The following is a 72,089-nucleotide window of genomic DNA, read 5'->3' as shown; positions in this document are numbered from 1 at the left end:
GGTAGTGACTTTCCCATTAGCCAAGGCAAGAATTACTCCCAGGTTCCTTCAAAAAGCTGAATTGGCTTTGAGGCACTAAGTTCCTAACTAACCCTCTATCCTAGACACAGGAGATGATAAAGAACTAGGAGCCCCGATATACCAGGGGTGAGCCCCAAGTTGTATAAATGAGTGATTTTGCTGTTTCTTTGATAAGAATAATACAAGCTTAATTATGTCAATTTTATCTAAATGTTCATGCAAGTTATACATATGCATGTTATTAAGATGTTATTACAAGATTTTCCTACTTTTTAAAAAACACTTATTGAAAAAAGTTTAAATAAAAAATCTTACAATGTAATTTACCAAAAAGTTGAATTAATTAAAAAATGGAATCAGCATTAGCAATTGGGAAAGAAATGTACTTAGTAGTTTAATCTCAAACATATTTCAAAACAATTGATGTTACGATTTTAGTCCTTTCACTTCTTTCTTCTCTTTTGTTTCTTTCTCTTTCAGAGAGAAGGACTATAGAAAATTCATTCCAAATTAGTTACTCATAGCTTGCAAAATCAGAGAGAGGTCTTCAACTTTACAAGATGAATGCACTGCTAAAGTAATCCACTTTTGTCTTTGATTGTATGTCACTGAGTAACAGAATAAATGACATTGGAGACGCTTTATCCTTAAAACAATGATACAGATAGGGTCCTTTAGAGACATAGTGCCTTGGCCAATGTTGTCACTGTGGTTAATGAACAGAGTGTGATGTTTCATGTACCAACTTACCTCAATTAATCTCTTAAAGGACCATGTATTCTCTATCAACACCATGTATTCTCTATCAACAGAAGCCATAAAACTTATGACATCTTTTGTAATATAGATAGTAAGAGTAGAGTTTATTTAAAATTGACATTTTCTTTTTCTCTGAAGCTATGTGGCAGAATTATAGCATCTGTAGGAAATCAATTTTAAATTTTAAAATGAATTTAAAATTGTAAAATTTAGCATGTTTCATATTATCCTAGAAACAACTGACATTAAGGGATTATGAAAATTGCCTTGTTCAATCATCATCTCACAATTGTATCTTTTCTATATCAACTTTGACAAGTTCAAGTTCTACTCCTGCTGGAATTCCTGGTGATGGAAAAGCTTTCTGCCCCAAGGCAGTCTCTTTCATTTCTGAACATCTATGACTGTTGAAAAACTTTATTTATTTAGTGTCAAAATTTGTTTTCTTATTTTTCAATGCTTTTGTCTAGTTATTCCCTCTGAAAAGGTCATATATTCTTCAATATGATACCATTTCAGAAATCCGTAGACACTTAGCTAATTCTTAAACTTCTTGTTTCATGACTAGGAATTCATAGTTCCCTCAACTACTTCAAAGTCAGTGTAGCTTTGAGTTCTTTAATTTGTTCATTGTTCCCCTGATAGAACTTTTTTTTTCAATAGTCCTCTTCAATTATTATTCCTTAAAGTTTATACAGATTTCAAGAGTGGCCTCAATCCAGGAAAAATAAAATATGATTTTCTGCCCTGTCATTGTAGATTTCTATTTCCATTTATAAAATCCAGTACTGTTTAACCTTGTTTGATGGTCTCATTACATTGTTGATTGATTGTGTTTCCCATTAAGTATAACACCTTTTAAGCTTTTCTTATAGGAGCTAGTACTAATTTTTATTTAGCTGAACCATATTTATAAAATTAGTTCTTTTAAATTCAGGTTTATGTTCTTACTTTTGTTTTATGGTCTAGTTTTTAAATATTTACTCAATGACATTTAAATTGTTACACTTGAACTATTATGGCAATTCATTATTAACATTTTGAGCTTGATTGCATTATCTAATACATGGTCTTTCTTTATAAGTTTTTTGACTCATTAAAGATACCATTGAGTTGATATGACAGTTTTGAACAGGACAGAGTAAAGATAAGGGATACTGGAGACCTTTTTAGCATATTTTCCATGGCTGTTTCTCCCCAGGATTCATCTTTTTCCTTGACTGGTAATAATTGGAAAAGAATCATCTTCCTCACCTGGCATGGATTCTGACTGGTTAAAGACAGCATAATTTAACTATCTACACAATAGTGAACCCACCACAATGAAAGATAGAACGTAAGGTTGAAGAAAAGAAAGTCTCTTGCTCTAGAAGATAAGATAAGCCACATGAGGACATATCTATTTTGCTGCTATGAGGAGTGCCAATCTGAAGATAAAGCCAGTACATATGTTTGACAAATTTTCCAGTAAGTGAAACTATAGTTCTACTTTACTGATGTTTGAATATTTATCTCTCTATCTAAACTTTTTAGTTGCATGACTATATAAAAACATGGATATTAATGTTAGTTATCCTTAGATACCATGAAATATGAGTATCTTAACTCAAAAGCTTTGTATTTTATCCACCTAAGTGTGGTGTAAGTCATCAAGGCTGTCTTCTCTCCAGTGATTCAGGAAAACAAGCCCTTTCCATGTTATGATCCTAACATCTCAATATGTGTGGGGAAAAGAGAGACAGAGAGATGAAGAATGTCAGCTTTTAGCTGCCTTGGATGACTTTAAATAAAATAGATTACTTCTGCTTATATTCCACTAACTTGAACTAGTCCTGTGATTCAAAATTAAATGCCAGGGAGACTAGGAACTGTAGAATATTTGAACTATTTGGTGAACATTGATGGTATATTCAACTCAACATCATTATATTAAAGAACATAATTTTCAAAAAGAACTTCAGGAGCTGTCGATCTTAAGTTGTGTGCTTTCAACTTCCAGCCATCCCAGAGGCAAGGATATATTAATAGGATGGCTACTAACTTAGAATAGTGAGAACACACACAAATTGTATCTATAAATTCTTCCAAGACATAGTCTTCCCCTTCATTTTGAAAATCAGTATTAAATGTTTCTAACTCTGGATTTCTGGTCACATCTTCCATTTTCCCCAGGGAATGGAAGATAAAAAATTTCCATTCATGCAGTTCACTATCTCATCTGCACCTTTTTACCATCCTCTGATATGTAATCTTCTTGGGCCTGGAGACCTGAAATCATTTAGAGAAGCTAAATGGTATCTTATCATCTCTTTATATATCTTGAGGTTCAATTGCTTTTACCAATATTTATTCCACCTTCTCTGGACTAAAAATTATTCTCCTAGTCCCAAAATATGGAACTAAAATGGAATTTTCAGAATCCCATTTTGTGTAACTTGTTCAGTTCATAAACCAGATATAGTACAAACTCTTTGTTCTTGCCCTGAATACTACTACCAGTTAAAAATGTTTAATTTTTCTTGCACAGTTTTCTCCACAAACCTCCCATAATTTTAACTTTGAGGAACTGTTTCCACAGGCCCATATTACTTCTACCATTGTGCTTGGTGATATATCTGTCTGCAACCCTTTTCAACATGTAAATTTAAAAGTTAAAACCATCTAAGTAGTCTTTATAAAACCATTATGAATCTTCAGATACTTTCTGTGGTGAGTTATTATTATTATTTTTTAATTTCACAGGTAATTTCAAAACTCTCTTAACTTTTCAACTTTAGAGTCTAAAACAATATGCCCATCAATATTCTTCACATAAATTCTTTGATATTGTCTTAGCCAGTATTTATGGTAATGTTTTTTCCTGGTGATCTTTATCAAAAAATGTTTGGAATATCTCTAGTGCTCAATATGTGATTTTCAAATGAATTCATTTGAATTAAGCAAGGACAAGTTTATTTTTAATAAAATTCTGTCAATTTTGAAATATGTTTTTCTGAAAACTAAAATTTTTAGTCAGTCTGTCGTCACTATGTAGTCTAAATGCTACCTCTTTTATTTTTCCCTCATTGGGAATTTTATTAAAGTTTTTGAGTGAGTATAATATTATTATAGTCAAAGTCATAAGCTTAATATCCAAATAAGACAGTTATTAGTCTACAGATAATAATATGTCAGTTTCTATGGTCATTGATCATTGCAGAGAAAGGTCAAAAGAATGCAGACAGCTCAGTGGAATTGCATTGCATTATCAATACTAAGGGCACACATTCTTTGATATCTTCTTCATATCTGTTTTCTTAAAATTTTATTAATGTATATTCAACATCCAACAACATCCATCAAGTTTTACTGAATAATGAAGTACTTCATAACTATCAGAATAAAAAAATAGAATACATGCTAAGTGCAAGTAACTAGAGTTGTCATTTAGTATCAATGAAAAAAAAGACGTACAAAAATCATAATAAAAATTGTTATTTTTGTAGTAGAAGAATTTTTAAGTTAGGGAATATATTCACCTAATGTTCCCCACTCCACATACATTTCTTTACAAACACTGAGATGTTTGAATACTGCTAGAAATGAGGGGTGTTTTTTGTATTTCCTTTTCTAATTGCTCACACTGGAAACTACTTTTATTACTCTCCTAAGTGGTCTTATATTTCTTTAATAGTTTATGTTCTTCAATCTCTTATAGAACTTGACAACTCAATTGAAAAAAAATGATAATCTGATTAAAGGTGGTCTAAGGACTTGAATAGATATTTCTTCAAAGACACAGAAATAGCAAAGAAGTATATAAAAAAGTATTCACTATCATCAATCATCAGGGAAACATAAATTAAAATTACAATGAGAGACCACCTCACCCCTTTCTAGATAGCTACTATATATAAAAATTTTAAAAAGTAATGCTGGGCCCAGTGATGCTCAAATTCAAGGCCAGCTTTAGCAACTTAGTGAGACCCTGTTTCATAATAAAAACTAAAAACGGTCAAGGGAAGTAGATCAGTGGTAGAGCACCACTGAACTCAACCCCCAGTTCTGCAAACTAAATAAATACCTAAATAAGTTGATGTTTTCATTATGGAAAACAGTTTTGGAGTTTCATAAAAAAATAAAAATAGAACTAAAATATGTTCCAGTCATCCTATTTCTAGATAGTTACCTAAAAAAGTGAAATAGAGCCATCAGAGTAGACCTACATTCAAATCAAGCTATAATGCATGAGAAACAAATCCTTTCAGCCTTTGTCACAATAGCTAAGATGTAGAAACAGTCTAAATGGTCATTGTTAAATGAATAGATAAAGACAATTTTGTATACGGGCACAATTTTATAATACTAGACCTTAAAAGAGAGGGAAGTTTTTCAAATTCATAGATGAATTTTGAGGAGCATTTGCTAAAGGAAATGAGCTAGTCAACATCATCATCATCAACAACAACAAAACAAACTCCCCAAACAAATACTTAATGATTCCACTTCTATGAGGTGTCTAAAATAGTGAAATTCTTAGTATAAAAGAGGAATGGTGGCTGTCAGAGACTGGAGGAAGGATGAAAAGAGGAGTTACCAATCTCTGAATGTGAGGTTTCAGTGGCACAAGATGAATAAACCCTAAGAATCTGCTATGTACCATGCTCCTATAGTCAATGGCAATGCATTGTACAACTAAACTTAGAAAGGTAGATCTCATGATAAGTGTTCTTCCCATAATAAAATAAAATTTAAAAATGGAGAGTAAAGGAGCAGGCTGTTCTAATCCTGTTGGAACTGTAAATGCAAAGTTGGGATAGTGCTGAGCAAATCTGAATGCAACACCATCTTTGCTGAAAAAAAAAATAGATTTTTAAGTCTATTTCCAAGCTTGAATGACAGTTTGACTGTGTAGAACTCTGTGTTGAAAATAATTATTGCTTGGATTTTGAAGACATTGTCTTCTGACATCAAGAGTTGCAAATTAGAATTCTGAAAGCAGTCAGATCTTGGTGCTCGTTCCTCACTCTACTTAGATATTTTTAATTTTTTAAAATTCTATGATCAAAATGATTATGTTAATCATGAGCTTGAAGTTTTTCTTTACTATATGTTAGCAGATTATTTAGATTTATTTTTTTTAGATTCTCTGTTTTCTGTTCGTTGATGCCCCTCATTTCACAGTTTGTCTTCTTATACCTTCTTAATAAAAAGTTGATTGGTAGCCTGCTTCAGGTTGGGTTCTCTGGAAAGAGGCTGATATTGAGTCCAGAATGCAGTACTTTATAATACGGATCAAAACCTGTGAAAAGAGAGGAAGAAAGAGGACTGGGCATGAAAAATAATTGAACTAAAATTTGTGCCCAATAAAATTTTGGTCAATTCTGTGAAGCTGTGGAGTGAATTCTGCCCATCAAAATACTCTGTGTCAGATTAAAATGGAGAGGGCCTTTGTAAGTCTCATCCTTCTCAGTCTTTGGTTATGGGCTACCCTTGATAGAATGTTATCTCTAGAGAAGCTGCTTACTGAATTTGAGGCAGCTGACAGATGAAAACTCTCTGCTGGCCACATGTGCTATACAGCTGGTCCTTCCCTGAAGAAATGACCTTGGTGTGATCTGCTTGTCCATTTTAGCCACTTCATGTATGTATGCATTTATATGGATATTCAAACATGTACACACATATAAACACACATACACACACACACACACACACAGGGGCTTATATGTCATCAATATTCCAAATGCATTTAGTCTTTTAGAAACATGTTGATTTATATCTGTATCTATCCACTGAAGCACTTTAGTAAATCTCTTAACTAGAAATATTATCCTTCTATATAATTTTAATTTTAGAAATTGAGACATTAAGGGAAGGGTTTGATAAATACATATGTTGAACATGCCATTTTGAACAGAAAGTTCTTTATTTCCTTTCTCAATGAAGTTTAACATTATTTAAACTATTTTTGTTGACAAAACACTATATGAGTCCATGTGCATGAGGCATTTAGTATAATCAAATTCACAGAAACAGAGAGTAGAATGGAGGCTCCAAGGGGGCAAGAGGAAATGGAGAGTTGCTGTTGAACTAGCATAAAGTTTTAGTTTTATAAGGCAACTAAATTCTAGGGATGTACTGTGTAATGTGCTTATAGTTAAAAAAGTACTGTATTGCGCACTTAAAAGTCTGCTAAGAAAGTAAATCTCTTAAGTGCTGTTATTACAGTAAAAAGAACCAAACCAAAACTCTACAGAGTTAAAAATAAATAAGACAAAAACACAAATCTTATGTTTCAGAGGTTGTATTGTAACTTTCATGTGCCCATATTTTTGTTGAATTTTATAGAAAATTTTCTTCATCATTGTGGAATAATATATTGATTTGACCAATAATTGTTGATTGTATTAAATTAAAAATTAAGAAAACAATGTGACTAGATTTTAGAACACTGTTAAGTAACCAGAAATGAACTACTGACACCTGCACCAAAGTAATGATTCCAAAACAATTATCCTGAGTGAAAAAAGGCAGGACAAAATAAGTACTGTTGAATGTTTTCACTGATATAACATTCGAGAAAATAAAAATTAGTTTTTAAAGACAGTAGAACAGTAGTTACCTGGAAATAGGGGTTGGGTGAGCTGAAGCATTTAGAGAGTAAGGTGGAAAAGAGGTTTAAAGGGCATGTCAACACTTTTAGGGGTGACAGTTTTCATTGGGTACATATACATGACAAATCTTAACAAACATATAATTTAATATGTGCAGTTTATTATACTTTAATATATGTTAAAATTGATGAGAAAGTAAGGTAAGTTAGTTTTATTAGTAAACAAGTAGTGATAACTTCCTTTGGCACTGAAAGTATGGATCTAATCATGGAAACTGATGAAAAGTTTTATTCAAATAATTACCAAAAACACGTAACTTTTAGAAATAACTTTACCAGGAAAGCTTTGCAACTTGAAGAAAATTGATTTTTTAATTTAATAGAGGTATATAAAAGAAGACATGACAAAAGGAAATACAAGCTATGTTCTTTGATGAGAAGACATAAAGTCACATAAGAGTTACATTTCATAGAAGTAATATTTCAGAGTCCAAACACTGTTTGTGAAGATATAGATTGATATAGATTTTAGTCTACTAGGGGACGTAGAATTTCACTGAACTGCATGCTGTGGATAACATCAAACTTCTTTGGGCATCTTGTGTCAGTGCGCTAGCAAGCAGCAAATGGAGCTGCTTTACCTCAGGGTCAATGTCAGATATCATGAGCAGGAAGGAATGTGTCTGGAGCCAAGAGTTCCACTAGGGTAAATCTTGGTTTTTCTATGCTTCTATGTACAAGGCTTTCGGTAAATCACCAGTGGCATTAACTATGACCTGGTAAGGGCAAGAAACTAAAGATTCAGGACTTTTGACAGGAGAACTGGAAATTCCCATTCCAATTGGTTTTAAAAATATACCAAAAGAACTACTATTGTGAGGAGAAAGACAGGACTTAGTTAAATTCCAAGCTTCATTTAGACTCAATTAGCTTGTTTTACATGTATGGGCTTCATTTGTACTCCTTTAATTTGCTTCACTGGGTTCCCAGTTCTGTTCCTATAATATCTGAAGTGTTTGAAGTGTTTGTTAGCATAAAAAAATATTTTAAAAGTTCAAATTATAAGCTCCTGAATTTTCTTTACTAATAAACACATGATATGTTTATCTTTTTTTCTAAGTTTACTAAGTCAAACCTATCAAAGGATAAAATTACATCATTAGTATTTTTTTAAAAACCCTTAAAATCTGTTTCTAAGCATTTTCCTAAAAAATGTGGGCCTTTATGTTGTTGTTTTGTATTTCTTATCATCTCTGTGTGGAAGCTCCAGAAGCAAAAATTGTCCTATAAGTTAAGCGAATGTATCCTGTTCTTGTTAGTATCAGTTCCTACCCAAACTGGATAATAATTCTAGATCATTATCCAAGAAGCTTTGTGGAATATTATAGCTACATTACAAATAATTTGGGGATATAAATATACAAAATATTTGGGGATATAATTTATATTTGTTGAACATAGAGATACAGAGGAGAATGTAAGAGAAGGGAGAAAAGGCAATGAATGTATCTATTATTATGGCCACAAATCGCAGCTGACACTACCTATTAACCATCTGAAAAATAAGTGACAGCTTAAAAATTGGTATAGACTTGTTTGTTTTACAAATTTTAGAATTTATAAGCATGGATTCACAGTAATACAAAGGCAGATTTGAATTTTTTAAATATTCATTAGCACATTTTATATCAAACACGTTAGTCATTTAATACATTGTGTTCCTATGCAAATTGCCTATGAAATTTAGAAATGTACTATTTATAGATACACATTTTATAGGTACAGAAAGAAATTAATGGGAATTATAGGTTAATAGTTTCAATAGCTCAATTATATTTTAATAGTTTATTCTCTGCATCTAATCTACCTAAAAAATATCTTAGGTTTAAAATTATTTCAGCATTTTATTCTAGCCCCTGGATATGGAGGGATCTGAGGTTTTGTTACCTCCACATCCCCATGACAATGAACTTCATGCGTATCATAAAGGCCTTGTTTAATATCTGGTGTTAAATGGCTTAGGGATATTCTTTCACTATGAAGAATAATTTTATAGTTTCTAATGCATCTGTCAGTTTGGGGACTCTTAGAAGAGACACATTCTCAAGTGGAACCACTAGTTCAAGTTTTCTAGTCTAATTTTTCATGATAGAGATTAGTGAAAGAAAAATATTTTCTTGGACAAATTTGTAGAATCCGATGACATTCACTGAAGAATCCTTAGGAATCGGTTTAGTTGATTATAAAATCTGAATATGTTCCTAAAAAGACAAAGTCATTCAAATCCCTAACCACAGAGTACACTAAATCTAAGCAAATAAGTTCAGAACTATTTTTTAGCAGCAAGTTTCTTGTAGTTTTACAATAATTCATTCATTTTCTCACTTATTATTATTGTTATTTTTTCTTGTGAGTTCTGATTAATCTATTCTAAAAATACAATGCTGGATAACAGTCAAAGTTCCTAAATTGGTGAAAAGGCCCGGGAAACCATGCTAAAATGACCTCTAAAACTGAGTGTAAGATTATCTGCAGTTATATCACAGGTCCTAGGGATTTGTACTGAGTGCTAGGGCTAGAGCCTAGGTCTGGCTTTTCACACCTGAGTGAGAACAAGCCAGGGCAAAACAATTGGTAGATCTAAGTGCTGCATGTGGACATGTGTATGTACATATTTGTGGGGGTTATGAGTTTAATTGCTTGGGGCTAAGGATTTACTTTAAGGTAGACACTCAATCAGCCTCTGCCAGGTGTTAGAAGGTTCAAGGGCAGGAACAAGCTTTCTGTATTGTGTGTGTTTGTGTGTGTGTGTGTGTGTGTGTGTGTGTGTGTGTGTTCCTGGCTCACCCAACTTCTGACAGACACTAATTGCACATTATGAGCCAAATAAGATTTTATGTAAGGAAACGATAGAACATACTCGGCTATATAACACACAATAAGACTATCCTTTTTGCTCTCAAGAGTATGCCAACAATTCCTCTCTTATGCTTTATCTATTTTTTTTATGGAAAAAAGAGCTTTTCTCATGGATTCATAAGTTAAAAGGGAGATTTTTAAGCTACTCTCATTAAGACAGATATTTCCCCTTTAAATATTCTTGAAAATCTAAACATTTATTTTTTTCTGTGACTTTCATATCTTATCTATTTTCTTAGCATTGTAAATGAATGCTGACTTCACATTAATGTAGTTATAACCTGTAACAAAGAGATATTTTAGTCTTTTAATAGAAAAAATTAAGTCACTTAATTATAACATTGTTAATTATAAAAGATAGATGTTAAGATGAACTGAAATAGGCACAGGCCAAATAAAATCTATGTCTTTTAATTCTAACAGAACTGTTTAAGATGATGGCTAATTCGTGGACACACTCCCTATACATAGCAAAGAGTTGGTATAGCCCAACTATACCAAAATTACAAAATGTTCTCTGACAAGAATTGCAAACTGCTTATGATTTTACTCACGTCCTTCAATAGAATATAAATTATATTCCACACAGTGTGTGTTAAATGTTGTGTTGAGTTGTGCCTATAATGATGCTATCTGGAACAATAGGGCAATAGGCATCAACACCTGATTGTTTTTAAATTTTTTTTTAAAGAGAGAGAGAGAGAATTTTTTTAATATTTATTTTTTAGTTTTCAGCAGACACAACATCTTTGTTTGTATGTGGTGCTGAGGATCGAACCCTGGCCGCATGCATGCCAGGCAAGCATGCTACCACTTGAGCCATATCCCCAGCCCAACACCTGATTGTTTTTAATAACCTATTGTCATTCTATATTACACAAAGACCATATAGACTACTTGCTGTTGGGTTAGGATGTGTAAGTCTTTTGTCTCTGTAGTTCTTGATGATGGCATTAATCTCTGTAATTCTCCAAAGGGTGTGATATTTTGGTTTGTTATCTCCAGGGCAAGAATAGATAGACTTTCCTTTTGATGTTCCTAACATAATAGCCCTTGTTTCATGTTGGGGAAGCAAGAGGAGAATTCTGTTAAATACATTCCCACTATATATTTCAAACCATTTCTAGAAAAACTCAAGGTTTATTCTGGTTAGTGAAAATGATGGTATTTCATATCTGAAAATAAACATGAAATTAGAACCAGTAATTAATTTTGAAGTATTAGTATATTTCTGTTCCTTCAGTAATTCTGGTTAATGGTAATGATTATTTTGGGTAATCCCATACAGGTTTCTTTGTCAAGCTGATTAGCCTCCATCTTCATTATGGGAGATACTCAGAATCTTGAACTGATGTAGGTGTAAAAATCAAGTTGTGAATCTCCAGGATGGCAACTTAGATTAGACTTTCCCCCAGAAAATCTAGAATATATCTATATCTATATATCTATATCTATATCTATCTATCTATATATATCTCAGAAAGCATTGATGTAGACTTCTTGGAATCAATATATTTTATTTCTGAAACTATATATTATTAGCAATAGCCACAGATTTCTATGAGTCAAAATACTATCATAAACATTTTTTTACTATGAGTACTTGTTTAATAGCACACATCTTTCCTTTGATATTTAAATATCTCCATCTGCACTATACCATTCTATAATCCCATTATTACCACTGATATAAGAATTGACTTTCATTGAAATATCTCACACTGGCACATCTAACTTATAGAATATAACCACCAGAGAGGACATCAAGAATGTTCATGTCTCCTTCCTGAAGGAATTCTCAATATCTTGCTGAGAAAATGTGTTAGTAAACTTTCTGTCATTGTCACACCATATCAGAGAGAATCAACTATAAGAAGTAAACGTTTATTTTGGCTCATGGTTTTACAAATTTCAGTCCATGGTCACTGACCCTGTCACTTTGGGCTTGCAGTGGCAAAGTATAACATGGTGGGAGTGTATAGTGTAAATGACTGCTTGCCTCATGGTGGCCAACAAGCAAAGATAGAGACAGAAAAGGGTCAAGATCTAATATCCCCTTTGAGGGCAACCTCCCAGGGAGCTATCTTCCTTCTTCTAGTCCCACCTCATAAAGACTCTATCTCTCAATAGTGACATAATTTGGGTAGCAAGTCTTCAACATGTGTGTCCTTGGGAGACATTCAAAATCCAAACTATAGCAGAAATGTTCTCTCAGATATACCAGCAGATGAAGTTAAGCAATGGGCAGGAAGATGTTTCATAATAGATCCATTTCAAGTCTAATTCCCTAAAAATTAAGACTTCTGCCTTTACAGTGAAAAAGAGATTTTTTTCCCTTTCAACTTCCTTAAGTATAACTCTTTGTTGAGACACTTACATTAACCAATTTATCAGAGTATTAATGCCATGCAGGGATGGATGATCAAGCCTAAAAAAAAATTCTGAAAACACTGGGAGTGCATCCATATCAATTAATTAGAACCTAATGAATCTTAAATTATATCTTGTGTCTAATACACTTAGAACCAACTGCTACATATGCTTCCCAAATTCCCATCAATTTTAATTTGTGAAAGATTTTTGGTTTATTTGATTGTCAACATAAAATGAGCAACAGAGAGACCAATTCTTCAGCAAAAGAGTTTAGAAATAATAAAGGGTTACAATCCTAGATATGTAAACTACTGTGGTTATCTGAGTTAGGCTTTTCATCATTGTGACCAAAATATCCTATAAGAACAATGTAAATAAGTTAAAGTTTATTTTTTACCCATGTTTGCAGAGGCTCAGTCCATGATTTGCTCAATATCTCTGGGCGCAAGATATGGTAGTATATCGTAACGGGAGGGCATGGCAGAGGAAAATAGCTCAAGATATAGGAATGAGGAAGCAGAGAGCTCTGCTTACCAGGAACAAAATATAAAACTCAATGTCACACCCCCAGTGACTTACCTCCTACAATTATACTCTAACTGTATATATAGTTACTACCCTATTAATCCATATGAGTGGATTAATTCACTGATTAGGTTAAGGCTCTCATATCCTGATCATTTCACCTATGAAGATTTTTGCATCATCTCACACATGAGATTTTGGGGAAAACTCATATCTAAATTATAACAATGTTGGGTCATAAGCAAGTCAAGGCAGTTCTGAGAAAGGGAAACTTTTAAAGATGAAGAGAAAAGGTCCATTTCAGCTGTTTTAAAGTAAACCTCTTTGCTACAGGAACTGATTGTGGGAGTTGGTGATTACTCATTGGAAATGCCAGCTGCTTCTGGAGAGACGTCTATGGAAGTGACTTATCGAGATATTTTTTTGTGGTTTCAGAGAGTCATTGCAGTAGAAATTATTATAGGAATATTGCATGAAAGCCCTTCTTTCTTGGCCTTCCAACTTCATTTTATTTGATTTGATATAAGTTACTCCATTTCAGTACTTAGAGCTTTCACATGGTGTCTAACCCCTTTCCTCCTCATATAGTCCTTATTCCCACTGTCTAGACTGTGCTGAGATATAACCCTTGTTATTGAATTGGAAGGAAAGAGAGGAGTAGGAAATACTTCTAAAAATAATTTTGTTATCTTATAAGGCTAATTGTTTCAGTTTCAATGAAGTGTTAGGATGAACTGATATTTTCAAAATCAGGAAGGCTTAGAACAACTTGACCATTCAAGATCTTCAGCTTCAATTATGTCTATTTAATTTATCCTAGTCCATGTTTCAGCATCTTATTCCTTCTCACATTCCATTAGCATGAGAAACCTAAGGATATGAGCATTAAATTGATGCTTCAATTTTACTCCTTATTTTAAAATTGCTATGCATAGCTCTCAGTCATGCATCCTATGAGTAGTTACCAAATGCTGTAATTCACTTGTATGGATTATATAAACTAGCAAATCCTAAAGTTCCAATTTGGGGATAAATTTCCTAGGATACTCCTGGTATTAATTGCTGAATAGACACCAAAAGTATTTGGCACACTAAAATTATTCTAATTATATATATATATATATATATATATATATATATATATATATATATATATTCATATAATATATATACATTTTACAGATACATATTTTCTGGAGTCTTACAAGAGCATAAGGAATAGTACAGAATCCCATAATCTTGTTTCCAGAAGCAAATGTTACTCACTTTAGGTATAAAAGTAACAGGAAATAGGAAAAGATTTTAGAATCAGAAGAAGTTAGATTATACCAGCTTGGGAGTAGCCATGCCTTTTTAAAAATGATTTAGCTATCTTGAGGTGGATTCAAAGTAAAGGAACTAGAGCAGTTAAAGCCTTGACCTCATTCTCATTCCTGTTCCTCTAAGTCTGCTGGGGCTCCTCTGCAGAAGTAAAGGGTATAAGAGGTCTGATGATGAATTTCAATAGGTCAGTATCCTTGGGGCATGTAGTAGGAGGGATAATTATAATTTTTGTCTTTCAGATGTCCAAATAATTTACTCAAATATGAGATCACTACCATAAATACTATTAGTATCACCTGCCACCAACTCTATTAACAGTAAAAAATTTAAAACAATGAGAGTAGACCTGGAGGGGTGAATGGAGATGCCTAGATCACCTCACCTGTTTTATTTCATTCCCCCCCCCCCAGGATTCCTGGAATCCTGAATATAACTAGGCATTTTAATCTTTACTGATTGTGGAAAAATCTTCATTCATTAAAAATTTAATGTGGCGATAATCAAATTTCCTAAGGATATATTTACAAACGAAAAGAAAAAAGACAAATTTGGTACTGTATAGCCTTTGTACATTCACTAGAGTAACTACATAATTTAGAAAAATAGCATGCATAGATGATTCAGTCCTGAAAAATCTGATATGGGAACTATGAATCTCAAATTTGCCAGTTTAGTCTCCCTTGCAAGGATTAACATGGGATTCAAACATTTAGACACTATGATTCAGTCTTGTAAGAAATCTGCAGCTCTATCATCATATGTAGATATTTTTCTCAGATTAACAAGCAGTTTAATCTTCATAGACAATATTTCTTCTTTGAAAACATCAATGAAGACTGACATCTTTATATTTTAGTGGTATTATATTGATTAGATTTGAAATATTTTAATAGGTAATATATGATATTTCTAAATAATACTATATATTTAATAAACTATAGTATTTATAAATTACAAGCTAATAGATATATTTAAGGCAAAATATTTTAGCAGCTCTATATGATTCTCTTTCTTTACTAGCACCAATTGCATATATAGTTGCATATTTTTTTTAAAAAAAATCTACCCATAGCTACTTAAATAAACAAAGGAACTGTTTTGGGGAAAAACTCAATTTTCATACCTCTACTATAAATAATAGTGTTAAGTTTTTTTCTTAAATAAAACATGTACTAGAAATATTTCCAGAACATCCATTTTCCTTTACCTTTTACTTTAGTAAATACATTGAAACAGGAGGTTTGAACTACAAGCTACATTTACTTTGTACTAATAAACAGCACTGATGTGGAATATTTAAAAATCAGTTTGACTACAGAAATGATGAAATTACAGAAGAGATATTCTATTTAAGCTAGTGCTATATTAGTTACAAAAAGACCAGAACAACAGTTCATGTTTGTACTTTATTATTGATGTAACACGAGACATCACAATCATAATGTTTAGAAGGCAATTAAAATATCTTTGTAGGAAAAAAATAAATTATGGGATAATGCACATACTTGGCTATGAATCAATTAGTTAATTTTTTTTTTACTTATCATTTGATTTAAGGGTAAAAAATATGAAACCTTTCTCAACCCTTAATCTGTTGCCAAATGGAAGGAAATGTTGATATCTGATGTTAAAAGACTTAACTGATGGACAAGATTTGTCAATGGGAAAAATAATATAAACTGCTTCAAAGGAATATTATTGACGGATAAGTGCAATATAATGTAAGCTATTGGGAGTTATGTAGTAGTTCTAAAATTTTGCTAATGCCAATTATTTGTTTATTGAAAACATAAAAAAAAGAAAAAAGAAAAATTTATAAAGGTAGAAATTACAGATTGAATGGTATATTTTGACTATTATGGAATGGTGAAAGTGCAAAATTTTAATAAAAATGGCTTAAGATTTTATTTAATTTCATATTGTGGTTATTTATGAATTCACCAAAAATGCACAGAGTCTCTTTTAAAATAGAGATTACACTAGTTTCTTGAAATTTTGTAACAAAAAATATTTGCCCTGTAATAACATTGTGTTTAGTTTTTTTTTTTTACATAACACATGAGTTTGATTAAATCAACTGTATTGTATCCAAGAAACTTGCTTTTTACTTGTAGTATATTTTACAGTGTATTTCATTTGCAAAACTTGTATTTCTTTTAGCAGATAATGGTTGATTAGGGAGTTGAAGCACTAAACTTCTATTCTGTACTCTTTTTAGTGCATATTAACACAGCTTTAGGCTTAGAAAAACAATCTTTCTTGTTAGATTGATTAGTCATAATGTATTCCCACTTAGCAACCTTACTTGTTTTTGAAAATGAAAGAATAAGTAAGATAGTTCAGTAACTTGACAATCAAAAATAAAACAAAAACTTTGATTTATGTTTGATTCTGTCTATGCCATCTTACACTAAAACAAAATGAACAAGTAAAAATAGATAGAACAAAGAACTAAAAGCTGGAAATCTCTTAATTTTAGGATAGTCAAATTGCTTTTTTTCTCACTCATATGCACAAATTCTTTGGAAGGTACAAATGTGAATACTTAGAAATAATTTAGAGAAGACAATTATAAAAATTAAATTGTTGGCTTGGTATATTTCAATTGTCCAGAGCATTATAATTTTAAGGACAGAATTTCAGTGCTTTGTAGGTAAGAAGGTTAAAATACAGATTTTAAATGTATTTTATTATTTTTTAAAAAACTGTAAATATTCTATGACTATGTCAACAAAACACCATTTTTTTATGGGCAACCTATATTTACCCATAATCTAGCAGTTTAGATTTGTATTTCTGGATACTTTCTATAATTCATCTTATCTCTTTAATATATTTTAATTTCACTCACTAAATCCACAAAATAAATTTTTATTGATTTATTCAACTATGAGCACCATCTACTAATTATCTCTTTTTATAATACTGGGAAGTATAAAATTAGTATTAAAATGGTCTATTTTCTTAAAAAAAACTCATTGAATAAGAAAGAATACATTATATAAAGAAACCTAAAATATATTTAATGTGTTAAACAAAAGGCTTATTATGTAGTAATGTGAATAAAAAATAATAATTTAAACATTTAAAATTTGGTCATTTATGAATAAGGGAAGCTCAGAGACAAGAATAAAAGTTGAATCATTTGGGCAGTTAGACTGAAGAGAATGTCGTCATGGAATAAAGAGAAGAACTCCAGAAGATCCTACATGCTATCCATAGTGATGAAAACTTGAATGTACACACACACAAACATTTTTTTCTCTGACTGTCTTGATATTTAGAATTTTTCTCCTCCATTACACATTTCCTGGTCCTTTTTATTTCACCAACACCATAACTGCTAGTGTACTGTTGGTGAAGGATCTGACCTTTTGTAGTTCTGTCTGTATAGGGTCAAAATAGTATTCTGTTAGATTGTAACATGGTACAGGTTATTACAAGAAAAAGTCTTAGGGATCACTTTGCTACATTTATACTGCTTTCTTTTCCCACTGTATTAAAACACATAATGCTCTCCATAGTCAGAATAAATTCTCACATTCAATACAATAACCCCATTTTTCTTCTCTCCTGACTCAGTGATATAAAAAGCCCTAAAACTCAGGGAAGTCTCTGCTCCAATTCATTGAAACCAATAATGTGTCTTTTGATGGAGGCATATCCTACTTGGACATCAAACCACTTAGGCATTAAAAGAGTGAAATTGTAAAGAAATAGTGTATATATTTACACGTGTTCAGTAAATCATGATCTCTACTTATGCCTTTTGGTTTTAATTAAAATTGGAAAAAAACACTGTGTGTTAGTTGCTAGTTTGGATCTTACAGTACTGTTTATTATAAATCTGTGATGGTTGACACTGAAAATAACTTCATCTTTATCTAAGGTCAGCCCCTTCTGTGTAGCGTGTAAAGACCTTGAGCATAAAAGCATTGCTCAACTTCTTGTGTTGAAGAGTTTCTATGTATTATAATGTATATAAAGCCAGAGTTGTTCTGGGGTTAGTTAGGATAAGAGAAGAATTATAGGCAATAAATTAAATGTCTATTCCAGGGAAAAAAGATGTTGGGCAAAACTTCTCAGATGGGATTCTAATGTAATCAGAATCTGCTATCAAACAGCTATATGACTCTCACAGTACTGTAATTTTTGAATAACCCTGTAGGGGCTACACTGCTAATGGCTGCTAAGTAAAAGATGGTCACTCGGTATTTACTGACTAATTGGATTAGTAAGGCCATGCCCACTGTGTGAGGCCATATGTAGATTGTGTTCCTATTACTATGGATGCTTTACCATGACTTCACTGAAAATTTGCTTAGTGACTGAGAAGGTATAGTGAAGACAGTATGGTAAAGAAAATCAGAAAGAACGTTGGAAAAAATAAACCAGGTTTGATTTGTTCTTCTTTGGGAAGCTAATCAGAGAGAATCTTCATGGGTCTCTGGTTTACGTTGATGCTAACTTGAATTATAGCTTGGATATTTACTTTGGTATTACAGTATAACCCATGTATACATTCTTCCCCAGACTTGAACTTGATCTGTATGTATGATTTTATTTTTATAATGAAGTGGTATTTTGTACAACTAAATTATACATTTTTGTGGATGTGAAAATACCTAATTCATAGTTAGAGGCTTGAGTTTAGTGTTCTAAGTTTGCTTAAGCTCTACTAGGATTCCTCAGTTAAATCAAAAGCTGTTTTGCAAAGAAAGTAAGTTGATTGCTAATGGGGATACAACTTTGTTTCAAAACCTTGGGAGATTCTGATTCCTCATCACAGGCACCATACAATTTCTGGCAAACCAAAAGTCTTTGAGAACCATTGTTAACTGTCAAATTGTAAGGGCATATAGGCAGAGCTCCTATGTGGTCGCCTATACCATCAACTAGACAGTTTTCTTTATTTGAACAGGATCCAGCTCAAAGAATACATATTTTTAGAACATCTTTAATTAGATTGTAATGGGCTATTGAATATAGCTATGTTGTTGAAAAATACAAAAGAAACTCACTAAATAGTTTCACTTTCTCAATTGTAGTGAGTAATGGTGGTACAGCAACTTTCCTTTAATTTTTGAGTAGATGTGTTGATAAACTAAGATCTGAAACATATAAATATATATGTATATTTGTAGGATTCATTTCTCTTTCTCATTATATGTCACTGAAAAACATACAGGGGATTCATGAGCTGAACTGAACTACTCTAGTAGTGGAATCACATCTGAAAGATGAATCATAATTTGTAGCTATTCCCTGATTAACCTTGTGAAAATTTACTCTCCTTTTCAATACTTATTAATTTGGCAAAATAGTCAAATAAATTCATCTTTGAAGTCTCAATGACACTACTCATCTTTGTCATTTTTCCAGAGATGTAAATATGCCATCAGATTTATTATTTTGACAGAAAGAGAGAATTCTGGGGATTTTATCTTTCCTACTTCCACCATAATAATCTTTCTTCATAGGACAAGAAGACATGTGGAAATGTTTCCAGTTGGCATCCTCCTTCAAGGCTGAGAATATAAACAATATGAAATAAGAATCCTCTGAGCCTAAAGTAAGGGCTATAAAAAATGACAACTAACTGATTTCCAAATGCACTGAATCTATCTTTTAATTTATTTTTCCTATTGCAAATTTCAAGAAAAAAATAGCTAGTCAATTAGTTATTAACTTTGGTACAATCTTGCTATTATAACCAGTCCCATCCCAGTTATGCTGGAATTTAATTCTAGTTATAGTTCTGAAAATAATAAGAGATGGGGTAGGGTGGAGAACCAAGATTTTCTTCCTGATAAAGTTTTACAACAAAAGAAAACAGATTTTGAGACAAGGACTCCTGGAAAATGTTACAGAATGTCTCCTGCCATTTAGATGTTTAAATATACACGTACTAGTTTTTAGGATCCCAATTTTTCCAGAACAATGCCATATCTTATACAAAATGACAGAGCATGGCTTCAAATTCAACTGACATTATAAATCAGCAACTTACAGAATTCATCTTTGTATTTGGTATTCAGCTACCTGTCCATAGCTACAGGTGATAATAGATATTTTAACACCATTATAAGAAGTTCCCAATCTGAGTCCATTACTTGAACTAAAAGCTTAGAAATTTGATTTGGTACTCTTCTAAATCTGTTGAACACTATTAAGACTAACTGTAATGCTCCACAGTTTTTGCTTTTCTCATGAAAAAAAATGTTTTGAATATTTTCCTAGGGCTGCCATAACAAAGAATCACAAAGCAAAAATACCTTAAAATGACAGAAACATATTTTCCTCTAGGAGGCCAAATGCATTGTTCTGGAGGCCAAAAAAAAACCCAAAATCAAATAGTTGGCAGGAAATGCTCCTTCTGAAATCTGTACAGAAAATTCCCCTGTTTCTTTTTAGCTTCTGGTGACTTGCTAAAAATCTTCAGTGTTTACTTGAAGCAGAATAATTCCTATTTCCACTTTTATTGTCACATACATTCTCCCTGAATGTATTTACCTTCATGTGATGTTAGTCATATTAAAGTAGGGACCTACCATACTCCAGTGGAACTTCACTTTGACTTAAGTAATTTCATGCAATTTCCCATCTTCATACAAAGTTCACATTATGAGTTACTTGTTGTATGAACTTCAACAACTCTTTCCTTAGGGTTCAAAACTCAACCCATAACAATCTATCCTGCTATAACTATGCCCCATAATCTTGCCTTCTGGTAAACCTAGGGAATAATTTAGTTAACAGTTTTTCCTTTGTGTGTAAACCATTCTAATTACTGATCATAAATTTTCATTAACTTTGGTCTTACCTAAGATGATAGTATATCCTCGACATCTTCTATTTCTCTAAGAGTCTGTGTCTTGAGTTCCATTCTGATACCAGTTTTTGTTACCTGGAAGCTCATAGAATAAATGGGATGACTATATAACAGACCGAAGTAAAAAACAACTCTGAGAATCTGGCAAAAGTTACACTAAGAAACATTCACTTAGGAAGTAGCTATACTTGCCTCTGCAAATGAATCTTTGACAACGTAAATGGTGCCATGAATTTATTTTAACTGTACAACAATTTGTTTTTCATTTTCTTAAGTTCAAGTCCTAGTCAAGAGTCCAACTAGCTGCGTCTGTTTTTTTGCAACATGATTTAGTTGCTAGGGAGCAGGGAAAGAGAGCTACCTGCTTGTATCTCTTAGCTGTCTTCTCCCCATCTTTTCTTCCCTCTTCCTTCCCTTTCTCCTTTTGCTCTGTCTTCTTTTCATGTTCCATTTCACCTGTACCACTAAATCCACTGCACTCTTTCAACCAGGAAAAATGATTCTTTCTTAATGTTGTTCGTTCAGAAATATGTTCAGTTCCAAGATTTTCCTTTCCAAATACCTGTAGTGACTTATAATGTGGAAACCATAAACCAAAAATTGGTGGATTTCTTTTTGTTTTGTCGTTCCTTTCCTGTCACATTTCTTCTCTGAAGCAATGAATAAAAATCCAATAAAGCAGCTGAGTGTAGTGAGGGATGAAAGGTTGTGAAAAGAAGTAGAAAACAAAGGCATTGTTTAATATTTCCTGTCACAGATATTTTATAGATAAGGAAATAGAAGTTTAAAGAGGGTAATTGATATGCTTCAAGTCAAACTAATTAGAATTGTAAGTTTAAACATAAGTTCATTTTAAAATAAAATATTTGATATTTTTAAGTATGTCATTTTCCTTGGTGGTTTACAAAATGAGTAAAATTTGAATTGACACTTGAAATAATGCAATGGTAAAATATGGAGTGGTATTATTGAAATACCAGTTCCTCTATACAGTGAATACAACCTCAATAAAAATTCCAGCAGATTATTTTGTGGATATTGACAAACAATATTGAAGGAGAAGAGTAGTTGAAGGACTGATAATACCTATTCCAAGACTTAATATAAAGATACAGTATGCAAGATCATGTAGTTGAGGAGAGAATAAACAAGTAGACCAACAGATCATAGTAGAGTTACAGTCCATAAATGTTTATTTACGAAAACATGGTCAATTGATCTTTGGCTGAGAAGTAAAAAGAAATACAATGGAGTAAAGATAGGCTTTGAAATCAAGGTTGCTGATACAAATTGACATCGTCATTAAAAAAATTTAGAAATAAATGTAGACAGATAGTTCATTCCTTTTACAAAAAATCAACTTGAAGTGGATTATAAGTATAAATTTAAAATGAACAACCACAGAACTTGTAGAAAACAATATATTAGAATATAAAGGCAACCTTGTTTGTTAGGATTTTCTAAATGCAAAACCAAAACCACTATCCAGAAAGAAAATATAGGTAAGTTGGACTTCATTAAAATTACCAACTTCTATGTAAAAATCACTGCTAAGGGAATGGAAAGACAGTCCCCAGATGAGGAGAATGTTTTGCAAAATAAGTCTTTTAAGGAACTGGTTTGGAAGAAAATATAGAAAAAAATCTCATAAAGGCAACAATAAGAAAGCAAACAAACCAATTTAAAAAATGAGCAAAAGATTTGAACACATACCTCACCAAAGAAAGTTTACAGATGGTAACACCTGAAGCTATAACATTTCTAGAAGAAAGCACAGGCGGGAAAACTTCATAGTATTGCTCTTGGCAATGATTTTATGGATATTAATCAAAAACACAGGCAACAAAAGCCAAAAGAAACAAGTATACTATAAAAATTAAACAGCCTCTAAACAGCAAAGAAAAAATGGAGTGAAAAGGCACATATACATCCCAAGTTAATGGTCCCAAATGAAAAGTGACCTTCTTTCCCTTCCATGTCCCAGCACTACTTCCAATCACATAGAACTCTCAGTAGCATTAGTTTAGAAACTTTGCTGAGCTCTCAAAGCTAACACCCACTGGGTCCTTTGATTCCCAAATTATTAAGTTTATACAAGACCTTCTCAAAATGGTTTCCTGAAACTGTGACCACATCTTTCTTAAGATGGTTCTTTGATGCTGTACTTCTTTACTGTGATCATTTCAACTTGGCTTCCCAGAACTGCACCAGGACCATCATAAGACATCTCTTTGAAACTTCTCTAGGATTAAATACTGGGAACTAAAGAATTTACCCCACAGTGGTGGTATGCTCTGTAGGTAAAAAAAAAAAATGCTCTAAAAATAATTAGCTTTAGAATGAGTATCTGATGATGATGGCATGGTATCTAAGAGAAGAATACTCATGGGCAGATGATAACCAAGAACCAATAATGAAAAGTGACATACTGTGCTCAAAAGGAAACAGGTGGGTACTAAAACCATACAAGTGGAAGAATTATAAATTTGGGTGAGTATGTGTAAACTTAGAAACTGAAAGTCAAATTGTCAACTTTAAGGTAAACTAGCATTTGTATCTCAGGAGGTGAAAATGATAATAACAAAAGAATCAGAAAACAGGGCATAGGAAAAGTTAGAGAAAATAATTTTCATAAGTTGAAGAGGTAAAAATTCATTGAGAATATAGCCCATGGCTCAATCATAATAGAAAAAATATAAGGGCAAAAATTATTAAAAGACTAGTTCACACACAAGGAATCACTAGTTACTTTGGAGAAATGTGAATGGTTCAGCTATAATTTAAATAAGAATGTCACGGTTGGCAATAAAATAGGTAGAAAGAATTGAGGCGGTAATCCCTGCACATATTTTGAATAGTTGCACTGGGGAATATGAGGAAAAAAATATAACTTTGCAATGAGCAGGTATACAGTACTTTAAAATCTCAAACATATTCTTCCTTAAAATATTAACTATGCATCTATCTTCAACTTCATTTTTTCTAGACATTGCTATCAGAAACTCTAATATAGAAACATATATAAACCACTTCTCTTACTGTATTATTCTACCCTTAATTATATATTTTATATATTCATGAATATATGTATTTCCCACGGTGACTGAAGTTAATAACTATTGTGTAAAAAGCTGAAAATTCATTTTAATTACTAATGAAAGTTGTGAACACTTATAAGGATTTTCAAAGTAGACAAAAGCTGTAATATGTAATTACAAATTGAGTTATCGATGCTCAGACAGCATAACTGATTCAAGAAAATATGGCTCTATGCACACTTCATATTTATGAGAGTTTATTACATCTATTACAGACTAATTAGCATTGCAGTGTAATAGTACAACCTAAGGGGCTGGTTTGCCTTCAGCAGTTTTGAAGGTAATAGAGGTTGAAAGCTTGTCTATTCTGGTAAATAGTCTGCCTCATTCATTCTGTATCTTAATGTAATACATAAAATAAGAATACAATACAGATAAACCTGAGTACTTTGTAATATACAAGATAAAAATGGTCAGAGAGGTTTTAAAAAAGTGTAATCTACTAAGATTTCAGGAGTATTTAATGATATTCTAGTTCGTGTGTTTATCAACTGAGGAAGCATATAACTAGAAGAACCAAATTGAACCATTCCTTTCCCATCCTGATGCCGCTACAAGAAAAAGGCGGCCTTTCTCTTGGAATTAACTGCTTATCTAAAAAGTACTTAATTGTGGTGATACTGTTGTGTAATAGTTAAGTGGAGTCACATTGTCTGCTTTCAGATCCTAGCTTCCCTACTTCTTCATTGTGTGACTTAGACAAGTTCCTAGATCTCCTTGTACCATAGTGTCCTTAATAATAAAATGGAGTGTGGTCATTGTTCCTTTATCATACAGAGTTGTGAGAATTCAGTAACACAATTAGCGAGAGCAATTAGAAAAGAGTAAGTGCTAAGTATTAGCTCTCATTTACAGTGATTGAACTAAGTGGATATGTAAAAGTAGATTTTAAGTCAGAGTTAAGGGTTAGAGAAATGTCAGTTGTTCTTCATGATAAAAAGCAAGCATTTGTGTATTGATTTGTTGGAGATGACTAAAAAAAAAAATAAAAAGAAAAGGGAGGTAAGTATTGGCAAAAGAAAGAGGTGGGACAGAGAGAAAAAGAGAACGGGTCAAAAACTATGAAATAAGTGGAATTCAAGAGGAGGGGATATATGAGTTATCTTTTCAATTTTATTAAATTATTTTTTAAAGAAAATTATCTACTCAAGAATGTTTTGGTATAAGAAATTCCAAAAACAAAAAGAAAAAAAATATTATGATGAGTCCTTATGTACCCATCTTTGTGCTTAAACAGTTGTTCACATATTCTGTCTCAACTACACATCTGATGTTCTGCCTTCTCCCTAACAGGATTATTTTAAGGCAAATCTCAGCATTATATCATTTTAAGTAACAAAATTTCAGCATATATTTACAAATACGAGGGCCCTTGATATATTCAATTTTTTTCTATTAAGATGCATATTTTCAATTATTATAATTATTATTAAATAAAGTAATTTGCATAAAAAAGAATTCCTGTGTGTGTGTGTGTGTGTGTGTGTGTGTGAGAGAGAGAGAGAGAGAGAGAGAGAGAGAGAGAGAGAAAGAGAGAGAGAGAGAGAGATAGGAAGAAGGTTAACCTAGGTTGAAATCCTCTGAAGTAGAAATATCAATGCACTCATCAAGTAGCTATGGCAGGGGTCTATATTGAAGCCTTCAGAAGAATAAGTTCAAAACCAGAGGGAAAAGATTTTCTCATTGAAAAATTATGTGTACAGCACTGTCTATGTATCAACCATGTATGCAGGCCTTGAGAATCTCTGAATATCTGAAGAGAACCTAAGACATACCAGAATAACTGGAGTAAGGTTTATAGCACATTGTATCCATTTTAGTAGGCAAAATTTCATAGCATTTGAAAAATAACATTAAACTTGTCTTATAGTTCATCATTCTTTGCACTACTTCAATAAATTTGGTATTTCTAACATTGAAAAAAAACAGACTTCAGAAAAAAGTGGGTTATTCAAGTTATGTATCTATTCTTTTTTTTAAGGTATTTAGCTTAATTAGTTTTCAATAAAAAACATAGCTATGACTGACCACAGGAATCCAACAAATTTAACAATATTAAGGTTTATTATTCCCTGATCTCAATATATATTTTTTTTTACTTAACAGCATAGCATGATAGATTAAAAATGCATTTTGGAATCACACAGTTCATTACCTTCTTTTACTCCTTCAGGGCACCCAAATTTTAAGTAAATTTAAATTTTACTTTACTACTTACTAACTCTAACATATTGAGTACAATTTCTTTGAATTTATCTTCATTTGTATTTAGAAATGAGAATAATCATACTATTTTTTTCCTTTTTGATGACTGGGGATTAGACATTATAATTATGGAGGTGTTTATCATTGTAAATAGAATACAGAGAGTTTTCAAATATCAAAAACTTCTCTTTCCAAGATGTTGACTACTATTTCTGAACATGACTATCACAGTATAATCAGTATTCATTTGATAACCATTTTATAACTTAATTAATATTATAAATAAATATGGAGCATTGCAAAAAGTTTATAAGTTTAAAGATTTACAAATGACAAACTCAGCTTGACTCATTTGTTAAGAGAGCATAAGAAGACAAAAAAAAAAAAACTACTGTATTTTGTGTAGCACTAATAAAAATGTCTAGATCCAACATGGCGGCCGGCGAGGAAGCAGCACTTTCAATATCTCCACATTAACGGGATCAGAAACACCCATTAAAACAGCTACATTCTACCTACTGAGGATCTTCTAGCAAAATTCCGTTGAAAGGAGACCTGCCGAGAATTAGTAAGTTTATTAGACGTGACAGTTTGCCCCAGACAAGTGAAACTTGACCGGCAGCGCGGGCTCAGAGTCCAATCCCGCGGCCACCCGCCGCTTCTGCAAGCGGCAGGCGGCCAAGAGCAGCGCGGCAGAAGGGTCCCCGCCTGGCCAGCAGACAGCTCCCGCCATCCCGGCTACCCTGGCGGCCCTGCTCTCGCTCGGCGAACAGCCACCCCGCCCGCCTGGTTCTTAGCCACGAGGCTGCAGCCGCCCGGCTTTACAAGCACCCCCGGCGGCCCTGCTCGGCGAGAAGGGTCCCTGCCCGGCCGACAGACAGCTTCCGCCATCCCGGCTACCCTGGCGGCCCCGCTCTTGCCCTGCAAACAGCCACCCCGCCCGCCTGGGTCTTAGCCACGCGGCTGCAGCCACCCAGCTTTACAAGCGCCCCCGGCGGCCCTGCTCGGTGAGAAGGGTCCCCGCCAGGCCGGCAGACAGCTCCAGCCATCCCGCTCTTGCTCTACAAACAGCCACCCCGCCCGCCTGGTTCTTAGCCACGAGGCTGCAGCCGCCCGGCTTTACAAGCGCCCCCGGCGGCCCTGCTCGTCGAGAAGGGTCCCTGCCTGGCCGACAGACAGTTTCCGCCATCCCGGCTACCCTGGCGGCCCCGCTCTTGCCCTGCAAACAGCCACCCCGCCCGCCTGGGTCTTAGCCACGTGGCTGCAGCCGCCCGGCTTTACAAGCGCCCCCGGCGGCCCTGCTCGGCGAGAAGGGTCCCCGCCAGGCTGGCAGACAGCTCCAGCCATCCCGCTCTTGCTCTGCAAACAGCCACCCCGCCCGCCTGGTTCTTAGCCACGAGGCTGCAGCCGCCCGGCTTTACAAGCGCCCCCGGCGGCCCTGCTCGGCGAGAAGGGTCCCTGCCCGGCCGGCAGACAGCTCCCACCATCCCGGCACTCCTGGCGGCCCGCCCGCTCTGCGAAGGGTCACCCCGCCTGGCTCTTAGCCACGTGGGCGCCGTCTGCCTGGCTCTGTGGGCGCCCCCGGCGGCCCAGCGCAGCCAGAAGGGTCCCCGCCTGGCCCGACAGAAGGCCCGTGCCCTTCCGGCTCTGCTAACGGCCCTGCCCACCCGGGAAAGGGCTCTCCCCCTTGAGAGGACGGGAAGGAAATCTAACCAAGCCTCTATGAATTAGCGAACTGGGATCTAAAACCAGAGATTGTGTCAGACCAGAGACAAGCCAGTTCCACCTCTCCCTTCGGTCACTCCTGCAAGGAGCCAGGGGCCGCCATAGCAGAGAGGGGAAGTCACCAAAGATCGGCCAAAGAGATTCCTTCCCAGCGGATTCTAAATTAGCAGGAGCGGCGCGGGAGCCGGCCGGAGCTGGGGGGAACCGCGGCAGCGGCACGGGAACCGGCGGGAGCCGAGGCGGCGCTGACGCAGGAGCCGGCGGGAGCCGCGCGGCGCGGGTCTCCCAGCTACCGCTCCCACCAGTGCTGACAACTGAGGTCTCTTGCACCAGATACGGGGGCGTGGCTACCAGAAGGTAAGCAAATTTGCTGGGGGTTCTCAGCCCCAAGCTCTACCAACTTAGGGCCTGAGGGAGGCAAACAAGGAGAGTGTGCCCAGGCACTAATGAAACAGCTGCTCCACGCGTGTGCAAGGTAGGCGGAACTGTGACCACCGACAAAACAGGCCCAGTGGACTGCCAGACAAATCGCTCCAGTTGGGGGAGGGGCAGAGCCGCCGGGCGCCTGCAAGGTAGGCGGACCCACTACCTACCAGCAGATCAGGCACAGCAATACACAGAGCGGCAGAGCCACCCCCCGAGCCTACAAGGTAGGCAGACCTGTGACCCACCGGCAGGTCAGGCCCAAAAACCTGCGGAGGGGCACAGCTGCCCCACGTGCCTGCTAGGTAGGCTGAACTGTGACCACCAACAGAACAGGCCCAGCGGCCGGCCAGACACATCGCCCCGCCCCGGTTGGGGGAGGGGCAGAGCCACAGGGCGCCTGCAAGGTAGGCAGACCTGCGACTCACCAGCAGATCAGGCCCAGTGACCCGCGGAACGGCAGAGCCACCCCCGCGCCTGCAAGGTAGGCGCACTTGCCACCCACCGGCAGGTCAGGCCCAGCAACTCTCGGAGGGACACAGCTGCTCCATGCGCGTGCAAGGTAGGCGGAACCGTGACCACCGACAAAACAGGCCCAGTGGCCCGCCAGATACATCGCCCCGGTCGGGGGAGGGGCAGAGCTGCCACCAGCGCCTTTTAGGTAGACAGACCTGCAACCGACAGACAGAACAGGCCTAGTGGCCAGTGGAGGGGCAAAGCCGCTGCTCACGCCTGCAAGGTAGGCGGACCTGTGACCACCGAAAGAACAGGCCCATCGAAAGTACAGGTACAGCGGCCTCCTGGCGTGGTAGGCACATTGCCTCAATTGGAGGAGGGGCAGAGCCACCGCCAAAGCCTGCGAGGGAGACTTTGCAGCTATACAAGAGCAATATAAATATATAGGGGGAAAAATCAATAACACAACAGTTTCACCAAGCAGAAAGAAACACGATCAGTATGAAAAGACAAGGAAAGAAAGGACCACAAGCAATGCAGGTCAACTCAACTTTAGAAGAGGTAATATCTGCAGCAGATGGAATGTCAGATAAAGAATTCAGGATATACATGCTTCAGATGATCTGGAGTCTCAAGGAAGACATTAGACAGCAAAATCAGACAATGAAAGACCACTTTGACCACTTCGACAATGAATTACATAAACAAATCCAAGAAGCAAAAGATCAATTATACAGGGAGATAGAGGTTATAAAAAACAAACAAACAGAAATCCTGGAAATGCAGGAAACAATAAACCAACTTAAAAACTCAATTGAGAATACTACCAGCAGAGTAGAACACTTAGAAGATAGAACATCAGACAATGAAGACAAAGTATTTCAACTGGAGAAGAATATAGACAGCTCAGCAAAGCTGTTAAGAAACCATGAGCAGAACATTCAAGAAATATGGGATAACATAAAGAGACCCAACTTAAGAGTCATGGGGATACAGGAAGGTATTGAGGTCCAAACCAAAGGAATGAGCAATCTATTCAACGAAATAATACGAGAAAACTTCCCAGACTTGAAGAATGAGACAGAATCCCAAATCCTAGAAGCCTACAGGATGCCGAATGTGCAAAATCATAAGAGATCCACACCTAGACACATTATAATGAAGATGCCCAACATACAGAATAAGGAGAGAATTTTAAAAGCTACAAGAGAAAGGAAGCAGATTACATTTAGGGGTAAACCAATCAGGATAACAGCTTATCTTTCAACACAGACTCTGAAAGCTAGAAGATCCTGGAATAACATATTTCAAACACTGAAAGAAAATGGGTTCCAACCAAGAATTGTGTATCCTGCGAAATTAAGCTTCAGGATGGAAGATGAAATTAAAACCTTCCATGATAAACAAAAGTTAAAAGAATTTGCAGCTAGAAAACCATCTCTTCAAAACATCCTCGGCAAAATATTACAGGAAGAGGAAATGGAAAATATCAATGAAAACCAACAGCGGGAGGTAGTACAGTAAAGGGGGGGGGGAATAATCAAAGAGGAAAACAAACCATGTTTAGTAACATAAATAAACAAATATGGCTGGAAGAACAACCCATATCTCAATAATAACCCTAATGTTAATGGCTTAAACTCACCAATTAAGAGACACAGGCTAGTAGAATGGATCACAAAACAAGACCCAACAATATGCTGCCTTCAGGAGACGCATTTGATAGGAAAAGATATACATAGACTGAAGGTGAAAGGTTGGGAAAAATCATATCACTCATATGGACTTCGGAAACAAGCAGGAGTGTCCATACTCATATCAAATAAAATAGATTTCAAGCCAAAGTTAATCAAAAGGGATGAAGAGGGACACTACATACTTCTCAAGGGAACCATACACCAACAAGACATAACAATCATAAATATATATGCCCCAAACAATGGTGCAGCTATGTTCATCAAACAAACTCTTCTCAAGTTCAAGAGTCTAATAGACCACCATACAATAATCATGGGAGACTTGAACACACCTCTCTCACCACTGGACAGATCTTCCAAACAAAAGTTGAATAAGGAAACTATAGAGCTCAATAACACAATTAATAACCTAGACTTAATTGACATATATAGAATATACCACCCAACATCAAGCAGTTACACTTTTTTCTCAGCAGCACATGGATCCTTCTCAAAAATAGATCATATATTATGTCACAGGGCAACTCTTAGACAATATAAAGGAGTAGAGATAATACCATGCATCTTATCTGATCATAATGGAATGATTTTGAAAATTAACGATAAAAGAAGTAAGGAAAAATCATGCATCACTTGTAGAACGAACAATAGGTTACTGAATGATCAATGGGTTATAGAAGACATCAAGGAGGAAATTAAAAAATTCTTAGAGATAAATGAAAACACAGACACAACATATCGGAATCTATGGGACACATTGAAAGCAGTTCTAAGAGGAAAATTTATTGCTTGGAGTTCATTCCTTAAAAAAAGAAAAAACCAACAAATAAATGATCTAATACTTCAACTCAAAATCCTAGAAAAAGAAGAGCAAAACAACAGCAAAAGAAGTAGAAGACAAGAAATAATTAAAATCAGAGCTGAAATTAATGAAATCGAAACGAAAGAAACAATTGAAAAAATTGACAAAACTAAAAGTTGGTTCTTTGAAAAAATAAATAAAATCGACAGACCCTTAGCCACGCTAACAAAGAGAAGAAGAGAGAGAACTCAAATTACCAGCATACGGGATGAAAAAGGCAATATCACAACAGACACTTCAGAAATACAGAAGATTATCAGAAATTATTTTGAATCCTTATACTCCAATAAAATAGAAGATAGTGAAGGCATCAATAAATTTCTTAAGTCATATGATTTGCCCAGATTGAGTCAGGAGGATATTGACAACCTAAACAGACCAATATCAATTGAGGAAATAGAAGATACCATCAAAAGACTACCAACTAAGAAAAGCCCAGGACCGGATGGGTATACAGCAGAGTTTTTCAAAACCTTTAAAGAGGAACTAATACCAATACTTTTCAAGCTATTTCAGAAAATAGAAAAAGAGGGAGAACTTCCAAATTCATTCTATGAGACCAACATCACCCTGATTCCTAAACCAGACAAAGACACTTCAAAGAAAGAAAAATACAGACCAATATCTCTAATGAACCTAGATGCAAAAATCCTCAATAAACTTCTGGCAAACCGGATACAAAAACATATCAAAAAAAATTGTGCACCATGATCAGGTAGGATTTATCCCTGGGATGCAAGTTTGGTTCAATATACGGAAATCAATAAATGTTATTCACCACATCAATAGGCTTAAAAATAAGAACCATATGGTAATCTCGATAGATGCGGAAAAAGCATTCGACAAAGTACAGCATCCCTTTATGTTCAAAACTCTAGAAAAACTAGGGATAACAGGAACATACCTCAACATTGTAAAAGCAATCTATGCTAAGCCTCAGGCTAGCATCATTCTGAATGGAGAAAAACTGAAGGCATTCCCTCTAAAATCTGGAACAAGACAGGGATGCCCTCTCTCACCACTTCTGTTCAACATAGTTCTCGAATCACTGGTCAGAGCAATTAGACAGATGAAAGAAATTAAAGGCATAAAAATAGGAAAGGAAGAACTCAAATTATCACTATTTGCAGATGACATGATTCTATACCTAGCAGACCCAAAAGGGTCTACAAAGAAACTATTAGAGCTAATAAATGAATTCAGCAAAGTGGCAGGCTATAAAATCAACACGCATAAATCAAAGGCATTCCTGTATATCAGCGACAAATCCTCTGAAATGGAAATGAGGACAACCACCCCATTCACAATATCCTCAAAGAAAATAAAATACTTGGGAATCAACCTAACAAAAGAGGTGAAAGACTTATACAATGAAAACTACAGAACCCTAAAGAGAGAAATAGAAGAAGATCTTAGAAGATGGAAAAATATACCCTGTTCATGGATAGGTAGAAGTAACATCATCAAAATGGCGATATTACCAAAAGTTCTCTATAGGTTTAATGCAATGCCAATCAAAATCCCAACGGCATTTCTTGTAGAAATAGAGAAAGCAATCATGAAATTCATATGGAAAAATAAAAGACCCAGAATAGCAAAAACAATTCTAAGCAGGAAATGTGAATCAGGCGGTATAGCTATACCAGACTTCAAACTATACTACAGAGCAATAGTAACAAAAACAGCATGGTACTGGTACCAAAACAGGCAGGTGGACCAATGGTACAGAATAGAGGACACAGAAACCAATCCACAAAACTACAACTATCTTATATTTGATAAAGGGGCTAAAAGCATGCAATGGAAGAAGGATAGCATCTTCAACAAATGGTGTTGGGAAAACTGGAAATCCATATGCAACAAAATGAAACTGAATCCCTTTCTCTCACCATGCACAAAAGTTAACTCAAAGTGGATCAAGGAACTTGATATCAAATCAGAGACATGGCGTCTGATAGAAGAAAAAGTTGGCTATGATCTACATACTGTGGGGTCGGGCTCCAAATTCCTCAATAGGACACCCATAGCACAACAGTTAATAACTAGAATCAACAAATGGGACTTACTCAAACTAAAAAGTTTTTTCTCAGCAAAAGAAACAATAAGAGAGGTAAATAGGGAGCCTACGTCCTAGGAACAAATCTTTACTCCTCACACTTCAGACAGAGCCCTAATATCCAGAATATACAAAGAACTAAAAAAATTAGACAATGAGATAACGAATAACCCAATCAACAAATGGGCCAAGGACCTGAACAGAAATTTCTCAGAGGAGGACATACAATCAATCAACAAGTATATGAAAAAATGCTCACCATCTCTAGCAGTCAGAGAAATGCAAATCAAAACCACCCTAAGATACCATCTCACGCCAGTAAGATTGGCAGCCATTAGGAAGTCAAACAGCAACAAGTGCTGGCGAGGATGTGGGGAAAAGGGTACTCTTGTACATTGCTGGTGGGACTGCAAATTGGTGCGGCCAATTTGGAAAGCAGTATGGAGATTTCTTGGAAAGCTCGGAATGGAACCACCATTTGATCCAGCTATTCCACTACTCGGTCTATTCCCTAAAGACCTAAAAAGAGCACACTATAGGGACACTGCTACATCCATGTTCATAGCAGCACAATTCACAATAGCAAGACTGTGGAACCAACCTAGATGCCCTTCAATAGACGAATGGATAAAAAAAAATGTGGCATTTATACACAATGGAGTATTACTCTGCATTAAGAAATGACAAAATCATAGAATTTGGAGGGAAATGGATGGCATTAGAGCAGATTATGCTAAGTGAAGCTAGCCAATCCCTTAAAAACAAATGCCAAATGTCTTCTTTGATATAAGGAGAGTAACTAAGAACAGAGTAGGGAAGAAGAGCATGAGAAGAAGATTAACATTAAACAGGGATGAGAGGTGGGAGGGAAAGGGAGAGAGAAGGGAAATTGCATGTAAATGGAAGGAGACCCTCAGGGGTATACAAAATTACATACAAGAGGAAGTGAGGGGAAAGGAGGGAAAATATAAGGGGGAGAAATGAATTACAGTAGAGGGGGTAGAGAGAGAAGAGGGGAGGGGAGGGGGGAGGGGGGATAGTAGAGGATAGGAAAGGCAGCAGAATACAACAGACTCCAGAATGGCAATATGTAAATCAATGGTTGTGCAACTGAAGTGATTCTGCAATCTGTATTAAAAAAAAAAAAAATGTCTAGCAGCTAAAGTGTTTGGGGCATATTAATCCTTCTTTATTTCTATGGGTCTGGTCACATTTGGGCCATCATATTTAGTTTTGGGCTCCATATGTACAGAGGCTATGTATCATACCACATATTTCCAAAGGACAATAAGAACAACTTAAGTGTTTGGATATGTTTAATTAATTAAATAAAACTGTAATATGAATGATAGTAGAAATCAGTTTATAATTACTTTATAGATATCACACAGTAAAAAAAGATCTTGCTCTAATAGTTAGATACTATAGGGAGAGACATTGAGTGGAAATATAAAGAAGATTTTCTAATAGTCAAATGTACCCACTATGAAATAGCTTGCTTTTTATACAGTATAGACTGAAGACTACTTGGATGTCATATCATAGAATTCAAACAATGACAAATAGTAAGATTCTTAATGGTCATTCATCTGATATTGTTACAATTTCAAGATTTCTGTTTTCATTATGTTTTAAAAGATACATTGAAAAAGAGCTTTAGATAGACTTTATATGTATTGATACCTCCGTTAATATTGGTATGGCCAGTACTAATTAAATTTAAACTTTTCTGTGTCAAAATTTTAATAAAGCAACTCCCATTTGAAAAAAAAAAACCAATAATTTCTTTATTAAGCTATGAGAAAATAATAGCCAATGTGGGGACAAGTGCACGGAGTACTGCATACATGGTATATATTAAGGGCATCTGAGTGGCAAACCACTCCCCTGTGCTAGGTGTGTGAACAACAAACTGCTTACCCCGTAGGCACAGCCCTGGGTGTGAGGCCATGTGTTGCAGTGCCTGTGCTTGCTCCATGGCCTGTTCCTGGGTCAGTTCCTTGGCTAGGGCCTCCCTAGCTCCTTCATGAGATACTTTCCCTTCTACCACCTTTTTTACTCTGTCAATAAACTGTGGCAAGTCCTCAGTGGCTTTCTGCCTTAAGACCTGTATAGAAACTGTACCTCCCCCAGCTGGTAACTTCCTCCAGGCTCTGAGAGCACAGAGCCACACCTGACCAAAATAATTTGGTGGACCTATAGCCTGTACCACAGGGAAAATGTAGATTCCCTCTCCCTGCAAGCATTCAACTAGGAGGTTAACATTTGTGGTGTGGTTATGATCCCCCTGCTATTCACATTCATCATAGAAAAATGCTTTTCACTTCAAAAATGTTGTGGACTCAAGAGCAGCTCTGGCTAGGTCTTTCCAGTCCTAAGGGCAATTAAGTTCAGGACTGAATGATTCCAGCATTTGCTTTGCAAATGGCCCCTTGGGCCCATCCTCTTTCAATGCCTTCTTTAACTCCTTCAGGGCACCCAATGCATGTGAATACCAAGTAACAGGGTATTGTGGTGTGGGAGCTGTGTTGAATGGGAAGGCTTGTATTTCCTTACCCTACTTTTTATCTCTTATCCTACATAGATCTTCAAAAGGATCTCTAGCCTCCTGAAATTGGGCTTATCTGGTGGCCTGGTCATCTTTAAGCTGTCATAGTCCCTTGCCAGCTTTGGAATTGCCTTATAAGGAGGCAGTTGCCATTGACTCAGGGAAGGATATAATCTTTGCCTGTCAGTAGCAGGCACACTTGCACCATTTGTGGCCACCTCTTCTTGCACCATGAAGGCCAGAGGTGCCATTTTTTGCCTCTCTCCCTTTGGCACATGTTGTGGTTGCTTGCTTTGAAGTAGATTCTCGCCCCCACTTTCCTGTGTCTGCTGCTGTTGCTTGCTTTGAGGTAGATTGTTGCCCCCACTTTTTTCCCCCTTGTCTGTTTTTCACAGCCTCATTTTATCTCAGAGACATCATTATATGGTAAGGGTCTGTTGCAGGGCCCCCTAAACTTTGCTGAATGGCTGTCACAATAGGAAAAATGTAGTGGTAAAGTATAGCCCTATTTCACTTCAGCTCGCTGAGCATTATCCATTATCTTGACCCATATCCTAGGATCAAAAACATCAGCAGCACTTATCCATACACTGGTATCAACAGTGATATCACATTGGTGTCACAACATCCCAGAACTTGTGGGCTTCTCTCTTAGGGTTTAAACCTCTAGATAAGAGAGTGTGAAGCACTTGCAGCTGTGACTCTTTGGTGGATCTTGGTAGGTTCCCCATTTCCCCTTCTTGCTGCTCTGTGAGGAGCAACACCCTGTCTTATAGGCTTACCTCAGGTCCCTGTTCAGGCATCAGCTGCATGGGCTCTGTCTTGTCCAGTGAGGAGGTTCACAGAACAGGGTAGAGTAAAGTGTGGCTGTAGAGTCACTATTAAAGACCTCCAGAGACCAAGCAGGAAGCAGATCTGATTTTATTGTGTAGTTACCATGTATGTATACTCAGGCAGTAGCTAAGCAGATTACAGGCAGCCACCAATACAATTTCTGGCTAACTGTCCTTGCAGTGACCAATTGAGGAGTGGGCTGTGGAGCAAGTGCAGGGACTGTAACATGCGGCCTCACACCAAGGTCTGTGCCTATGGGGTAAGCGGTTGGTTTGCTTTTCACAGCATGGGGGAGTGGTTTGCCACTCAGATGCCCTTAATGTGTGCCATGTATGCAGTACTCCATGCACTTGTCCCCACGAGCCAAGATATAGAAACAACCTGAATATTCACTTATAGATGTATGGATAAAGAAAATATTATGCATTTATATATCTATTAGATAGATAATTGTTCAATCTTGATAAGGAGGAGAAAATATTGCTGCTTGTGACAGCATGGAAGAACCTGAAGAGTATGATCTATGTGAAATAAGCAGGCACAGAAATACAAATTTTAGATAAACTCACTTATATAAAGTGGGATCTAAAATGGTCACACTTGTAAAAGCTCTCTATATGATGGTGGTTACCTGGATCTGGGAAGGTAGAAAATGGGAAAATGTCAAAAGTTTTTATGCAAGTTGAATAAGTTATGGATATCTTATATACAACAATATGAATATAATTAACAATATTGCATTTTATCTTTCAAATTTACTAAGAAAGTAGATGAAGAATTCTCAACATACATAAAAGTGTGCAAACAGATAAAGAAAATGTCATGTTAAATGAGGGACATGTCAATTAGCTTGTTTGTGATAATTTTATAAAGTGTATGCATATGAAAATATCAAGTTGCATACATGTGTATAATTCCATGATGTATAGTAGTTTTCAGATTGTGCCTGATTCTGAGTTACTCCATTTTATAGAGGGATAGCATGTAAAATGACTCTTCACCTTGTTTGTACAAGGAAGCAACCACCATGTGCCTACCACAATCATAAGGAGATAATTTATTGTGCTAACAAAAATAACCACCTGTGAATTCATTAAATTAATCAGAGGCACATGGATACATGGGTGTATCAAATTCATATCAGAAAAAAAAGGCCCCAAAGCTTATCAAACAACTAGACCACCAAACAAAGCAACCCACTCACTCAAGGCCCATAAAAAGAGGAGCCCGCTGACACTGCACATATCAGTACACTGATCCCTGCCACTCATCATGAGCCATGGCTGGGAGAATGCTCAGCAACAAATTTCCAAATCTCTGCGGCAGAACTTTAGCACAGAAGTTTCTCCTGCCTGTGAAGACCATACAATGGTCTACTCTTAGCTGTCATCTCAAGTTGTCACTCCAAATTTCTTCTCTGAAATTGCTGTCTTTCAGAACCCTGGACTAAAAAAGTTATTTTCTGATCACCTACAGTGACTCTTTACATTTGTATCTGCTCTCTTCTTTTGCTCTGTTCAGCTCTCTGAGCCTCTGTGGTTGCCTTACCACTTACTTAGCCTTAGTTTTTCTGCAACATCTCTATGGAAAAATAGAAACTGTGCTGTGTTCTGAATGCATGACTCTATTTTGAAGCTGCACTGTCCATGGAGTACTTCTAGGTCATGACTGAATGCAGGTTGGATTCTAAGGTAGCTTATTCCTTCAAAATATGAGATTTTTTCAGACAAGTGACTTTGTCTCAGGAACTGCTCATTGGCTTTGCCAAACTTTCTTGGAATCGTGCTATAGCGTGACACTGTTCAACACCATCCTCGCTCTCCACCAATCTCTTCTTTTTCTCCTGCACAAAAATCAGACTTGTATCTTCATCTGACCGTTCTTCTTGCTTCGTCTGCCTCCCTCTTTCTTTTGCATTATGAACATTTTTACCTAAAATCTCTTTCAAAGCTAATTCTATCTCTTTTGGAAGGAATATTATGGTTCTGTAAAAATATTAAAATTATTAATGCATATTAATTGTGTGAATTAATGTGACAGTTACAGGCATATATCATGTCTTGATCATGTTCACCTTTCATTTTACCCTGTCTTAACTTCAAAACTATCTCTTCCCTTCCCTGTCTCCTTTCTCTTTCCTGACTTCTTCCTCCTTCTCTTAAAGTCCCACTTCTATTTTCAAGTTCTTTTTGAATATTTTTATTTATTTACTTCCACATATCAAACAAAACATGCAATATTTGTCTTTCTATTTCTGGGTTATTTTATTTAACATGATGCCTTTCAGTTTCATCCATTTTCTGGAAAATTACATGACTTCATTATTCTTTATGACTGAATCATACTCCGTATTTTATATATATATATATAAAATTCAAAACACTACATGAAAATATTCATACATAAATCATATGTCTTATGATTTGAATTAACACTTAAATGATGAATAGTATTTTAAAATCTATTCCTTTTATTAAACTAGTTAAAAACCTTAATATATATACACTATATTTTCTTTATCCACTCATCTGTTGTTATGCTCTTACACTAATTTCATATTGGCAGCATTGTGAATAGTGCAACAATAAGCATATCTGTGCTGGTCTCTCTATTGTATGCTAGCTTCATTTCCTTTGGATATATACCCAGGAGTGGAAGAGCTGAATATATGATAGTCCTATATTCAGTTTTTCAGGAACCTCCATACTGTGTTCCATAATGGCTTTACTCATGCATACTCTCAATATTGTATAAGGGCTCCTTTTTATCCACTACTCACCACCTTTTTAAAAAAAATTAAATAATAGCCATTTTTGCAGGATGAAATAGAATCTCAGTGTAATTTTGATTTTAATTTCTCTGATTGCTAGTAATGTTGAGCTATTTTTCTTATACTTATTATCCATTTGTGCTTCCTATTTTGAGAAGTGTCTGTTCAGCTCCTTTGCCCATTTATTAATTGGGTTACTTTTTGTTCTATTAAGTTTTTAAATTTTTGTAGATTCTGGATATTTTATTCATCAGATGAATAGCTTTTATCCCATTCTATAGGTTCTCTCTTCACTCTGTTGATTGTTTTCTTTGCTGTGCAAAAGCTTTTTAATTTGGTGTAATCTCATTTGGCAATTATTGCTTTATTTTCCTGAATTATTAAATTATATGCAGGAAATCATTGTCCATGCTAAAATTTTGGAGTGTCTTTCCTATTTTCTTCTAGACCTTTAGTGTTTCAGGTATTACATTAAGGCTTTTATACCATTCTTGAGCTGATTTTGTGTACACAGGAGGAGATTAGGGAATTGTTTAAAGTTTCTACATACGAATATCCAGTTTTCTCAGCACCACTTGCCAAAGAGGCTGTCATTCTGGAGGCTTTGTCATTGGTGAAAATATATTTTTGTTAACTTGGTCAAGAATGAGTTGGATATAGATGTATTGGATTTATTTCTGAGTCTTCAATTGTATTCCATTGTTCATAATATCTTCTTTTATGCCAGTACCATATGTTTATGTTATTATGGTTCTATTGTATATTTTAAAATCAGGTACTGTGAAGTCTCCAGCATGATCTTTTGACTTAGAATTGCTTTGGCTTTTGGGGGTCTTTAGTGTTTCTACATGTATTCTAGGGTTGTTTTTTCTATTTCTGTGAAAAATACCTTTGGATCTTTTTTCCTTTTTTACTTTGAATCTTTAGGTCTCCTTCAATTTCTTTATTTAGTATTTTACAATTTTTATTGTAAATGTCTTTCACCTCCTTGGTTGGGTTTGTTCCTAGATTTGTGTGTGTGTGTGTGTGTGTGTGTGTGTGTGTGTGATTATTTTAAAATAGGATTGTTTCCATAATTTCTTTCTCACAGAGTTTATTGTTGGCATATCAAGAAGCTGTTGACTTTTGTAAGTTGATTTTGTATGCTGCTACTTTGCTAAATTTGTTGACATCTATATCTTAGAGGATCATGATTAATGTAGTATTCAACACCATTATACTTTTCCTGGAGCTAATAAGGGAGCACTCTGTTTTATAGGACAGATATCTAGAAAACTACCAGAGGAGAGGAAAAAATGTCAGAAAAATTCTTTACTTTGGTTGTTATTGCTCTGTAGATTTGGAGAATTAAGAGTCATTAAAGTAAACTGTCCATCTCTTACTCTGGGTATGAGTTATGTTGAGATATTTAGAGTTCCTGTTATGAAGCTTCTGCTCTCATAATGAATTACTTTGCAATAAATGTTGGAAAAGACAGAATAAGAAAATTTAATTAGGCTAATAACATAAACAAAATATTGAGTTGCTGGTAGGCAAACTGTTTTGTATTATCTTAGGAGAAAATGTAAGTAGTTTATTGATATATTAAATAGATTTTATTTAGAGCCCTGAGTAAGACTTTTAGTGTTACTATAAATTGATAGTTTAATAGAGGTGAGTAGTGAGTAGCCAACACTTTTGAGTTAAACCATCAATTTTAAAGTTATTAAGGATAAGTTTACTTTCTGAATTAGATTTTCGAGTTATTTAAAAAACACATTCAGTTTCTTCATTGCTTACAATCCTCCACCTAAAATTTCTAAATTCATCCTACTGCTCTTCTCCATTCTCTTTGCCAATACCTCACAGTTCTTCATTGCTTCCTGTCTATTTTGTGGAAATAGCTGTCTGGATGCTTTATCTGACACAATTGTGATAAGGAACACTATTTGGAGCCAGATATCTGAGTCTGAACCCTTTGTTGTATTATAATAACTTCATAACTTTAAACAAGTCATTTAAAACTTATGAGTCTAAATTTCTCATCTATTAAAAACACTACATGAAAATATTCATACATAAAGCATATGTCTTATGATTTGAACTAGTTAGTACTTAAATGATGAATATTATTTTAAAAATCTATTCCTTTTATTAAACTAGTTAAAAACCTTAAGTGTTTACTTTTGCTATGAAGCCAATCTTTTTTATTTTATTTTATTTTGGTTTTATTCCCTTGCTAGTTTTTATGCATGTCCTGCAAAAGTACACGTGGAAAACTTAGACCCCAGGGAGGCAGTATCTGAAGGTGCTATGGATCTCTAAGAGGCCAGTTCTCATTGGGGATTATTAGGTTTTTGGGGGGCATTCCCTCCAAAAGCATTGTGGAACCCTGGTCTTGTCTTCTTTCTCTGATTCTAGGATGGAAATGTAAGCACTCACTTGAACATGCATTCCTGACAAGATGTGTTGCCTTGGCAGAGGTCCAAGCCAATGGGGCCATTCAATTTTGGATTAAACCTCCAGAACCATGAGCCAAAATAAGCCTCTTTACTTTAGAAGAAGTCTATGTTGGGTATTTCATTTTAGTGTGACAAAACTGACTAATAAACTCTTCATAATTGTTTTTTCCCAGTTTTCTATTTGACAGATATTTATTGAGCACCCATAATGTGTCAGAAATAGCTTTTGTTTTTGTTATTGTTGTTCTCAAAATTTACAACCAGATTCAAACTTTAGAAAAGCCTGGATTCTCACTGTATAACAAAAGGGTTTGATTTATGTCTACTACAAAACCTTTCCTTCTCCAACACACCATTTATTTTAACTTTATTCCCTATAAAGTATTCAATGAATGCCTAATATATCCATGTGCTGTGCAAAATGTTGACAGAAAACATGGCAGATACATTATTGCCCTCAAGTTTCTTATAGATGATTGAGCAAAACATGTAACTAGACATTTAAAAGTTCAGTGTTGAATTTTACATAATAGGAAATAATGTGTTTTTGCACAGACATTCATAATCATTTCTTCTAGCATATGTATAATTCAGAGGATACATACAATAATATGTTGTACATTTCAAAAAGTTAGAGAAGAGATGATTATGAAAATTTTTTCATAAAGAAAGGATAAATGTTTTGGAAGATAACTGTATTTGACCTGATTTAAACATTATACAATTTATACATGTATTGAAACAACATATGACACCTTATATATATGTGAAATGTTTATGTTTTATATATCAGTTTAGAAATTAATCAAAGAAGCAAATAAATCGTTAGCCTAAGTCTGAAATCTGAGGGATGAAAAATGAATCGGGCATGGTTTTCCCGAGGGATTACATTCACTAGCAAATTTATTACAGCAATATTATAAGGTTAGTATAATGTTATTAGTTCCACAAATTATAATTTTGAAGATTATTTAACCTAGGATTTTGCCCAGGTTTACACAGATCACAAGAGATGAACCTATAATTTGAACCCAAACCATGATTCCAGAATCACAGTCCACCACAATGCTCTGCAGCCTTTCCTTAAATAACTTGGCAATGTATATGGTACACAAAGCCAAGGAATTTAAAGCAATAACTCAGGGAGAGACTATTAATAGAAATGGTGATATGAAACACAATCAGAGTTATGAATCAAAGAAATGTTACCAGTAAATGTGAATCTGCATTTAGAGAGGGAAAATGGACATCAGAGACACTCGGTGTCACAGAAGGCAAAGGAATGAGAAGTTTCAACTATGAAGGTTATTTAGTGTCAAAAGCTAGTGGGAATTGATGAATTATGAAGTTCGTTTTTTTTTTTTTTTTTAACAAAGAGGAAATCATTGGTGACTACAGAAAAAGCAGCCTCAGTGAAGTGATAGGAAAGAAAGCCTGTACTTAGAACTGTTCATTAGGTGAAGACATAGAAATAAAAAGATAGAAAAATACATTTTTAGGTTTTAAACAAAAGAGAGAGAAAGGACAGAAGTTAAGCATAAAATGGAATTTAGGAAGGGTTTATATGTTTGGTAGAGCTTGCAAAAAAGAAAGAGTCAATCATGTTTAGTCTCTGATAGAAAGAATTCATGTGAAGAGAGCAGAAATAATGTGTGTGTGTGTGTGTGTGAGAGAGAGGGGGAGAGAGTGTGTATGTGTATTGTGGGAGACATTTCTTAGGAAAAAGTGCAAAGCCCATTATGGATACAAATGTAGGAAAATTCACAAGGTTGGGTATTCAAAACAGAATATATCACTTTTGATAATTTTATATTTCTCTGGGTGGTTAAAGAGAGCTTCATTTTTTTTGAAAGTGAAGACAGGTATTTAGAAAGCATCCAGAGAAAGAGAAAGAAAGAACTGAGAATAATATTCACCTGGTCTTGTTTTCTAGAAGCCATCCACAATCTCTAGTAAGTTGCTATATGAAAACCTCATATAGGCTACTTCTGAAATAAGAGAGCTAGAAAAATATTCAATTACAAATTCAGGCTCAAGAAATCAGTGTTTATTACAAATATGGCCCTGCATCTAAATATAAATACAAAACTTTAATGCATTAGGATAGACTAGAGGTTTTCTTTAACCCATTCTGGAGTTTGTTAAAGATGATGATATTAAACTGAGAGTGACAGGGAGTGGATTTGAAAGTAGAAGGGCATCAACCTCTACAAAGTGGAGTAGCAGGATGAAGGAGTGATCTGCAAACAGTACTAGAGAGAACCAGGAAATCAAGTCCACTTCCTACACCTAAGTGAGGGGGGTGTCAAAAGAAAGAGCAACTTCAAATACGAGAGTGTAGTAATTGAAAAACAGGACCAACAGGGTGTGTGTGTGTGTGTGTGTGTGTGTGTGTGTGTGTGTGTGAAGACATTTACTGTGAGGAATTGGCTCATGCAACTGTGGAGACTGAAAAGTTCCAAAAACCTATGATTGACAAGCTGAAAACCCAGATGATGGTGGTATACATAAGAGAGGGAAAATTGTCCCTTGCTCATTCTTTTTATTCTACTTCTATAGATTGGAGCAGATCCCAGAGAGGGGAAGGCAACCTGATTTGCTTAGTCCTTCACTTCAAATGACACTCTTATCCAGAAACACCTTCACAGACACACCCAGAATAGTGTGTATACAAATTTCTGGCACTTTATGGGCCAATTTGATCTCTAAAATTATCATCACAAAAGTCAGCAAAGGAAGATATGTCTTAGGGGAAATCAATATTTCATCAAGGACGGTAGATTAAGGAAATTTTCAGAGAAGAAATTGGGGTTCAGGGAAACTTATGTTTTATTTTTCTAGTTTTTGAAAAATGGAAATTGTATTAGCTGGCAAATATAAAAATTAATGTTAATTAGGTTTGGGATTTTAAAAAGTTTTAATCCCAATATTTAGGGTGAAACACTGTAAATTAGATAGTAGTAGCCTGGAAAGATGGTTGTAATACAGAAATAGAGATCAATTGCTCAATACAAAATGTCGCAAAGAGGCCAACATGAGAGAGGAGAAGACACTGCCAAAATGAATTTGAAAATAACATCTAAGACTGCCCTGGTCACTTTCTGTGAGTATAAGAACAAGAAACCCTAAAAAGAGTGTTACATTTCTATAGCCCTATAGGATTGAGACTGTATTTAAGATACATGGCTTTGAGTAAATTCCCCATTTTCTCTTAAAGATGATTGCTTTCTTTCCTTAGATATCACAAGTACCTGTACCAAACAAAATTGACTGTAAACCTTTAAGTCTTATTTGCTTGTGTTTTTGCACACAGACTTCTAGCAAAAGTTTGAATTGTCTCATAGCATATCAAAGAAATTTGAGTTCTTTTGTTTTTAGAGATACATTTTATTGTTATCTTGTCATGAAATTATTTTGGGGGGTACTGAGGGTACTGAACTCAGGGGACCTCAACCACTGAGCCACATCCCTAGTCCTATTTTGTATTTAGAGACAGAGACTCATTGAGTTGCTTAGTGCCTCATTGTTGCTGAGGGTGGTTTTGAACTTGCAATCTTCCTGTTTTAGCCTCCTGAGCCACTGGGATTACAGGAGTGTGACACCATGCCTGGCTTCTTGTCATGAAATTTTTATCATGAAGATTATTTTTTGCTATAGAAAAGTCCACTGGGATTTTTTCAATAAGCATTCCAGAGTACAAGGTGTCAACAGAACTTCGTGCCACTTATATGTCAGATGTAGGGTTATTTGAAAAACTCTTCTTGCCCTTAAAAAAGTAATAATTGTTGGCTATATGAAGTGCTTAAATTTATATGATTGAAACATCATGCATAAATATCATATGATGGGTATTAACTAATATTTATAAGAGTAGGGAAAAGAGTATTGTAAAAGAAAAACATAAAAGATTGAAAAAATTAAGATTTTTAGTAAGGGGAAATAGTGAATTCATTTCCTTTTGTTGCTATAATAAATTACTAAAATCTTCATGTCTTAAAACAGCACAAATTTCTTTGAGTTTTGGAAGTCAGGAGTTCAAATAGGTCTTACTGGGCTAAAATCAATGTGTCAGAAGAACTCTGTTTGCTTTGGAGATTTTGGGATGAATTAATTTTTTTGTCTTTTTCAGTTTCTAGAGGCTTCTTGCAGTTTTTGGCTTATAGCATTCTTCCATCTTCAAAGCCAGTGATGGCTATTCTAGTGTTTCTCACTTTAAGTCACTTGGCCACCAATGCTTCTGCCTCCAAAACCACATTTCAGGATCCACTGTGGTTAATTTGACTCCAATAGATAATCCAGAATAATTATAATTATTTTATTCAAAGTCAGCTGATTCACAGTTGTTATCCTTCTGCAAACTTTATAACCCCTGATAGTAATGTATCATATTTAGAAGTTCTAGGAATTAGGACATAGAAATCTTTGAGTGGGGCATTATCACCATAGATGACAAAAATTAGTAAAATTGGAAAAAAGAATGTCTCTGAAGAAATATGTGGTCACTTTGAGTAATGCATATGTGTTTGAGGTACTGTTGAGAGATGTAAGATTGGAAAGATAGAGTTGGATTTGGTAGTTTAGCAGTTTGGCAGTTGAAGCAACACTAAATTGAGAATGGTAAGTCACAATCATTGGTCACCTTTAGGTAGAGTGGGAATGCAGCATGGATGAAATGAGAGGGGACAGGCTCTGCTTGGGTGGCTGGTCACTAAAGCCCCAAGCAAAAGACAGTGCTGACACTCTGTAAATATTTGTTAGATTGCTCTGCTTACTACATGTATATGGATGTATATATCTCCTTTTTAGTCCTCATAATTTTTATATATGGTACAGATAGAGACAACTTTAAAATATTTATGCTAAAAATTGAGGTGATTTATGACCATTGCCAAGTTATTTATCTTTTCCAAACCTCAGTTTTTACATTAGTGAAGTGCAGATAAAATAATAAATAATTCATGGAGCCATTGGGAGACTTACAAGAAGTTGTACAAACACTTGCACAGCAGCTGCTGCATGGAAAGAACTCAATAAATGCTAACTGGTTTGGTGAATCTGTGCATAAGTCTCATCTTCCACTTGTTATTTTACAAAGTGCACACATATCAAATTTTCTGGCTTAGATTTATTCTTGGAGTTAGTAGTTTCCTGTAGGATCACTTTCATCCTACCTCAATGTGTCATTTACATGTTCTCATTATGTTCCTAATCCAGATGATAATTCATGGTTGTAAAGATAAAAAATGAAGATACTGGGGCTATGGTTGACAGAATTCTAAGATGACTCCCAGGAATTCTTCTGTCCTTGTATCTATAGGCTGGAGTTATTCTCTCTCCTTGAGTGCAGATGTGACTTGCTTCTAGCCAGCAGAACATAGGAAAGGCAATGAGACATAACTCTTTTGAATATATTACACTACTAGCTTTTTTATTGTTATATAACAACTTAACTCAAAATTATAGGCTTAAAACAACACACCTACAGCATCTCTCAAGCTATTATTCAGAAGTCTGGGCAGGTTCAACTTCGTCATTTGCTTAGGATCCTGTAAGGCTGAAATCACATTGTTGGCCCAGTTGAGGAACCGTTTCCAAGGCTCTGGAAAACAATCCATTCCTAAGGTCATGTGGCTGTTGGTCATGTCCTTGCAATCATTAGATTGAGGTCTCTGTTTTCCTGCTGCCTATCAACTGAGATTTTGTTCCTAAATGCTACCCTCCTTCTTTCTTAGGGTCTCATCCACCCTCAAGCCACCAATGTCACACTGAGTTCTTTCTTGTGCTCTCAGTCTCTCTTACTTCTTCTTCTACTATCAGCTAGAGGAGTCTTTGATTTGATGGGGTCTATAAGATTTAGATTAGATACACAGAGATAATCTGTTTAAGGTCAACTGTGTCATATAATATAAAATCTACAAAAATGAAGTTGCAACATACTCACAGATACTAGGTATTAGAGTATGAAATCACAGGGCCCAGATTTAGAATTCCGCTCAAATTCTGAGTTTATAATTTAGAATTCATCTTATCAGATTGATAAAAGAGAGTCTGTTATTGGCTTGGAAGAAGTAACAGACACTGCTGTGTCTATGGAAGGACCACATAGAGGGGAACTGAAATCACCCTCTACAAGTCTGTCATCTTACATTGAGGACAATCTTCAGGTAATAGCTAGTGATAAGCAGGAAATATCAGTCCTACAACCAGAACCACAAGAATTCCTCTAACAGTCATGCAGGCTTGGAAGTAGACCCTAAACTTCAGAAAGAAATATAGTCTGTGTGACACCATGTTTTCAATCTTGAGAGACCCTGAGCCAACTACATAGTTAAGGTGTGCACACCATCACCGGATTCATAGAAAATACATGATAATAACTATGTTTTGTTTTATGCCACTAAGTTGTGGCAACTTGCCACTCAAAAATAGAAAACTGATACATGGTACTTGCCTATAGTTATCCTGATTGAGAAAGTCTGGTGTCAGTATCAGAATTCTGCAGTTTAACAAATAATGGGTGAGTTTGATGCCTAGTCCCTTGATTAGTTTGAGAAACCCTGAATTTATTTCTTACAATTTTCATCTTTCATTAAGATGTAGAAGCTCATCATGCTGATTTTGTGTATGTATCCAGAATTTTTATTCCTTCATTTCCTTTAGGAGAGCATTACTCAGTGAAAGTAGCTTAAAGTCTGTAATAACCTGAGAAAGACCCCAGAGCAAGAGAATTCACAAAATCCATGGCAATCAAGACATAAAACAGCTTGTTTCTTCCCAAGATTGGGTAATTCAATCATCTTCCAGAAGGCCACCAGCAGGAGAATGATAGAAATGACATATTTGCTGTTCATGGGAGAAAAAAAAAGAATGTAATTGGAAGGAAATAAGACAAGATGTTCACAGATAAAGGAGGAAGTATCTGCTGGTTTAAAAAATTGTGTGCTAGTTTACTCATATGCCAACAATAAATCTATTTTCATCTTTGCAATTCAGGCTTGGTTAGAATTAAATGTGAAGAGCTCTTGCATTTAGCAGGACAGTGGCTATTTATTTATTTATTTATTTATTTTAATGCCTGGAGATGGATCTATAAAGAATAAAGGTTAGTCAGTTTAGCAGAACAAAAAGCTGTTCATCACTTCACAAACCTAATAACTGATTTCCAAAGAAACAGTACTGAGCATCAGGGTTGCAATTATGACTACAGCACATACATTCTGGCATTTAGGAACAAATTCGATTTTGCGATTAGTAAGCAAACTGCCTGGCCTGTGCTTATTGGACTATATATTTTTAAAGTAGCTTTGGTTCTTTGGTCTGTAAAGTCTTTTACTGGCTATATTAATCACAATTTCTTATACAAAGTATATTTTGACATCACTGAAGAATCAATAAAGGTAATTCTTCACTGAGGGCAACACTTAGTGCAATGTTTATACTCAATTTGTTAAATCATTGCATTTGGGGGTAAGGAGGATGAACTGCCAAATTTGAATGTTCCTCTAAATATGTGTAGTAGAAATTTTCTATTTGTCAGTGACCTTTGAAACATTGAAGTACTTCTTTAAAAACAAAAGTTTCACAGTTGATGAAAAAGTAGTGAAAAGAAACATGTTCACAGCTTTTGGAGGGTAAAGAGAAGAAAACTGATTGAGAAATAATATTTTACTAAATATAACTGAAATTTTTTATTGAGATCGACTTGTACTATTCATAACATACATCTGAATGGCATTTTAACCTATGTCAAACAAGAGCCTATAAACCTTACCTGTGACTCTCTAAGTGCTAAGGGTTGGCAAACTAAAGCCTGTGGGCCAATCAATTCTGCAACCTGTTTTTATGTAAGCTAATTTTATGAGAATGTGGGGTTTTTTGTTTGTTTTTGTCTTTTGCTGTTTTTGCACTTTTATAGGATTAAAACAGAATATGTAGCAGAAGCTCCTAAAATTTGGTCCTTTGCAGAAAAAATAGTTTGCTGACCTCTGTTCTAGTAATAAGTAGGGCAATTTGCAGAGAACTACATTGTTGGATGTATACAGTATCCAGATTACTGGCAAAATTTCCATAACAAATAATCAAAAAACTAGATGACATAAAAATCAATTTTGTTGTTGTTATTGTTTTACAGTTTACAGGCTAGAAGTCCAAAATTGAGGTGTCAGCAAGAGTGTATCTTTAGAGATCATGAAGATCTGTTTTCAGCCTTTCTCCTTGCCTTAAAGCTGGCTATCGTCTCCCCATGTCTCCCACTTTATCTTCCCTCTGTATGTTTCTCTGTGTCCATTTTTTTTTGTAAATACATCAGTCATCTTGAATAAGTAAATGCCGTAATGAACTCATTTTATCTTAATTATCTTAATTTGAAAATATTGTATTTTCAAATAACATAATAATGTCACATTCTGAGATATGTTATCTAAGTAGAGGCCAAAGAAGAACCACATTGAAATGATTGTGCTAAGTTGGCTGGTCTTCTTGTTGTGCTCTAGTTTAACCAGAGGGATATATATTAACCTTTCTCTAGTTAAGTTTATAGAGCCACAGGTGTCTCAACAATTTGTGAAAAGTAGTTATATTAAATTATATAAATTATAACTTTAGCATATGTATTTTGCAGGGACATAATTCAAATCATAACAAAATTTTCTAATATTTTTCACATAACTCAAATGAAATTTTAATTTGAAACAAACATAAATAAGTTGACCAAGGTTAAATGACTATTGCCACAAGAATAGGAACCCAGTTTTTCTTGTCCTAAGACATGTATATTTTTTGTTCCTCTCAATGGCTTTCAGCAACAAAATAACCAGCCACACATTACTCTTTCATTCAGTTATGAAATTTTGCAGAAATTTTATGCCTACTGTATGCCATGCTTATTTGTATAAAAAGACAGTGTCCCTCTCAGTAAAAGGAGGTAAAATATTTGTGTAGATACTTGTAATGAAAAGGGAACAGTAATGAATGACATTATAAATTGCTAGTAATTCAAAGATGAGATTTTACTTCTGCATAGGCATAGTTTTTGTTCATGTGGCTTACATCTCATAACTCATCATCCCATGATTTTGTTGAGATAAAAACTTTCCTCTCTTCCCTGTTTGGGAATAGAATATCAGATGCCATTATCTGTCAGAATTTATTTACTTGTAGTATTATTTGTTGACAATACCTTGTATAATTCTTTGAATTGGACTTTTGTAAAGATAACAGAAAGAACAGGTTTAATAATAACTGAAACTGCACCATGTAATAGAAGTATGTAACAAAAAGTTAGGTAGCAGGAACTTAGATAACAAGGCAAAATTAATATACACTGTGAGATTTGGGTAGTGATTTCCTCATAAGAAATAGGGGAAGTGCTTTGTCATCAGGAAGCGTGATTCAAAAATACCTTGTAGTTTTTTTTTAATTTTGTTTGGTTTAGTTTTATTTCTTCAATTGATACTGCTATTGTCATTTTGACCTCATAATTTTGAACCATTGAGGTCCCTCCCCTTTTCTCTGATCCTATAAATTTTTGATTAATTCTGTTAGAAATTGTTGTTAATGTCTATTAAGGTCCTTACTATTGATATCAAGGCATTCATAGCATCACTATAAGTAATTTCTAAAGAGTTCCACTATCTAAATTTCTAAAGAGTACCACTGTCTTCTTACCTGATCTATCTATACAGACTTGCTTTCATCCAAAGCATGAAGTCTACAAAGTGCTTGCTTCTAGGCTCCTGCCTCTTTTCTCTCCTCTGAGATAAGACTTGCCTCCTGCTGAGCTAAGTTATTTGGTAGGAAGGTTTTTACAGCTCTTCAATTTTGGCAAGAAGAGAATAGCTTACAAGTTAGATCTAAACTGTGAAAGTCTCTTGACTGCACAGATGTCATTGACTTAATTATATTTCCTGTGATAAAATATTGAATGTCTCCTCTAGCCACTACCACCTAGAGTTTTATTGTTTAACTACAGCATGCCTATTTTTGAAACATGTGACTATGATATATGAGTTCATCATCTTTTAAAATACATTATCTAAGTAGAGGCCAAAGAAGAACCACATTGAAATGATTGTGCTAAGTTGGCTGGTCTTCTTGTTGTGCTCTGATTTAACCAGGAGGATATATATTAACCTTTCTCTAGTTAAGTTTATAGAGCCACAGGTATCTCAACAATTTGTGAAAAGTAGTATATTAAGTTATATAACTCAGATTACTGTTTTGAGAAAGGTCCAAAGTCCATGTTACTTTGTAGACATAAGACTTTCTTTTCCGCCTAAGCAAAGGCCTTTTCTACATTTATATAAACGTATGTTTATTCATGAGTCTTCCTCTTTGTATAAAAAATAAAAACCTAAAAACTTGTTTTACTAATGAACCAATATAGTCTTCTTACTTTAAGTAGATATAGGCTTCTTCTCAATGTGTTCTGCTAGAATTTTAGATTAAAGTACTTTGTCAATTCATTCATTTACAAAACTTCGTGACTGTCATGTGGAAATAAAGTAGAAATTCAACTGTTTTTAAAACAAAAAATCTTGTTTTACTTATTGAATTGATTTGTTTAATTTTAATAGTATCACGTGCAACCTGACTTTAGATTTTTGTGTAGCAGATTTGCATATGGTGATTTATTCTAATAATTAATAAGAACAATGAATGGTCAGACAATCAGGATAACGGGCCTCAATAAGTTTCTTTTTCAAGACTAAAGACCAATCCATGAAGTTATTAACCTGTAGACACATTATAATGTTTCAGCCAATTCCTTTGTCCTAGAGCAAATGGAAAATGGAAGATGAGGGTAAGCCCAAATGGAAGTTCAACTTAGGGGCTAAAGATGTCACCAATCAGAAGGCTATGGACTAAGCCAATAGCCTTAGTACTTTTCCAGTGCCTGTTTAACATGGCTTTTAATCAATGCTCGTACCTAGAGGCTATATAAGTCCCTAGACTAGAACATTTAATTGGAACAACTTGCCATCACTTCCCTTCTTCCCCTGAAGCAGTTGTATCTAATTTCTTCTCACTTAAATAAATTCTACTCTATTCACTCTTGCTTTCTATTATTGTCCATAGATTTTATTCTTCAAATTTGCAAAGTAAATACCCAGAAAGGGACTGTCAAATCAGAATCTAGTGTCATCCCAAACTCTGGTTTCAATCACTGTGTCTTTTTAACAATCAGGTATTCAACACCATGAGACAAAGAAAGAAGTGCATAAAATATTTTGTTTTTAAATTCTAAATCTAGGCACTGTATTATAACACAAAGAATTAACATAGATCTGTGCACTATTATAAACAAATACTATCATCTGTTCTGTGTGAATATGAACTTTTTTTAAATGTTTTTTTAAATTAATCAGAATGAAGAAGAGTGCATTCAAATAATCTATGACTGCACACCAGACATTATTAATCTGTCTTAACTCCATTGTGTCTGGCACAGCAACTGATATTGTGACAACTAATTAGTTAATTTTCAGTCTGTTAACCAGTCATTAACAGATTCTGCATGGGCCAGTATGGCAGATTTACAGGGTAAAATAGAAACTACCATGTCTAAATTCTTTTAGGACTTTAGTGGTAGTATCAATCTGTTCCACACCCTTTGGGATATAATACTGGCTTTTATTTAATATCTTGAACAGTGGGAAGCAATTTCAGATGTTTCCATTTGACCTTTCTCACTGTTCTAGATGTTACCCTCCAGGTCAATATACATTGATGGAGATTACTTCAGCTTCGAAGTATAGTGCACTTAGATATTGAGTAAATGACCACTGGATGGGTCTACAGTTTCAATGGCATTACTATGATTTGTACTTTACCTATAACTTTATTTATTACATGGTGGTCATTAGCCCCCTATTCTAAAAGGGTACCATTATGATGCTTTGGGCTGCTAGTTATCAACATCAAAACCTCTTTTTAATAGTACTCAAAGTGCCTGTGTATTACCTTTCAACAATGCAGTGAAATCAAGTAAATGGTATTGCATTCCTTTGAGAAAGGACTAGATTTGAAATAATCAAATCACATTTTATACTTGTCACAGTTTTGTAGAGTTCTTCCTCCAAGAATGGACCAACTTCAGTCAATGACCATCATATATGAAAATTGTCTCAGGTTTGGAAAATTCACAATAAATCAGGGTTTCCTCTTTTCCATTTTTTTTTTTTTTTTACTTTTTCTTTCTTTCTTTTTCTTTTTTCTTTTTGTACTGGATTTTAATCAGCACATTTGTTGGCTGTTTACCTAATTCATTCCTGGAGATACTACAATGATTATTAGCCATCTCCCAAATTTCCTGTAGGTCAAGCATCTTGAATATTCCTCTTGTCTTGCTATTGTGATAATTAGTGTCTTTTGACTTAGACTGGTTAAGCTCTGCATGCTGGTCCAAATACTGCGTGCATAATAATGAGGCCAGCTCTATGTTTGCTTTTCCTTCCTTTGGCCCTTGTTCACAGAGTGAAACATTCTGAACTTATTAGTGATACTTGTCCTTCTTGCACCCTAGCACTTATAATGGTCTTATTGGGAACAGTTCCTAAGTGGGGCCTTGTTCGGGAGGTGTCTCGTGAATGTCTTATAGCATAGAGAAAATGCCAGTTCTTATTATGGGAGGATGGGTAATCTGTTCTGAGGGTTTGATGGCATCTGTTGAATCAATATCTTCAGGAACATTCATCCAGATGTCCCTATCCCACGTCTAATGTTATCACTTTTTCATTACTAGAGTCCTGATTTTAGCAAAATAGTTATACTTTGGCTAAGAGTCATTCTGCTACTCTTTCAGGTCTTCAGTTTCTTGCTATGCTATGTACTATATGGCTATTTACTTCTTATCAATAGTTCTCAGTTACTCATTCTCTCTCTGCAGGTCATTAATACAAATTAGTAATAATTAGTCAATTCCACTGTAATTGTGTGTGTGGTTTTCCCATATGCCTGCCTTGGTTGTTGTACCTACAATGATTTCTCTCCACTTGGACAATCTCTTCCACTGGGAGATTTTCTAGGTAACCACTTGTATTGTCTTGTGCAAGGAACTAACTGTGCTCCATTTATATTCTTGGCCCATCGTGAAGTGAACAAACTAATCATAAATCCACTTTTTATTTTCTGTTTTTTCAATACCACTAGTGTTAATTTGGGTTCTCTTAGAAGCAGATGGTAAGATAATATTACACATCTAGAGATTCATTTGGAGAAAATGCCTGGGAAGAAAAATAGGATTGAGCCAGAGGAAGTGGGAGACGCTGAGTAATGGCAACAGAGTAAAATGCAGATCTGACCCCACAAAAGTGAGAAGAGAGCTGTGTAGGAAGAGTCTCAGACCATAGTACATTACTAGGAAATTTTTGACCAGTCTCAAAAAGCGTCTTGGAGTCAAAATCACCTGAGAAAACCATCCCACTTCTCATAGGAATGAATCTGTTTTAATATCCTAGACACACTCAATAATTTGCTAGGAGCAGCTGTGGAAAACATGGCCTTCGTACAATTGCAATGGAGCCAGAGTGCCCCAGCTGAGGCTGTCTTTCAATTATGTTCCCCACAGCAGGAGATCTGAGTGACCTATTTTCATGACTATGACATATACTTAAGAAAAAAATATATCCCCCCAAAATAAAATTCCTTGAAAAGTACAGAAAAATGTCAAATATATAAAAATACACTTCATATTGCTTAAATTGAGCATTATATTTTATGCACATAGTATGATATTTGCTATATATGTGATCCTGGAAGTTCCTGCTGATTTTCTTAACATGAGAAAGAAACTTTGAATGGCACTCTAGTGCATCAGTTGAAACATTTTGCCTTGGATTTGAAAACTTAGAATGACATTTAGGTGAGGGACAGGATTAGAAATTTTATACTGATAGGTGAAGGTCAAACACTGTTCCAGGGTGAGCTTCTCAAGTGGAGTTCACTTTATTATCTAATTTCCATATGGTTGTAAACATGTCTCTAAGTGTAAAATATTAACGGCAGTAAAATCATAATGATCAAAGAAGAGACTATTTCTTTGCTTCTTGCTATCTCTGGCTTTGGTTCTTTGTGATCCTCCTTTTCTTCTTTCTTTTTGTCTATATACATCTCTGTTTCTCATTAGAAAATAATGTTTCCATCTTCATGTTAGCTGCATTCTTAGTCTCTCTCTTCTTTTCTCATATTCCTTTATTTTTTCTCTTCTTCTAGATGTTGGTGGTTGGATCATAATACAGTGATCACAAGCAGAAAAAGAAGGGGAGGGTTCTGGCAAACTTGCCTAAAAATAAATAATCTATCAGAAAGTTTGAAGGAGAACTGGTAATCATAGATGAATTAAATCTAATAAATTCTATTTCAGAGAGTAATATAGAGAGAACTAGTAAGCATTAAGGTAGTCTCGATATAAATCAGGTTTTAATTAGTTTTCTTGTATTTTCTGGGAGTTTTTAATATTCTCCTATCATTAATTTCTTCTAAAGAATATTTCTGCTCAGATTGAACCAATACAGGTAAGTTTACTACTAAGTTATTTTTAATTAGCAGAGTAGGTCAAGTTGTATAACACTATATAGGGTAATGCAAATATTTGGTTTTTTTTTTTTTTTGAGAGAGAGAGAGAGAGAGAGAGAGAGAGAGAGAGAGAGAGAGAGAGAGAGAAAGAGAGAGAACTTTTTAATATTTATTTTTTAGTTTTTGGCGGACACAACATCTTTGTTTGTATGTGGCGCTGAGGATTGAACCCGGACCACACGCATGCCAGGCAAGTGCACTACCTCTTGAGCCACATCCCCAGCCCGATGCAAATATTTGTATGCTATCTCACAATTTCATTGTAAACCACGGAAAAAAATAAAATTTGAAGTAGGTAAAATATTTTAAGCATGTTTTGAAGTGCACTGATCATATTTCAAAAAGATAAAATCTGAAGAACATTGATAGTTCATAGCCTAAACTTTCAAAATTAATATTTTGATAGATCTTATCAACTAGCTTTTCATTTTTTATTAAACTCTGAGAACCTATTGATAATTTCAATAGCTCTTATGAACTCCTTCCCCTCTCCATATACAACAAAAAGAACCCCTAAAATCAAATAACTTTGTAATATTAAATTGGTTCTTACTCAGTTTTTTAGTCTGTAAAGCTATAAAATGTCTACCTCAGACCATTTACATGCAAAGAATTGCAGAAAACTACATTTGTTTATTGTACTCGCATTCAATGTAGGCCATATTGAACTGATTGAGAGTAGAAATTATTTTTTTATCAGTAACACCCCTTCGCCCCGTCCCCAAGTTTTATATCTCCAGGGGCAAGTGAAATTAATATATATCTTCTTTAGGGGCAAGTGAAATTAATATATATCTGTTTTTTCCTTTTTCTTTTTGAGATTTAAGTTCTGAGCATAGTGAAATATGAAGCTCAGCACCTCAGGCTAAACTCATCTCCTGAGGGAAGGGCAATGTCTCATCTCTGTTCAAGAATTCGCTACTGAGTCTTATATCCTTGTGGGGCCAATGGGAACTCAGCTAAACTCTGCAGCTTTGGTTGCAAATTCTCGTTCTGCATCAATCAGTCTTGATGTTGCTATTGCTGCTACTGATAGTTCTACCTTCTAAATTTTGTGCCAATAGCCCTGCCAGTTTCTTCCAAGCCTAAAATTCAAAATTACACTTTTATAGTTTCTTTTATTTGAGTTTTAACTCCCCTGGTATTGTTTTAGAGCTAACTTTAGAATTTTCTGTTTTTTTAAAAAAAATCCTGTATCAAATGCAATGTAGTTTCAGATCTGAATAATTTCTAAGTAGTGCTCAGTGAATTCAAATAATGTGTGAGGAGATAATTCAAACCAAATTTTGAAAGTGCCATACATAGTTTTAAACTATTTAAATTTGTGGAAGCTATTTTAGAAACTGTTTAGTTTCTACCAATGCTCTTCATTTATTGACTATTTGAATGTAATACGACATTAGTTTCTGCTTAATTAAAATTGAGTGTTAAAATTGTTGACATGAAGATTATAGAGATTTGTTTTAAAATAAAAAAGTGGAATCTGGCATAGAGGGATTTATAGCTTGCAAAAATCTGATATCCTGAGCCATGGAATGTGAAAGATACATCATTACATTTGTTGGCTAAGCAGATTACTAGTGATGATTGTGTGAGAACAGAATGATAATTACAGCAATACTATTAAGTAGATATATAATACACAAGGCTAAAATATAAAATGGTGAATTTGGGCCATCTTTAATTTGATAAAATGAATGTCAAGTTTTGAAACTATTACCATGTGTGGGGGAATAATGTAAACTAATAAATACTTTTTTTAGAAGTGACATTTTAATATTAGATTGCTTATTTGGGTTATTCATTTTGATGTGACTCAGCTCCACAGTGATAGGTTTGTGAGCCTTTGAAAAAACCCAGCAGTCTTTTAAATGCCAAGGATTATTTATTAAATTACCCTCCCATCCTGATTACAGGTTCATAAATCTCGCCTGAGACTCTTGTCTTTCCACATTTGCTATTTGACATTCTCACTCCTCTTTTACTACGTGCCTTTAGCAGCACATCTCACTCAGGGTAAGGTTATCTGATTCTTCAATTTTCCGATTGTCTTAGACATTACTTATTTTAATTACATCAATTCAGAAATGTTTTGCAAAGGAAATACCAAACCAGTGGGAAAAACTTATTGAAAGTAATGTTTCATGACTTTTTTTTGCAAGGTAGGCAAGACTATAAATGAGATAATTTATGTGGAAGATAATCTAATATGGTTAGTGCAATAGTTTAGATATTAATTTATGTGTTGAAATGTATTTCCCACACTGCAAGGCATTAAGGGGTAGAAACTTTATCTGACTAGTGTTCAGGTTAAAAGTGAGGTCTTTGGGATGATTGCAACTAGATGAGTTCATTAAAAGTGGGGCCTATATGGTTGAATATGGGTGAATTTGTAAGAGGAGGGAGGAGACACCATAAGGGACACACATGTAACACTCCCTCTCTCTTGCCATGTCCTGCCCTCTATTAACAAGAAGGCCATCACCATCACAGGCCCTTGCCCTTATACCTGCGGAACTGTGAGCTACAGTAAACTTCATTTCTTAAGATCTTACCCAATCTGTAGAATTGTTTTGGAACAGGAAATGGACACTTAAGCATTTTTATCTTTTGTAGCATTCGTAAATATCACTGTATGTAGTGGTGTGTGGGTAAATGTTGAACAACCACCTCTTGAAAGAAAATAATTTGTAATGTTTGCTGCTTTTTGTGGTATACACCCTTCCATGGAAGTTGATATCAAGCTCCCAAAATGGATTCACTTAATGAAGGCTTGGGGACATATTTTCACGATCAGCTCTTGGGAGAGGGCAAGTTGGCTTCTGCACACCACTGCCTGTCTAGCAAAAGCTATCATTGCCTTTCTGTGTTCTCTATCACCCTATCATTTTATTACATCCTGTTCTAATTCTCAACTACTAATCTCTGCATCACTCTGCCTGAGGGTCATCTGTGGATGTGGGTTGCTTTCTGCCTGAGCCAGAAGCACCAAGAATTTAAACAGTAACTGTCAGTAATGGATGCATGAATTTGCCATCTCCCTGAGCTCTCTGATGGGCAAATCTGAGGTCTATGTTCTAAACTAGTTCACATTGCCCTAGAAAGCTTAGATTCCAGTAGTCCACTATGGTGAGTTTCAGGTTAATAAATCCTAAATGATTCTCCTCCCTTCCCTTTGTTGCTTTTCTACAAATTGATAGGTGTTTCTTGGGATCACCTACTAAAAAACAACTACTTGAATTGAATCCTGTGTCAATATTCACTTATAATGTAGATTAAACCACCACAAACTCTGTTCACTTTCATTTTCACCTTTTGTCAGAGTCTTTTGAATATAAATGTCTGGTCAAATTTCTATATTTATTCAGGATTTCCCATCGTTACTTTGAGCTCAACATGATCTCAAATTCTGTCATATTTCTTTTCTTACAGTATCTGAGACAGGTGCTGCAGGTACTTCTTGTCCAGCTAAAAAATTATTGTCTCAGCACTGATCCTCCATTACACATTTTGTAACAAGATATTCTTAACCACCATTTGTGACCTACTTGCAAATCTGAATAAGAGAGGTACTGATTATTCTGTTGAGATTTTTAATTATTTTTGGAAGAAATGTGAAGACCTGAGAATGAGCAAAGGATTATATCTGGAAGGAGGAAGGGCAAAGAACAGAGCAAGAAATAGGGTCACATTATGCTAAATAAACTGAATTATATTTTAATAATTATTTTATATTATTTTTATTATCACTCATCAGTTATATATATATTAATTCAGTTCAGTCAGATACTTCCAAACATGAATGCAGCATGCACTGATCAAATCCAACCTCTCTTTATCCACTCCCTCCAATGCATCCTTCCCAGTCTCTATTAATTACTAATCTTCATTCAGATCAACTATTTTTTAGTTTTTACATATTGAGAAAGAATGCAAAGTATTTGTCTTTCTGTATTTTTGAGATGTTTATAGATACAATCTTCATATTCATACCCTTGCTTCCAGTTTGACAATATTTTCTCTGAAGTAGTCACAAACGTGAATTTGTTCCTTTTGTTGTTATTTTGTTTCTCAAGATATTTTGGTTATTGTTTGCTTTTTACATCAAACCTAGGCAACAAAGTATATCAATGTCACATAGATTTTTTGTTTTTTCAATCTTGAAACTAAAACTAAATGTTCACCACAGAACTGAAAAGATCCGCCAGAAGAAAATCATATGAAATGTTTGACTTGTAAACACAAAACAAAACAAAAACTCACCTATCCCTGTGCTTATCAATAATGATAGTTAGTTACCCGCTCTATAAGTGGGATGTAAGCAACACTGGAATATGAAAAAAATGCAAAGAAGAATACACCAGAAGAAGAGGAGGAGGAGGAAGAGGAGGAGGAGGAGGAGGAGAAGGAGGAGGAGGAGGAGAAGGAGGAGGAGGAAGAGGAGGAGAAGGAGGAGGAGGAGGAGGAGGAGGAACAGCAGCTGTAGGTATCCTCCCTCTTGTCAGGTGCACCCTATTACATTATGATAAAAAAGAAGCTGTATATGTGATGTGTTTAGAGTGTTGGCTGAGGATTGACTTAATTTTCCGCATGTCTGTTAAAGCAGTCCTACAGTAAGTAGGAGTGACAAGAAGTAAAAGGTATAGTGCAACTTCCCAGAATGGTTTCAGTGTTGTTACTAAGATTAAGATAAATTCTAGATCTACTCAGGTACCTGAAGGGCACCATGAAATCATTTTACTGGTACTTAAATTAAGGTTTTTTTCAAGGACACTAGGAAATATGTACATTTGTGAGATCAAAATTGAATCTTAAAATGCTGCCTGTCAAGACACAATTTGCTGTGGCTGTTATCACATGCTAGCTGCTCTCATTATAGATGATATTAGAGAAGTATTTTAGGGAAGGTTTCAAGAACATTTAAGTTACATAGAGGGAGAGCTATGTCTCTTTGAGAAACCATGTTTAATTAGTAAATACTGGACTGAATGAGAAATTGGTGAATAAATATGTCAATGAGTTAGGCACCATATGCATTAACCATGTTTTTAACTGCCAAATAAGAAAGTCACTGAATGCTGTCATGTTTTATTCCTCTGGCAATAATATTTTAAAAAGGACAATACCCAAGATAAAATATTGTTGAAACCAGGGCCTTATAATTGAAAGAGGGTAACAGAAAAGTAACATTCTATCAGAGAATTTTTAATTCTTTATTTTTCAAAATTTTGAAGAATACCGCTTTTTATAGTTATTTCAGTTGAATTTAAATGCCATTTTATCATTAAATGTTTGTATAGACTTACCAAACATAGACTTTTGAAATAGATTTTTGATTTTGATTTATATTCTTCTTTGGTCACCTATTTTTGCATGATGATGGAACTGTTGTCATTGTTTCTTATAAAACTGTTCATTTTTGTGACTATAATTATGGTTAATTATCAAAAGGAAGTAGCATATAATTCATTAATGAATGAGATCATTAAAAATAAAATATTTTTACCTATGTGGAGTTGAATAACTAATCCATTATAATTTTGTAATACTGGATAGCTTTTGTTTTTTTTTTAATTGTCATTCCATGTCTAAATTCAAATGTATTTTAGAAGATTTTTTTTTTAAGTTTGGCATAATGATAAATGTTTCCGAAAATAGGAAAAAAACATGTTAAATAAAAATCCAAGCATAGGATGGTTCATATTTTGGATCCCCCAACTGAAAACAGATGTTCAACACTTTGGAAATATCTAAAAAAAGCCAAATAAACATTAATAGATTTGTACACTGGTAACAATAGTTTAGGCAGCATTTAATTGGGCATTTTCTTCCTTTCCAGTTTCCATATTTCCTTACTTTGTCCCACAACTATCCCTTTACACTTTTTTTCTAGGTGCCTGTTAGCCTGTTTTGTCAATTTACTTTGTTCTCTTCCAATAGAACTATTCTTTCTTTAAAGAAATGTGTCATTTGGCTATTTGGAGGCATTTCCAAATGCCTCTACCACAATTTTACATTGCTGGTGGAAATTTTATTTCCAAATGCATTCAAATCCATCTCTGATTAGTCAAGTTCAGGGTGTTACAGGGATCTCACTTGAAAGAAAAAGCCATATAAACAATCCCCTAGCTACTATTTTATTTTCATCAAACCAACATTTGTACCTTAACCAACCATGAGGAAAGAACACTGAGGAGTCATGGAAAGTGGATTGCACTCCTGCAAACTCTAAAGGTCTTTTACACAAAAAATAATAAAAAGCTGATTTTCACATCTAATGAAGGCACAAAAACCCAAGGGTTTAGATTAATTCTTGAGAGTTTTGAGATTTAGGTTATGTATACTATATACTTGGGAAAGCCACTTAATGAGACAGAATTCCCAAATGTATTCTTCTTTTCTCTTCGAGCTTTCCCTTCTAATTGTTTAGTATTTTTTTCTCTCTTGCTCATTTCTAAAACTTCTTACCAAGCATCCATTAACTAGATATTTGCTAGTACAGCTCCTGTTCAAATACTTTCTCTCTTTAAACAAGTTTCTTGCCAACCTTTTTGGCATCGTTGTATTTATGTTTCTTCTTCTTTTTGTCCTGCCTGCTTTATAGCCATAGAAACTTGGAAGGGTCATAGTTTATGTCCAGTTTTCGCCTTCCATTTCTCTTTTACAAAATTTCATTTCGTTGAACTTATTCTACAGGACATTTCTGTCTTGAAAACGAGACAGACTGTGTTAAGCACTGTTCATTACTACTGTATTCTTCTGTTTTGCCATTGTAAGATATGCTGAATGCCATGTTCAATTGTGGATGTGTCAACACAAAAAAGAGATAGTTTAAGGCCTCTTTTCATTTCCTTTCCATTGTACTTTGAAGTATTTCACATTTTGAAATTCTTTTCAATTGATGAAAGAAAATTAAAAGCCTGTATCTTTTTTTCTGTTTCAGCAAAACAGAGCAGTAACTTTTCATTTAACTATATTCTTTTATTAAAAAAAGAAAAAAAAACAACCAAAAATAAAAACAAGTTTTTTAGTATTGTGTGTTAAGGACCAAACAAACATGATACAATGCCTTCTATTATCTTGGGAAATTGGTTGAACTGCATTCAAAGGCTTTCTTCCAAGTATTTCAAATCCATTTCTTTGATTTTTGTATAGACATTTGTTTGGCCAAGCAGGTGTTTGAATCACAGAGGATATATTTTTTCCAATCAGAAGTGACCCTTGATGTCTTCAGTACTGTTGTGTATCTTTACGTGTCTGTCTGTCTGTGCAGCCCTATAGAGACCTGCTTTGTGGGACCACAAGTATTTGAAACAAAGAAGACTGGTTCTTCCTCTGGAGTCTCGCCAGGAACCTTAAAGGAACCGCGTATTCAGGCAAAACATAATCCACTAGGAAGGTGCTTAGAGACTATTTACAGCAAGCAGAATCTTATCAAATAATGTGACTTGTAGCTTAGAAGTAATACAGTAGCACAAAATAAATGGAAAGAAGGGATTGAAACATGCTGCAGTCCGGCTGCAGCAAAATAACCGGGGGGTGATGAACAAATTGTGTAGATTGATACAGCAGGAGAGGGAGCCGTTTATTGTAGGACCGGAGGGGTATTTATCCATTCCACACAGCTTATCTTAATTAACATAAACTAGATACAGCAGTCAACCAATAAGAATTCTCCACACTTAATGGCTCACTGGCGCCACCTCACAAACCACTCCCCCTGGCAAAATGCCAGGCACCATCCTGACTTGTTTACAGACTCTAACAGAAAAATGTTGCTGGCAATATATTTTAGGGTTATCACACATGAAATGAATCTGAGCACACTCATTACTACCTTCAAAATCATCCTAACTTTGGATGGGAACTGATATGGTGAACAAAACTCAGAACTTTTGAGAATTTCAGAATAATAAATAATATGTAAATCACAAGAGTAAAAAAAAAATAAGATGAAATCTGGCATACTGTGAGCATCATTTGATGGATGAGGAAAGGGATGGTTGAGAATCTCCTGGAAATCCCAGGTGGTTTGATGGAGAATGTCCTGTCAGGCAGATAAGATTCTCACAGTATCTAGCAATACAGTTTTGGTCAAGTTGCTTAACCTCTGTTAGCCTCAGTTTCCTCAACTGTAAGATCAACCTGAGGTAGAACTATGGATATTTTGTACTGAATTGGAAATTTAAAATGAGAAGGAACTGTGTGAAAGGCTTGAGCTTGAACATATATGAACATCAACGATCCTGCTGGTTGAGATAAAGAACTCAGGAGTAAGACCAAGTCTGAAGTGGAAATATTTTGTTATGCTACCAACTTGTATTTGTGGTGCTGTTGGGTCATCTAAAGAAATAAAATCAGTAATTGATCATAGAATTCAAGAACTCAGAGTAATGTTCAGGGCTAGACATAAATATTTAAGCCATTATATTAGTAGTCACTGAAGCAATGGAGAAGAGAAGGACAACTTGAACATCCTGAAAAAGTCCCTGCCAGATCTTGTCCCTAATTTTCTCTGTAGGCTCCCATACCACAGTGTCCTGTCTACATTATCCCATTTCTTCTTCAGTTCCTTCTGTGCTCTCTCCTTCATTTACCTTTTGTGGGTTCTTTACTGGACATGTTAGTCACTTCCCCACTTATTAGGTCTAAAGAGTACTTGCTTATCTTTTAGAATGAAGGTGAAAAGTTATTTCTCTAAAATATGGATGTAGGGAATTTTTCCCTACATCCATATTTTAGAGCTCCTGATTTAATTTTTTTCTCTTACTTTTAACATTACAGAAAAATTTCAAAAGCAGTGCGTGATTTCTGACTCTTAAACTAGGCTCTAACTCCACTAGAGTAAAATTTGTTTTGCTATGTGCTGTACACTCAGTTCTTGGCACAGTACTTGGCAATTATTAAGCTGTTAATAAGTATTTGTTATAAGAATACTTAAATATGGCTAGAGCGTAAAATATTCTTTTAACCATTGAAAATTTTCTTTATATACTAAAAATATTGGGAAAGCCTGAAATATTGTACAATGCTTATTTTTTATTAAAATGCCATGATGGTATAATTTGTAATTAACTGAACACTTGTTTAGGTTATGTACATATATAAGAATTACGGTGACATTTTGAATTTCACCAATATAATTTTTACAGAGAAAAGACAGTCAATAATACACCTATTCAAGTTGGTCCTTTCTCCTCCTTCTATCTCTCTCCCTTCATTCTTTTGCAGAGAGGTATAGGGTACTGTGGTTTCCACAGTAAAGATGATATGGACTAGATATTTCTACTGTTTCAATATTATAATGCTGAGGATTTAGAAACAATAAGAGTACAGTGTTTGGGATATTTATGTGTACATGCATACATATCTGTATGTGATAATTCAATCATCTTGGCTTCTTTTCAAATAATTGATTTGTTTTCTAGAGTAAGGGGATATAGAAATCTGTTAGATACTATTGAACACAGAACTGAATCCTGTTGCAATAAAACTAGTTTCAGGGGTCACTAGTACTGTTATTTAGGCAAAAACAGGTCTTGATTGGAACTGGCAGGCCACCTGTTATACTTCAGGTGTCCCAGAAGCCTCATTTTCTTTGTAGGTGGGTCAATAGATCTATCTATACTTGCAAGAAGTTAGTTTCCTTTCTAGATAAGTAGAAGAGAATAATTAGTGAGTGGTATATTAGAAATAATATCTTGATCAAAACTTCTCACTCATACTTCTTTTCATTCTGTGATTTTTTTCTATATTTAGTTCCTATATTTAATTTCCTATATTTTATCATGCCTAAACACCCCCAACAAAACTACTGGTATGAAGCAATATCAATTTTATTATATCTGCAAGTTGGGGCATCAGGAGTTTGGGCAGAGCTCAGCAAGATGGCCTATTTTTGCACGATAATGATTGGAGAATTAAGTGTGATAGTCTAAACTGCTGGAGATGGATGGAGAACTCTGGAGTTTTGGTTCTTCCGCACATGAGTGCACGGGGCTGGAATATCTGTGAGAGGCCATCCTCGCACATGATTTGAGTTACCTCCCTGGCTGGGTGAGAGGCGCTTAGACACAGCTGTGTCAGAGCCTTCCCCACCCTTTTCCAGGTCTGAGGGCTTTTCCGTGCAGAGGCATGTCTGGCCACTGCCCCAAAGACCCAATCGTTGCCCCTCACCTTGGGATGCTACCCCCTTAACCTTCATTGGATGGGATTTTCCCTGGAATTTTTTGTTCCCCAATAAAAGTCCACTCCCTGATGTGTTTTCTCTCCCTCTCTCTCTCTCTCTCTCTCTCTCTCTCTCTCTCTCTTGCTAGCCTCTTCAGTAAACCTCACTACCACATTAGGTGGCTGGAGGCAGGAGCTAGGAGAAGCTGTCCTGGAGCTGGTTTTAAAGGTAATTAGAGTCTTGTCTCTTTAATTTAAAACTCCCCAGCGTTTTCTCATGATTTGAATCTTCTTTAATGAAGCCAGCGCTGGTCACTTGGCAGAAATATCTAAATGGCTTTTTCACTCTCATGTCAGGTGTCTGTGCTGGGATGACCACATAAGAGCTGGAGCAGTTGATCATCTCTTTTTCTATGCAATCTCTACACTTGGCTGACATGGGGCCGTGTTCGGGAAGTGGAATTTCATAGAGAGGTGTGATTGTCTTCTGAGGGAGCATTTCAAGAGAACAAAACAGAGAATTGTAAAACTTCTCATGATCTTACAAGTCATATTATGTGAATTTTACCCTTTCATTATGAATATGTCCATGTGTTAGAGTCTAAATACCAGGAGGTTTGGTAAAATGTTGTTTTGGGGAGTAACTACCATATAGATATTTTGGGAGTGTTCTCTCTTCCTCTCTATCCCTTTATACATATGTGTATATGTAAATATACACATGAACAGTACATATGTATACATGTACATGTACACATATACATGCATACACTCACATGTATATAAACATATATATGTATGTATAATCTTGTACATATTAATCCTTACTTATCACTTTATATGGAAAAACAAGGTCATAACTTTGATTTTTACCATGAAAAACTTTTATTAAAAATTAATTAATTAAAGATGCTTGTTTGGAGAAAGTCAAATCAAGATTATGAAGGACTTGGAAATAGAACTGTTTGTTGGAGACTGAATCTTTTTTCCTCACAGCTAGATAATTTTCCCCTTGGATTTAAATATTAAGTGCTCTATAAAGAAAAAATAATAATATTTTATATACTACAGGGTAATTATCAAGTTTAGAATTGTTACCAGGCTGAGAAAGCTGCAATAAGAGAATTCTTAAATGATTCTTCATGATATGTAAATATCACCTCACTGCTGAACATTACTGAATGGAATATATTCCCCCCTTTATTTATTTTTCTTGTATTCCTAGTGAACTTTTGAATAAAAATAGTGAAACTTTTCAAGTTTTTTTGTTTGTTCACTTACTTACAAAAAATCATATCTAAAAGAGACCAACAGGTCACCAATAAAAATGAATTTATTATAATATTCCCTATAGAAGTACAAATAGTAATGTTATTACTGAAAACCTTCTATAAAATGTCTTAGGAATAATAGAGGCTTGATCTTCCTTAATCTGTCATAGTTTTTGCTTTTTTTTCCCTGAAAAATAATAACAAATATAAGTTCAGGTTAAGTTTGTACAACGTGAAGACAATGCTTATAACATAAGGGGAAAAATTGCTATGGCAATTTCTTCACTGTATGAACCAAATAAAGAAAGATAAATCAGGTTGCACTGTATAGATTTACTCTTAACACAACACAACAAATATTTATTGAGTGCCTACTTTGTCAGGAACAATACTAAGCCCTGGAAATATTGAGATAAATATGACATAATCCCTATCATTCAATAGTTTACATGACAAAAGGAGAGACAGGCATCCTGACAAATAAATAGAATATACTATTCTATGTACTCATCAAATCCTGTAGGGAACTAGATGAAGGAGCCATTTCTTTGGCTAGTTGTGGGTGGTGAAGGGAAGGTATAGAAATGAGGTGATATTTTAACTTTCCTCTTTATGGCCAAAGTAACATAAAATATATAAACAAACAGAAAAGTTGTTTCTTATTTCAAATTAAAACTTTACCTGGTAGCAAGTATGAGGATTTAAAATAAAATTTTTTATCCAACATACAGTTTATTATATTATCTAAAAGCAATTGTGTTATCTCAAAAATTGGGATACCATGTAATGTTCAGTACATGTATACAAAATGAAATTTTTAAATCAGGATGGATATATCTCCTCAAATGTTTATAATTTTTATTTTGAAAAATTTCAAAATCCTTCCTTGTAGCTTGTAAATGTAGAGCACATTGTTGTTTTCCACAAGTAACCATAATGTGCAATTGTACAACAGAGCTTCATGCTCCTGTCTAACTGTAACTTGGATGTATTGACCAAAAATAGAAGTGAAACAGACGTGAAATGGGGAAATGATTGTTACTGTTTCTTATAGGACCCTATCTTTCCATGTACCAAAAGAAACAAAAATCATGTGTGAATAAAATTAGAATATCCATGTATATAGTAAGCTCATCTTGCTAAGTAATACCTAGCTTTGATTCAAGAACCTCCAACTAATACTCATTTAGTTTTAAAATTTCACTTTTATAGAAAAGTTATTTTATATTTTTAATTCCCAAAATATTACCTAAGATTGTAACTTATATGAAGAAGAAATGTTTGTGTACTTAAGGAAGGAAAAATGGAACCATTTAATTATTTAACATGAACCCAATTTCTTTCCTGTTCTTTCTCTCTCTTTAGTTCCCAGTTACTCTGATTTACATCAAGGTCAATTGTCACTGTGGTCCTGAATAGCACCCATTTCCAGAAATTCTAGATTTACTTAACTCCTCATTACATATTTTTAGGTATGACAGTATCACCCCTCCCGTCCCTGCTCCCAATATTTCCAGGTGACGTCACATATTTCATTTTGAAAGGATAAGGTTAGGTCTCATGCTTACCTTTGAACCAGTCATGTCAGCCAGAGGAGCTTTCATGCTCTTGCAGGAATTAATTTAAATTTAGCTTTCCAAAATAGATATCAAGTGTCCTTTTAATATTTATTTTTTTTCAACTAATCACAAATAACTATAAAACTTATACATATTATTGGGGTATCATGTAATGTTCACATGTATACATTGGGAAATGTTTAAATCAGATTGAATATGTCTCCTCAAAAATTATAATTGTTATGGTGAAATTTTTCAAAATCCTTCCCTTGTAGCTTGTGAATGTAGAGCACATTGCTGTTTTCCACAGTATATATAATGTGCAGTTATACAACAGAGCTTCTTGCTCTTTTCTAATTGTAACTTAGTGTGTGTGTGTACACATATATAGGGAAATGTTGGTCAATGTGTGTATGTGTATATATATGTACACACACACACACACACACACACACACACACAGAGACCAACATTTCCCCATCTCTGCCCTGCTTCAGCCTCTGGTAACCAGCACTCTGCATTCCAACTGTCTTCCATAATGGCTGTATTAATTTATATTCCCATTGATAGTGTACAAAGATTTCCTTTCCTCTACATTCTTGCCAGCACTTACTGTCTTTAGTCTTTTTGACTATAGCCATTCTTACTGTGGTGAGGTGATAACTTGTTGTGGTTTAAACTGCATTCCCCAATGATTGGTGATGTTAAGAATTTTTTAATGCAACTATTGGCCATTTCTATGTCCTTTTGAGAAATGCCTGTGTAGACTGTGTTTTAGTCAGCTTTTTTTTTTTTTTTTTTTTTTTTTTTTTTTTTTTTTGCTGCTGTGACTTAAAGACCTGACCAGAACAACTTTAGAGGAGGAATGGTTTATTTAGAGGTTCACAGTTTCAGAGGCCTCAATCTGGCTCCATTCCTCAAGGCTCAAGGTGAGGGAGGACATCATGGCATGGCAGCAGAGTGTGGCAAAGGGAAGCACCTCACATGATGATCAGAAAGCAGAAAGAGACTCCAGTCTCTAGATACAAAATATATACCCCAAATCCATGCTCCCAATGCTTACCTCCTCCAGCCACACCCTACCAGCCTTCAGTACTCCTCAGTTAATTCACCCAATCATTTCTCCTCTGAATCTTCCTGCATTGTCTCACATGTGAGCTTCTGGGAGACACCACATCCAAAACATAACAGATTGCCTACTTTAATTGTATTATGAGGATGATGATGATGATGATGATGATGATGATTTTACTATTTTTGGATTTCCTTTTGTATTTTAAATATAAGTCCTGACAGATATATAAATTGTTAATACTTTGTCCCATTCTGTCTCCGCATTCTGTTAATGATCATTTCCCATGCTATACAGAAACTTTTTCTCCCTACATTTTTTATTGCTGCATTGTAGTCTTGCATACTGATCAAATTTGTTGTTACCTATTCATATATACAATACGAATATAACAATATAATTTGGCCAATATCACTCTCAGTACTTTCCCCTGTTCCCCATCCCTTGCTCCCTTTCCTCTATTGATCTCTCTTTGATTGTCATGAGACCTGCCCCCATCTTTCTTTTCTTTTTTCTCTCTAGCTTCTACATATGAGAGAAAACACTGGATGCTTAACCTTCTGAGTTTGACTTATTTCACTTAATATAAGGGTTTCTTTTCCATCCATTTTCCTGAAAATGACATACATTCATTTTTATTTATGACTCAGTAAAGTTCCATTGTGTATATACACTGTATTTTCTTTATGCATTCATTCATTCATAGAAGCATAAGTTGGTTCCCTAGTTTGGCTATTGTGAATTGTGATGCTATTAATATGGGTATATATATATATATATATATATATATATATATATATATATTGCAATAGTATGATGACTTTAGTTATTCAGGATAAATACCAAGTATCATTACAGGTGGGTCATATGGTTATACCATGCCTAGGCTTTTGAGGAACATTCATACTGATTTCCATAGTGGTTGTACAGTCCCACTAACAGTGTAAAAGTGTTACTTTTTCTTCACATCCTCTCCAATATTTA

This window comes from Callospermophilus lateralis, chromosome 10, assembly GCF_048772815.1.
Source record: "Callospermophilus lateralis isolate mCalLat2 chromosome 10, mCalLat2.hap1, whole genome shotgun sequence".
Taxonomy (NCBI): Eukaryota; Metazoa; Chordata; class Mammalia; order Rodentia; family Sciuridae; genus Callospermophilus; species Callospermophilus lateralis.
Note: the sequence above shows the minus strand (reverse complement) of the source record.